General features: G+C 37.8%; 2 protein-coding genes across 3 annotated transcripts; one reads left to right on the forward strand and one right to left on the reverse strand.

Moving 5' to 3' along the window:
* Window positions 1-2917: 2917 nt before the first annotated feature.
* trim37 (tripartite motif containing 37) lies at window positions 2918-23944 on the reverse strand. Its single transcript, XM_044141560.1, has 23 exons — window positions 23686-23944; window positions 22338-22429; window positions 22104-22205; window positions 21541-21581; window positions 21167-21283; window positions 20363-20450; window positions 19958-20080; window positions 18723-18846; window positions 18007-18074; window positions 15008-15132; window positions 14864-14914; window positions 12548-12629; window positions 12351-12427; window positions 10082-10261; window positions 9587-9701; window positions 8714-8905; window positions 7710-7843; window positions 7183-7265; window positions 6634-6870; window positions 4816-5124; window positions 4018-4170; window positions 3132-3333; window positions 2918-3048 (listed from the first exon to the last, which is right to left on the reverse strand). Exons 2-23 carry the CDS (start codon window positions 22356-22358, stop codon window positions 2934-2936), a joined length of 2739 nt encoding a protein of 912 aa, XP_043997495.1. The 5' UTR covers window positions 22359-22429; window positions 23686-23944; the 3' UTR covers window positions 2918-2933.
* Window positions 23945-25030: 1086 nt separating this feature from the next.
* pou2f3 (POU class 2 homeobox 3) lies at window positions 25031-60654 on the forward strand. 2 transcript variants are annotated; one of them, XM_044141561.1, is made up of 13 exons: window positions 25031-25163; window positions 25332-25388; window positions 44477-44505; window positions 46697-46798; window positions 47685-47790; window positions 48098-48186; window positions 49119-49295; window positions 50996-51137; window positions 51429-51562; window positions 54593-54757; window positions 55188-55230; window positions 55374-55488; window positions 57950-60654. In XM_044141561.1, exons 2-13 carry the CDS (start codon window positions 25340-25342, stop codon window positions 57990-57992), a joined length of 1194 nt encoding a protein of 397 aa, XP_043997496.1. In that variant the 5' UTR covers window positions 25031-25163; window positions 25332-25339; the 3' UTR covers window positions 57993-60654. The 2 variants fall into 2 exon arrangements, with proteins under 2 accessions (XP_043997496.1, XP_043997497.1); XM_044141562.1 differs by lacking the exon at window positions 54593-54757.
* The last annotated feature ends 294 nt before the right edge of the window (window positions 60655-60948 follow it).

Here is a 60948-nt window from a genome sequence, read left to right on the forward strand (position 1 = left end):
GATATCATTGATTCCATTGCCCCAATTAAAATGAAGGTTGTGTCTGGTAAGAAGAAATCTCCATGGAGAAATGCACAAACAGTTATCTGCAAGACAACTCTGCCGTGAGCAGACAAAATGGCGTAAAACTCAACTTCACGTTCATTATGACATCTATAAAGAAACACTACATTACTATCATTTAACACTCAAACATGCAAGACAGGCTTTCTTTGCAGATGTCATAAACAAAAACATTAACAATGCTCGAGCTTTATTAGCAACAGTTGACAGACTCACAAATCCTCCTATCACGTTACCACCTGAATTTCAGTCTATTGCTGCCTGCAACCAGTTTTCCAGTTTCTTTTCAGAGAAAATTCAAAAAATCTGAGGATTAATCTGCACATCCACTATAAAGTCAGAACCAACACTGAACCCAAACAAAACAAATACAGAAAAAATGACCCAATTTCAACTACTTAATTATAAAACCCTAGAGGAAATTATAAGTCAACTCAGCTCCAGTTCCTGCTGTCTGGATGTTCTACCCTCACATTTCTTTAAGAAAGTTCTGTCTGTTGTTGCTACTGATCTGATCCAAATAGTAAAGTAAACTCAATCCCAGCTCATAAACCACTGATAAAAAAGAACAATCTAGACAAGTCACTACTGCAGAATTACAGGCCGATCTCCAACCTCCCATTCATCAGCAAAGTTATTGAAAAAGTTGTGTGTAAACAGTTAAATAGCTTCCTAACAATAACCAACCGCTTTGACTCCTTCCAATCTGGTTTCCGGTCTCACCACAGCACAGAAACTGCCCTCGTAAAAGTGTTCAATGACATCCATATAAATACGGACTGTGGGAGAACCACAGTGCTGGTTCTGTTGGACCCTCAGTAGCTTTGAATCGACTGGAGAGTTGGGTCGGACTCTCCGGTCCAGTGCTTAACTGGTTTGAATCGTACATAAAGAACAGGGATTTCTTTGTTTCAATTGGAAACTTCTCATCAAAGAGGTCAAAGGTCACATGTGGGGTACCCCAAGGTTCAATCCTAGGAACCCTCTTATTCAATATCTATATGCTTCCACTAGCTCAGGTTATAACAGGAAATAATATTAGCTACCATAACTATGCAGATGACACACAGCTCTACATTATGATGTCACCAGGGCACTCTGAACCCATCCAATCGCTGAACAGATGCTTAGAACAGAAAAATGTGTGGATGTGCCAAAACGTTCTCCAGCTGAACAGAAACAAAACTGAAGTAATTATTTTAAAGAGGACTCAGTGCACAGCTTCAGTTATTACAACTAAAAACCAGCGATCAGGCCAGAAACCTGGGAGTAGTGATGGACTCTGACCTGAACCTTCAGAGCCACGTAAAGACAGTCACAAAGACGGCCTTCTATCACCTGAAGAACATTTCCAGGATTAAAGGACTAATGTCTCAGCCAGATCTAGAGAAACTCATCCATGCGTTTATCTTCCAGTCGATTGATTATTGTAACAGCGTCTTCACAGGTCTGTCCAACAAATCAATCAAACAGCTGCAGCTGATCCAGAATGCTGCTGCTCGTGTTCTCACTAAAACCAGGAAGATAGAGCACATAACACCAGTTTTAAAGTCTCTCCACTGGCTCCCTGTAGCTCAAAGAATAGACTTTAAAATACTGTTGTTAGTTTATAAATCACTGAATGGTTTAGCACCACAATACATTAAAGATCTGCTGCTGTTGTATCAACCTTCCAGAACTCTCAGGTCTTCTGGTTCTGGTCTGCTCTGCATCCCCAGAACCAGAACCAAACGAGGAGAAGCGGCATTTAGCATCTATGCACCAAAAATCTGGAACAAACTTCCAGAAAACTGTAAAACAGCTGAAACACTGACTTCCTTTAAATCTCAACTAAAAACCCACCTGTTTAGAGTTGTATTCGAAACGTAATCAATTGCAAATTTATTGATGTTGTGTTTTTATTGTTGATTCTATGTTGGATTGTATTTTGTGTTTGATTTGATGTAAAGCACTTTGAAATGCCTTGCTGCTGAAATGTGCTATACAAATAAAGTTTGATTGATTGATTGATTGATAGTTGAAACCAACGCACCAGACTGAGAACTTCTGTCATCCAGTTTTTGGTAGAAAGAAAGAGATTAAAGACAAACCAATAAATCATGTAAATGGAGACAGTAGGAGCGTGTAGGACTCGCTCGATAATATTTTGGTAGACAATAAATTGTCTAGTTATTGCGATAAACAATATTTTTGAGACCATTTTAAAGTAACATAATGGAAATTGCATAATAATGCAAGTACAATGTCTCAAATATGAATACACTTTAATTTCTAATGAATATTTAACACGGGACAATTTGAATATCTAAAACAAACAAAAAACAACTGAAACGACAAACAAAAATAATTATGACCTCTCTTCAAAATATTGTCCTTCAAATAAGGGTCTAGTTGACACCACTGTGCCAGACTAAAAACTTTTGTCATCCAGCATTTGGTACAAAGTCAGAACAGAAAAAATGGACAATCATGCAAAGAGAAATGAAATGGAATGACAACAAGACGTCGACCAAAGAGCGAGTGAGCTGCTAGGAAACCAAAGAGTGAGATAGTCAATGCCACCAGTCCTGCTTTGCAGGCTGTCAGAGGTTGAGCGGCTAAAATCTTTCCTCTTCCTACGTCTTCCAGAGTGCTGTGCTGTTCTGGATCAGAGTTCAGTGAATATTCCATATATATTGAATATTCTATCAGACGATTTATTTATTCATACTATGTGTCTGATGTGTTATATATTGTTCTTGATTTATTGTCCCAGTGTGTCTCCTCAGCACACTGGGACAATAACAAAAGGCTTATTAAAGATTTTTGTTCATTTCACTCCCAACATTTCTAAATATATTAAACAAAACAGCTTAAAAGCGCAGTTAATGCTACATAGATCTACTGAACCCACCCTCATTTGACTGTGCTGGCACAGAAATTCCCTCCAGCAGGGACTGATGGGAGCTTCTCGAGCTTTCCAACTCACACTCCAACACAGTGGGCCTGCAGTAGGAGGAAATGAGAGAATTATTTGATGATTTAGAGAGGCGATGTTTACTGCAGCAGGAGGAGAGTGTGACGGGCACCCCAGAGTCCTGCCGCTGCAGGCCTTGCTGGCAGTTATGTAGCTCGGTCCTCCCAGGGAGAAGGTCTCGTCTCTTGGCCCTGACGTGGCGTACAGATGTTTCTCTGCTGAGCACTTTTGCTTGGTGCTGGTGGAGGCTTGATCTGACGAGGAGGAGCTCAGAGACACAAGGGGTCCACTGGTGGCTTCAGATTGGAGCTCTCCTGGAACAGATACAAAACATGATGAACAAATCAAAGGTTTGGCAACACAATACATCAATAAGCAATTAAAATTTAGCGGCAGTAAATTAAGCTAAACAAGTTCATCATTTAGAAAAAGAAAACATAAATAAAAATCCTATATTTCTGCTGGTCCTGTCTGTTGACAGGTCAGGTTTTTTTTGTATGCTGGATTGTTCCTGAGGTGGATTCCTCCTATGACCTTGATGGCGAGCCTTCCCATTGGATTTTATAGAAATCAATAAAATGCAATGTTGGTAAAAGAAAAAATATGTACATATAATGCTGTGCAGAAAGTAAGAATGTTAAGAGACGAGCGCTGCATTGTGCCAAAACAACCCAGTTTATAATAGATTATAATAGAATCAGCGACTATTTTCAGCCGTCCTCCAACAGCACAGAGAGCAGAGTGGATGGTTTTAGAGTTACACTGAACAAATACTTATAAGTCAAGTAGAATCAGGTTTTAAAAACAAGATGTTCTCCATAATGAACAATTTAAAGCTAAACAGCAGTTTATCTGACTTAAGAAATGTTTAAACTCTCACTGTACTGGCTGCTATTGTAAGACTGAAGTACAGTTGCAGCTTTTCTCTGCTACCCCTGATTCTAATTGTCCAATAAACTTTATTGTATTTGAAAAGAACTTGAAAAAGCTGGACTAACCCTCTCCAGCTCCTGTTCCATCTTTAGGATGCAGGCTGAGCTCTGCAGCGGACTCTGCTCCTCTGAGGTCGTCCTTCATGTCCTCGGAGCTCCTCCTTTTCACAAGCAGAGATCCTCCGCTGCTGTCCAGAACAGGAGACAGAGACTTCCTGGCTGTAGACAGAAAAACACACTGGAACAATCTAGGGATAATGTTACATTTTAATACAATCCAATGCCAGCTTTATCATGATTTATTATACAGACAGGTTTGATTTCATGATCCATTAATTAAGGCCAGAACACAGGAGTTTCTTCTCTTCTTTTGCTATAGTATTTCTATGGCTGAAACAGATTAATTGTGATTAGTAATTATTAACCGATTATTTAAATAATTGTCAACATTTGGTAATCAATTTACGCTGGATTGATCAGGCGTGATTAAGGCCGGCTCAACACGCCTTGAGTATACAGACTCAAAAAAAGGTTATTACCTCACAAAACTCTGCAAAAAATATACAGTATGCATTTAAGATGAAAAAAAAAACTTTGCCATTTGTGTTCTAGGCAGAACATATTTACAAAGTTTTAGCTTCACTTGGTTCAAGTACTGTACAAAAATCTATCAAGCACATTCTGCTGTCTAAATATTATCTGGTTAAATTAAAAAGTAATCAACAGATCTGCCCAACACCATATTGATGTTAAGTCCAGCACAAAGGCTTAAGTTTTCATATACTGATGTTAATGCTTTCCTACTTTAAAATATTTTAAACAAACAAAAGCACACGATTAGACTTTTTTTGACAGAGTCCTTACTGGGTCGGCAGGCCTTGGATCGGGTCGCAGCTGCTCGTCCCACCTGCTCCAGACCGTCGCCCTTGTGGCAAGCCGGCAGCTCTGGACTGGCAGAATGAGCTGAAGCCTCCTCCATGCCGAAGCCACCAGATGGGCCGGGTCTGGGCTCCCCAGACTCGCGCGTCTCCAGAACTTGACTCTTGACGTCAGCCATCTTGCTGCGGACCTCTGCCATCTGAGCCTTAAGCCGGATCAACACGCCTGAGTCCGGAGCTGATCGCCGCACCACCTGTGGCCGCCGCTCCCGCTCTTTTCTGGAGTGAGCATGGGCTGCAGAAAACCAGAACAAAAACAAAAAGGAATTCAATATATAGAATATTCCAGAATCACACGGCATTCTGGAAGATGTAGAGAGAGGAAAGGCTTTAGCTGCTCAACCTCTTGTGGTTGGTGACATCGACTAACTCACTCGCTCTTTGGTTACCTAGTAAAAACCTGCTGGATTACCAGCAGCTTCAACTTTCCCACAACTATGGCTACCTAACAACAACCTGTTGAGTAACTTGCACAGCAGCAGTTTAGGGTTTTGCTACCGTGCCTCATAATTGCTTAAAAATAGGTATATAGTTTGACATTATTTTAGATCATGAAAACTAAAAAAGAAAATCAATAAAGATATAAAACTCTTTTATTGAAATGAGGTTTTCAACCATATCATCCAGCCCTAGTTTTGGATGTAGTTTTGCTCAAAAGTTGTGAAAAATTTTGGTCTGTGGTCAAATTTTATCTCAGGGATTTATTTAGGATCATGAAAAGAAACAATATTGTATTTAGTACAAACACAATAAATGTATCTTTAAGACAGAAAAGACTGTAAAATATCTTTCTTCATTTAAAAGAAATAAGAAAATAAATATGATGAAGTGATATGGCATTGAATAAGCTGATGTTTGGTTGAGTAGTTTCTGTTTATTTTTTTTGTGTATTTGAAATATATCTGTGTTCTGAGCTGAATAGCTAATTTTCTTATGTGAATGGGGGCAGATATTAGAACAGATTAGCGATCAAACATTCTTTTTTGCATGTTTATGTCAATATGAATTTATTACTCTCTATTTCAGAAAATATATCTAAAAAAATCATTCTATGCTAGAAATGTAGCATTTATCTTTTTTTTTTTAAGTCTGGTTTCTTTAACAGTTAATATTCCTGCCTCCAGATAATTAGACTGATCAAAGAAGACTGATCCACGCTGTCTTTCTGTTTTCAGAGTACAGAAATCACGTCTGGCTTTTATTATGTGATGTCATAATGTAACAGATCAACAGCTTTCCCTGCAAGTCTTAAATCAATAATTCCTTTATACTGATTAAAAACTACAATTCCAAGGGCAGATTATTTCACTTATAATTTGCTATAGGAAGCAGAAGATTTTAATCAATATTAAGGAATTATCAACTTAAAACGAGCTTCTATATACTTTTCAAGATTTACTTGTAAGTTAGTTTTGCCTTATATTAAGGTTACTAAGATATTTCCATTAGACTAAAGTACTCGACAAGATTTTGTGTTTTCATGTAACAGGGCAACAAATGTTTTTTTTCTTTGTCAATTATATCTTATGATTTTTTAAATAAATCTGATCTTGAGTATAAAGATTTTTTTATCCAAAGAAAATCTTTTACGTAATTGTAAAAACATTAAAAGAAATAAAAATCTGCATAACTGTCAAATGTGACTAACAGTCAGGCTTTAATCTGAGCTACATAATCACATTTTATTTAACAGGAACTCTGAGTATCAATCTCTTTCACAACGATTTATGTTTCGTGCCCTGACCTTGGCTGTGGAGCAGAGATACCGGGGGCCGAGGCTGGAGGCCCCACAGAGATTCCACACTGCTGCGCTCCTTCAGGTCCAGCAGCTGGATCAGGATGACTGGATCGATTTCCAGAAGGCTGCTGCTGCCTGGCCCAACAGCACCCGCAACGGGAGGAGCAGAAGCTGCGCCCACGGCGCTACTACGACCTGCAGTCACGCCTCGATGCGATGAGAGCATGCTGGAGCTGAATCCACCTGCCAATGAGAAAGTATGATAGAGCCCCAGGTTCACATGGCTCTGATTTTTATGAAGAAACATGTGAGCTTCATGGTTTGCATTTAGTATTCACTAAGTATCAAAAATGTTCCCCGTGGTTTTACCAGGTATATTTCCACACTGTTAAGACTGGTTGGTTGGCTATACTGGTTGATTGGTTGGTAACACAGAATGGTTGGTTGGTTGGTTGGTTAGACTGGTACGTTTAGCTAAAAGGATGAGGGAAATGTATGGAGCTCCAAATATTTTAAAATGTCCAAAGTTGGAAGTAGCAGCTGTTTGGATCAAACCTGTGGCTCCGGCCAGGTCTTCAGAAAGCTCTCCTTCTTCTGCCTCCAGGCTTCCCATAAAGTCTACATCATTTTCCCCTGACCTGAGCAAAAAGAAAAGGAAATAAACTTTAGCTCAGTTTTTGGCCCTTAAAGGTGACCTATTATGATTCCTTGACCAGGTTGGGATATGCCTGTGGCCAACACAAAACATGTTCATCAAATTTATTGCACAAAATCATTCTTAATCAGTATGTAGTCTGGTCAGTTCTGCCTTTTTTTAGCTCCTTTCAAAATGACTATACAACTATACATCTTTGAAAAGTAGAAGAGGTGCCTCCTGCACAACCACCAAAAATGCAACAAGTGGTATCTGAATGGTAAGTCAACAGATGGGCCTGTCACAATGAGCCATAACTAATCGCAAAAAATATTTCAATGAGCTGAATAACTTCCATTTGCATGACTTGTTGTTTTCCCTTCTGTCCCAAAAGGTTCTTTCTGAATGTTTTAAAAAGGTGGCAGACTATGAGAGAGGTTCCACTCACATGGTCTCTTCGTCTATGTCGTTCTCCTCGGTGTTGCTGGTGGCTGTGGAGCTTCCTGAGGTGCTGCTGCCATCCAGCGGGTTCACCTCCTCCTCAGTGAGGCAATCAACCTCCAGGTCTCCGTCAGACAGTTCCTGAACAACAAGCAGGTCAAATCTACAGAACCTGCATTCCTGCTGACAGGCAGGTGAGAAGCAGACTTGTCTGTAAAGTAACAACAGCTTTTGATTTGGAAAGACCAAACTTTCCAAACTCAAATCTCTAAAAATCTGGAAGTTGTCCCATTGTTAATGTAGAAATACAAACCTAACTATGAATTTATAAAACATAATTCAACAGAAGCAAGGAAGGAAGAAAGGAATAAAAGAAGGAAAGAATGGAGAAAAGGGTGAAAGGGTAGAAGGAAAGGAAGAAGAAAGGAAGTAATGAAAGAAGCAAGGAGAAAAAAGACAGAAGATAAAGGGAAAATGGGGAAAAATGAAAGAACAAAGGAAGGGAGAAAAATAAGGGAAGAAAAGATGTGAGAAAGAATAAAGTGAAGGAAGAAAGCAAGGAAGGAATGAAGGGAGGCAGGCAGAAATAAGGGAAGGAAAGAAGGAAGAAGAGGGAAACAAGAAGGAAACCAGAAAGGAAGGCTTACTTTGTTAAGGGTTACTTAAAGTAAGGAACGCAAGAAACAAAGAAGCAAGGAAGGAAGGATGGAAAGGAAAATAAAGGAAAGAGGAAAGGAGGGCAAAGGACAAAAATTAGAAAACAAAATGTAAGAAGCATGGAAAAAAGGAAGAGAGAAAGGAAGAAAGATAAAGGGAAGAAAGGAAGAAAAGGAAAATGTGAATCAAGGAAGAGAGCGATTGGATGACAGTCAGCTGGGTTCAGGTCAGAAATGCTCTCTTATGCATTTATTTTTTTCTTCTCCTTCTTACATTTTTGAATGAAACATATGAACAAAAACACACTCTAGTATGAAAATTCAAATAATCTCTCAGCTACCACTTTGGTCTTACATTTGAGTCGTCATGCTGCGTTCTCTCCTCCTCTTCTCCTTTCTTTGAGTTGCTCAAAATGGTCTGGGCGTCGTCATCACTCTTCACTGAGCCAGGGTCTCTCTCAGACGCCGCAGTGCCTGCAGTCAGTCTCAGGTCGGGGGGTGAGGAACTGCGGGATGTCTGACGGCGAAACAACTCAATGGCCAGCCTCTGGCGTCACACATGAATTAAACAGGTTATAAAGGGTTTGGCAGGTATTACCAACTCAAATGTAAGACTTTAAGAGCATTGATCATAAGACCTGTATAATGACAGAAATGTAGAAAAAAACCAAAAACGCGTATTTTATGAAGCAATCTTTTCAAGAATGCATGTAGCATTGAGCAGAATGGCAACATTAGCTAGTCATTGGCTGAGCCGAACGTTGTTCAGTCAACTGACAGTAATACCAATGATAGATGCAAAAATACATCATGTTTCAAATTATTATGAAATTGATATTTCCTCAGATTTTCCTAAATGGTCAATGTAAATGATAGTAGAATTTTCAACTCATGAACTATTAGAGCATAAATCAAATTTTACTGAAAAAAGCTCCCCTTGAGGACAGGATTTCTTTTCATAAATAAAAAGCTCAAAATGCACTGTTCCGAATTATTATGCACAGCAGATTTTCAAAACATTTTACGTTTGCAGCAAACAGTCGTTCTTTGAACGTGCAGAAGTAAGTGGTCACATTTACTAAAATCAAAAGCTATTGCAATCAATTCATTCTTTCATTTCAAGCCCTCATTTTTAGATACAAAAATTTCAGACTTTTTCCTGATGCATGGACACCCTGTGGTCAGCTGTATGAGGCTAAGCAACCAAAACATTTAGTTACTGGCGTACCTCTTTGAGGTTGTTGATCTGTTGTATGTAGCCGCTCTGAGCCGACTCCAACTGGCTGATGTACCAGTACTGATCTCTGCACTTCTGGAAAAATGTAGGTGAGCGAACCTGGTAGCTGCACAACAAAAATAAGTAATTGTCTATATTTATAATATACTGATACTTATTTTTTTAAAAACCCACTAGTATTGTTTTTTTAGATCACATTATGAGAGTAGAAACTGAGGCAACAATACCTGTGTTGCACAAATTAGAATTACAAAAATAGGTTTGCTTAATGGAAACACATCAATTTCGAAATCAAAATTTTCAATTAAAAGCTTTTGATCTATAATGAGGCAGTTTTTTATCAAAATTTATGTTTTTTTCCAAAGACGCAGTGGAAAAACGTTTTGCATGAGACATGCCAGTTTGTGTACAGAAGCAATGCGCTTATCGAAAAAATTTGGTGCACATTTTTAATGGAAGCACAAGCATAGTCATGTTTTAACTCACCGAAGGACCAGTGTGTCGGTCTGCATGTTCAAGTAGCCCTCGCTGGCCAGCAGGTCCAATCTGAAGAAACGGTTGTAGCCCCAACATTCACCAATCTCGAAGTCTGAAGCAAACTCTCGGATGATGTTCTTGGTCGGGTCTCTGGACGCCTGGTGCACCATCTCAACACGGTACTCATATCTGAACAGATAAGGAACATTGTTCACTTCTTGGTAAATGTGTGTCGAGATCGAATAAGCTAACTTTGGGGTAAGCAAGACCTTGAAAGAGAAAATATTGAGTTTCCATCTACTGAATGTGATGTAGCCAATTGTTAACAGGCTTCCAACAACACCACAACTTGAAAGCTAAAGATTTTGTTGTGGCCTTGGAAGTCCCAGAACCAAGGCTGTTGTTGGTAATAGGTGGTTTGTTTCTTGAACACACTTCTGACTTGATTGTTTGAAAAAATATATGTAGACTATTCCTTGAAAAAATATGAACAAAACAATAATAAAAAATCTCTTACAACTTAGATGAAAACGAAAGTTGACTTAATCTGATGTTTCAAGTTAAACAAGTAGTCAAAAAAAATCACTTTACCAAAACCTCCTATCCTCACACTGAGCATAAGACATAGAAAAAAAGTCATCCACCATCCATCTGCCCTCATGTTCTTAATCTCTTAGACGGTCTAAAAGTTACCAAAGTTATCTAAACGATTCCAAATATAAAAATGAATTAAAGATTTTGGTTCTAAACTAACAGAAGTATCTTCTAACTGCCCAAAGAAAAACTAAATTGACAGAATTTATGATTTACAAAAATTTTACATAAATGGCCACAGCAGATTTCTTCGTTAAATATCTAATCTTCAAGCTGTTTTTTCAATGAAAAAGTATTTCGGAAATTAACTTAATGAAGGGACATTTTTGAAGTAGCCTGTGTAGCCTTGTAAGTTGAGGAGATTTCTACATAAGCAGAAATCAAATATTAAAAAAGAAAACATTTTCAAAGAATTTGACAAAGAATTCAATGTGACATTGCAAATTTACTTTCCCACCAGAAAAAAGGAAAATCAAAACACCAGTTCATGCACTATCGCAGCTAGGTCTCTAAAGTTTACCACGGCACAGATCATGCCATTCTTTATGATGACAAAAATCAGGGCTTCCTGAGCACCTCACCAGTCTAAGCAATGCTTGTTTTTGCTTTTATTATTATTTTTATTATTTATTTTCTGCGACAGACTGGCGACCTGTCCAGGGTGAACCCCGCCTCTCGCCCGGAACGCAGCTGGAGATAGACACCAGCAACCCTCCCGACCCCATTAGGGACGAAGGGTGTTCAGAAAATGGATGGATTATTATTTTTTTTTAATGATATAGTTTTTATCATTAGCCGACTGCAATTGTCTCTGGTGTTTCACTGGCAGAGCACAATCATTCCTGAAAGATGGGTTTATAGTTCATGCATTAGATACCGTAAAAGGCAGGGAGCGCACCAATCACACCGCTGGTGCCTCTGCGTATTGACCGCCTCGTGCACCATCACAGCTGGATCTGTAAAGTTTACAATGGCACGGATCACGTGCACCTACTTTCACTTAAACTGGACACAGGCGCAACACTGTATGGACATTTATATTAACCCCATCTGAGAACTCTACATAAAGGTGTGAGTCAAGTTAAAAAGTCACTGCATTTGCTCTGCTCGTGCAGCTCAATGTGAGCCACAAATATCATTGTGAGTTTACAGGTGCGTGTTAATCATGCAATGACAAAGGTATATCCAGGGATGAAAGTACTTTTAAATTCTTGCCGGTACTATGACAAAAATAGTCCGTGATTTATTGTGCTAACCAAAACAAATAAACCATTAATTTTTACTGTACTATAGGATACCTGTATGGATAACACAGAAAGTGGAAGTGCTTTATAGTGCGAGAAAAAAGGAAAAAAAAAAATATTTTTTTCATTTGTTGCTTTCAAGATTCTGTAATTGTGGGTTTAAGTATTGTCAGCAATGTCTTCCAGTAAAATAATTACACAGTAATATCTTTATATTTTCTGTCAATGTAACATTATTTAATACCAAAACATGTTGGGCCACTTGTGAACATACTCGGTGCCCCAACCCCAAAGCTGGCTGTCAAAATAGGAGGTAGAATATCAATGGATACCAGTCATACAAAATAAGTCATTTACATTTAAAATATTAAGGTACTGCTTAAAGTCTATAAAGTAAAAAAAAATAATTTATAAACAGATTCCTAGGAAATAATTCCTACTTTGAGGTTTCAGGAAGTCCAGCAGACAGCTCGAGGAACACAGACAGATAGTTTCCACGGACAACACCGTTACCATCCTGAGAATATCAAACAGCAGTTACCAGCTTTCAACAGAATCCTGGACATTTCTTTTCTAAATTACCCACCAAAAAAACATTGAAAAACAGCTTCAGCAAATAAAATAGCTTCAGACTTACTGGGTAAACTTTAAGCCTCCAGCAAAGGCCAGATATCTGCAGAGGAGGACTGTAAACTGGGTCAGCCCGCTGCCTCAGAGTGCTACAAACAGAACAAACCAATGTTTAAACCTAAAGCAAAATGAACAAAGTGTGACTTTTTACTTTTCTGATCTCCAGAGAACATTTAATAATTAGTGGGATGGAAGGAGCAGCTCTGGCTGTAGATAATGAAGACATTAATTATGGGTTAAAAAAGAAAATAAATAGTAAAACTCTATAAACCACACAGATTAATATGGAAGACACTAAAGCTCACACACATATTGATCAGCAATACTTCAAAAACACAAAATGTGCCTAGTTTCTAATGCAAATATCTTAGTCCACTTGAAATAATGCAAACCTAACTTACAAGTAATTTCTGCAAGAAATTTTCTTTTAAGACAGTAATTCCTTAATATTGATGGATAAACTGCTAACTCCACTGGCAAATTATTTCACTTAATACTTTTTCATCAATATTAAGAAGTTATTTACTTTAAAAAGCTCCTATATCTCACTGAAAAGTTACTTAAGGTAGTCTTGGAAAAAAAACAAAAGATATTTGCACTGGAAACTAGACCAAAAATACTTGGTACTATTTTGTGTTTTTGCAGTGAACCACCACATTGATTGTTTTATTGTATAATAAAATTAATTATTATATTTCAGAAGAACATTGACACTGAAATATTTTGATTTATTATTATTTAAATGGGGAAACTATTATATATCAACAAATAATTGTTTTGAACAAAATCATTGGTGTCACTATTCTTAGCACCTCCATGATAGAACAAGTACCTGAACAGGTTTTTGATATCCTCTTTATTTTATATTGATGAGTGTTGAGGATCCTTTAATTACTAAAAGACAGCTTCATATGCATATACCCAGGGTATACATATGATGTGACCTGGGGTCACGTTAACGGAATATTTTTTGAAAAATTTGATGCCGTTCCGTCATTTGATAGGTTGTAATTCACTCCCTTTACTGGTGCAACTGGTTGTGTTAATTCATCTGTAGTCTAAACAGAGGAGCTGCCAGTTTATTTTGAGGAAATACAGGTGAATAGAATAGAATAGAATAGAATAGAAGTACTTTATTCATCCCAGCAGGGAAATTACTTCGCAGTTGCAGCATAGAGACAAGACACAGTAACAACTAGTTTTAGATAAAATAAAATATAAAATGCTATAAATTGTAAAATTGTAAAGTGCTGTAAAATATAAAATGCAACTTAAGAGCAGTCCTTGCAGTGATTCAAAAATGCAGATATGTATATGTAAATATATGAACAGCAAGTGTGCCACAGTGCAGTTGTGCAAAATTGGGCTGATTAGTGCAGAAGTTAATTACACTGTTACATGTGCAGTGCGCTGCACAACTAATGCGGACGCGGCTCTGCCGCTGTTAAGAATTAAACTTAACTCACCCTGCAGTTTCAACAAATAGAACGAAAACCACACAAAAAAAATTCCTTTTAAAAGCACACACCCGGACCGCACACAGGGCAAAAAGCTGGCAGAGTTCAATTGATCGGTTTGGATCAGACAGATTCAACTGACTGATGAACCAGCCCAGATTTCTCTGCAGATGTGGACCAGGAGGAATTTGTGAGGCACTGTGCATTCAGACCCCAACGGGTGAAGAACTGGTAATTTAAGTGGAGAAGTTGAATTTAATTTATTAGAAGTTATTGGGGCCATAGTCGGTGGTTTGTGTCACTACAGAGAAAACGTTAGATGCATTTCTATGCTTTATGTGTGATGGGATCTGGATTCACATTTCAACTAGGTGAATATTAACTAAGCTGCATAAAAAAATGCAATTGAATAGCCTATGTTAATATCATTATAATTTGACGAGTAAAAATAGTACGGTCCATGACCAATTGTTTTTTAATGCTGTTAATTAAAATGACAGACAAAAAACTGTCTAGTTCAACCTCTGGATGTGACACTCTTCAAAACTGGAAAGACAATAAAATTTGTTGCTCAATTAGGGGACATTTGCATTACTCTTTACACTTGAATTATAACTGTGTGTAACTGTTCCATTGTCATATCTACATAGCACTGGTTCCGTAAGAGTTATTTATTTATTAGCTTGAATAATTTAGGCAGAGCTCATGCTTCACCCAAACTCTACGTAGCCAGTAAACTGTTGTCTGCACTGAAACAGTTTTTACAGAATTTTACATATTTCTATTAGAAACTAAAAGCTACAAAAAAAACAGATAAAATATTTCAGTAAGCACAATATTTAAGCATCTTTTTTGCAAATATTTACCTGAAGTTGATGAGAACAAAAGTGCTGGAATCATACGCAGGAACCAGCTCACTAAAAAATAAACGTTCAAGTGAGTACATTCAACAGTTGTTATAAGCCATGAAATTTACTTAAAGCGTTATATTTTGTTTCCACTATGGTTACCTAGTGAAGTCCGGTGGGACCGGCGTGGTGACGAACGACTGCATGGGTTTACGATGGACCTGCTGGAACATGAGCAGGATCTCTGGGCTCTTAGAGATCAGTTCACTCTTACTACACGAGTGTAGCTGCACAATACAAACACATGCAAACACAAAGGTCTTGCTGTGAAACCACTCAAATATAAAATATACTCAAAAATCTAAATAGTAGCAGCAGTTGTCATAGTTCTGTCAGGAATCTGTTTTATCTGATCAAGAGTTCATATTTATACAGTTCTAAATCTTGTTTGACCGTGTTAACATACTCCATAACCAGTGGTGGAGAAAGTATTCAAACAATGTACTTAAGTAAAAGTACAAGTAAACAGACAAAACATACTCTAGTAAAAGTACCACATTAACATTTTTACTTGAAAAAAAAATAAAAAGAAAAAGTACTTGCTAAATGTATGCTGCAATTTTTTTTTCCTCTCCCATGTCCTTTCAGTTTTGTCTCGTCTGGGTCTATATTTTTTGTCAGTGAGTATACATGTTCTTGTGCTCTTGTTAAAATCAATAAAGGTATGTTTTAAAAAAAAAAAAAAAAGCAATGCGACTTAGATGTAAGGTGTAACGCAAGCACTTTATAGAAACAAACTGTGCTTTGTTTCAGTACTTCGTAGGTAACAAAGTACTTGAACTTCGTTACATTCCAACACTGTCCATAACTATTTTTGGTTATTTCTTTCTCGAGCGTTTTTTTTTTATTGGGGCCTGCCCATAGCAATGCATAAGGAGAGCAGTGACTGACTTGCAAAGCAAGTCAGTCACTGCCTCCATGCATTGCATGGCAGGCACCTATTGTTCTACACCCAATAGAATGTTTCTTTATTCTTAACTTATTCATCCGCCTACCGGAATGCGGCTCGTACCGCTGCGAGCCCACCCACAAAAGTGGTATCAAAACGTGCGGCTCGATCCCGGGAGGTGTGCTATTATTTTTGGTGGGATTTGGAGTTACCATGGCGACGTAAAAAGCAAAAAACGACCCCAAAATCACTAACGAGCTCACCAGGTGCAAGTCTCGTCGTCAAGGGGACGAGGCAACCAGTAAATCCTGAAAATACCCTATTTTTGAGGATTTTCTGTGTCGTCATAACTTCATGTAGAAACGCCATTCAAACTTCATTTTGTAGATACGTCCGTGATCTCTTTTAAAGTGAAGACAGCACGTCAATATGTATTATGGTTTGTCCACAACTTCTTTCTAAGCGACCCAAAGTTTTTGATTTTTGGAAAAATCAGAGTGTGAAGGCCGCTCCGCTAGAGTGAGAGTCAGAGTGAAATTTTGACCCCAAATCATTTTTTAACTCGCCCTCACGCTCACAAATATTGCATGATTGGTATCAAACTTGGTCATGACATTGATACGTGTGCCTGCTCCGGTCAAATGTTTTAAAAAATTATCTAGCGCTTACAGTTTTCTCTCCAGGTGCTTCAGAGCAAAGTCATGCGCCAGGGTAGCAGACAGATCTCACTGATTCACTTCCATGTATTTCTGAAAAATTTCAGACTTTGGCACACACTTTTTTTATCTCATCGCTGTTAATACTGTGAGTGAGGTAGAGATATGAATCACAGGACTATGTGAGACGACAAATAGCCCTCTCATATGCTTCAAACGGTTTTCGAATATGTATTACGGTTCCCGAACAGGAAACAGTTGTTTGCAATGCTTTTTTTAGTCAAACTGGCTGGCTCAAACAGAGAATTGTCTCCCCCTGGATGTCTCACTCACAGCTGGAAGAGAGGATTATTTACCATGGCAACGGAACCCAGAGCAGGGAGAGCTGCTTAGGACTACAAATACGCATCACTGTAGTTCTAACTAGTAGTTCAGTTAAAACAGAGGAGGACTGAGCTGGCCTTTAGAACTACTTGCTGCTATGGGCTGTATATAACTCATTTAACCCTGTCACTGTTACACATGGGATGAGTCTAGCCCTTTGAAATGAAGCTTACTGAAAATTTCAAAATAAAAGGCCTTGAAAATTTTTACATCAGGTCATTGCTTTTTTGAGCGTTATATGACTGATTTAATCCAATGACTGTTACACATGGGATGACTTTGACCCTTTCAAATGAAGCTTAAAAATTTCAAAATAAAAGCCTTGGGAATTTTTACATCATGTAATTGCTCATTTTTGCTTGACGTGATTGGTTTATCCAAAGCACTCTTAGACACTGGATTAGTGTGGGCATTTAATATGAAGCTTACTGCAAATTTCAAAATAAAAGCCTCAATATGCCCTTAAGCATATCACGGCGGTGCAATGATATCATTCTGCATTATCTGTTTATCCGAGCTTAGGGAACTGCGTTGCACAGCAAGGCAGTTCATTAGCATTAGCCTTTTAGCTTAAATAAGCTATTTTCTATTTTTCAGACTTATTAGCCATGTTTAGTATACTTAATGGAGTAAGTAAATTACAGTAAACATTCTAATGATACCCCACATGCTACTGAAAGTATTCATGCTTACATTAGCATATTTGCTCATTTTAGCTAATACACTTGCTTTATCATACTGAATATTGCATGTCCAGCTTACTTAACATTCTTGTGATTCTCCACATGCTATTGATTACATTGCAGCTTTCTTTAGCATTGATGCTAGATTCTTAGCATCAGAATGCTGGATCCAATCCGACGGGCACACTTTGGCAGGCCCCAGTTAAATTTCTTCAGGAATTTTCTAGTTTATTATTATTATGCAAGATTTCTCAAAGTTGGCATTAGTAGGAATACAGAATTTTTTGAAAAGGGAATATATTCTTCTCAGGCAGCCAATAATGAAGACAATTATTTGAGCTTACACTTTTCAGGGCTAAACTAGGCTAAATAAACTAAAATAATCTTAAACCAGGGTGACTGTGACAAAACAATGTATTCACATGATATGACAAGAGTGGTTTCTGAATTGCTTTGGATACTAAAGCAATTGATCTGTGAACTACAGACCTGATGTTCAACCTCCTGCAGCAGAGATTCCAGCAGCTCCGTCTCCTGGGTCAAAGACGTCTTCTGGCCTGTTGGGGAGGACAAGGCATTTCTGTTAGCAGTTTGCTGAATGCAAGCCCTGATGGAGGACGGCTGATTTTGTGTGTGAGGGCTGCTGAGAGCAGGCATCCACTTGCTCCTGATAAATATTTCAGATGTGTATTAGTTGTATCTAACGGCCGTTCTGCTGTTTTCAGCACCGAACTGAAATTTTTTGTTGAAGAGAAAAAAAAAACACCTCAAGCCACATCTAAGTAAATGACAACAATAAGATCTTTTCAGATGGGAAAAACAAAACAAAAGGGCTTCAAGGTGACTGTTGTAAGAATCACTGGTTCAATCCTAGGATTTTACATGTTAGGACGTCGTATAGAAATGCAACAAATTTCCTCATATCAATATTTAGAAAAAGATCAGGCCAAAATAAAAAGAAGGAACAGGGTGTTTCCATTGAAACAGCCTTAATGCGATCTTCCACACACCATGTGAGAAAGATTATTCACAAGTCAGAGACCTTTAAGACACCGGACATTTTTTTCCCAAAAGTGATCATCTCAGGACTTTCAAAGTGTGCAAAACTCAGAGATAAACTCTTCAAGCCTCCATCAGCAAGTTTAACTGCGAAAGAGCATTTTTCCAATTTTCTGCTTCTTCCAGATCAGTTTTCAGTGTCCTACCCATGAGAGTGATGAGTTTGTTCTTCAGCTGGTTGTCCAGACGAGCGATCATCATTTCCACTGCATTCCGGATCTCCCTCACCCTCTCGTCCTTCGCTCCCCTCACAGCCTCCACGTTTCTCTCCTGAGCAAGAAAACCCATGAATCAGTGTGTGCCTCCTAGAGGACACTTGTGGTAAAACATGCTGAATAAAACTTAAAAACATTATGTGCTGCTGGGCTGTTAACGTAAATTAGTGGCAGACCAATAACCACAACTAACCCAACTGAGATTTCTGCTCCGTGTTACACTAAATAGCCACCAGCAGTGTGCCACTGATTGCTGACAGCCTACTGATACATAAATATGGGGGAACATATATATTCCCCTATATACATTCCCCCATAATTTCTCAACATCAATGGGTTATTAATTGTTGCTTATTTCATGTGCTTTCTGAAATGCTCTACTTGCACTCATTTAGTTCACAAATTAAACATGATATTTTGTTTTTAAAACCAGATTGGGCCAAAAACAAAATATTTTATGCTTGTTCTTGTGCACTGCTCCACTGTAGACGCATACTGTCTTATTGAACCAAGTTTGTTACCTTAAAGTCCTCTAACTAACATGAGTGGTTTATTTTTCTGTCCAATTTAATGGGGGTGTTCATTTGTATTTACGCAAGTGAAGCAAAACTTTGAATTTGTTTCTTTCTGCAGTTTTAGTGGTTCTACCAAGCTGGAATCCAAAATCTCTAGCAAACATTTTAGAATGACTTCTCTTTTACATTTGTGTTAAAAGAGAACCACTTTCTCTAAAACTTGAGACACTTTTTTAAGAGGAAAAAAACAGAACTGCGCTGTGACTTTAATTTAAATTGCACAAGTTTTTCAAGTCTGGAATTTTTTTTTTATTTTGTAAGAAACAATTTAACCATTTTTAAAAAATCTATTTAGATACGTTTACACAGAGTCTAAATGTGTCGGCATCATAATAAAAGCTGCAAGTCAAAATAACTGTTGTTACTGTTTTATCACAAAATACAGCACAGTTAAAATTTAAGATTTAATTAATGTAGAAACAAAGTGAGAAACTCAAGGCGAAAAAGAGAGCAAATATTTTTAGGATAATATATATATATATATATATATATATATATATATATATATATATATATATATATATATATATGGCTGGTCTGGGAAAACAAGGTAAACAGCTACCCCAAGATGAAGAAGTAAAGAGCCCTCACCACTTCCTGTACCAAACTAATGAGCTCCATGAGGCGACGGCGCAGTTTTCCCACTTCCTCCTTCACCTTGGTAACATGTTGTTCATAAATCTCTACCAAAGGCTTGAAGGTGTGGCCGCCGTGCTGCAGACAACAAAGCGATCTATCATTCAGCTGCTTCAACCTCTAGAAATATTTTCAGATTAATTCAAAATGTGACTGGAATAATTATCTGATTATTGTTATAGTTTCTGCTTGGTATTTATTTCCATTTGTTGACATTGTTTTTTAGATAAAATTGATTTTATAGTGAAAGTTGACTGAGTAATGAAGCAGTATCTGTGCATGTGAATCTTCTGATATATTTATAACTTTGGATCCAGTATGTGACATAAAAAATATAGAAACAAAAGCTCTAAACATCACCATTCCTCCCCAGAGGGCACACTGGTGGCAGATGCATTTCTTACAGGTCCAGCAGAAAACACTCAACTTCTCATGGTGGTTTTCACATCTGCTCAGTGAAAAGAGAAACAATTGTTTTGATTTTGATATTTGTGTTCTGTTTTCAAAAAATTGATAGGGATTACCAACTGTTCTCTAATATATTCAAATTGTTATAGGTGACGTATTATGCTTCTTTGAAGAGGTTAGGCTATATAAAACATGCTTATTACTTTGTTGCACAAAATCATTCTCAAATAACGAGACTTTCGTCTGGTCGGTTCTGCATATTTCAAGCTCCTCTCAGAATGAGCTACTTAAGGACTTTTTAAAATCTAAAAAAGCTGCTGCTGGCCACGCCCCCGCCACAACTCATTTTCAAATTCTACAACTTTAATCTCTGAAAAGTAAAACCTTCGGCACAACCAACATGAGTACAGAAGGTGGTTTCTGGATGGTAAGTCAACAACAAAACACTTCTCTTTTCCAGCAGTCTTAGAGTCCATGCAGCAGTAAAATCATTATAGTTGAATGTGACTTAACAATTGGGAGGTTTTTGAAATGACTCATTTTCATGACACCAAAAATCTTTAACTTATTGTTAAAGATAAGTAGAAAAAAAACATCTGGGTGTTTTTTGGGCTGCTTCTAGAAACCTCAAAAGGAAGTACAAAAACATCCAAAAAGTTAATTTTTCATAATATGTCCACTTTAAAAACTGTCAAATTATAAAAATTGTTAAATTATAAAACAAGAAAAAGTGAACAGGTTTTAGGAGATGCTCACTTGTCTTTGTCGTTGTCCTCGTGTTTGGTGAGGCTGCAGAGCTGCAGGGTGTCTAGCTGCTGAGTGACTTCCTCGGCCCAGCGACAGTTCACTAGTTCCCTCAGCTGCAGTGGAGCTCTGTTTGAACAACAAGCAGGTAAAATTATAACTGATTCACAACTGACACATCTGACAAAATATAACATTGACCTTGTGTAAATTATGCAGGTTGCTGCCTTCAAAGCTTTAAACACAAGGTAAGATTTTTGTAAAACTTGAAATTTCTTTTAATAAAAATACTAAGGCAGCATCTTAAGCTGGAAATCCAGTACTTTGTTCAGACAAATACAGCTGAAAGTAAAGATCTGTGGATAAGAAGATGTAAAGGTTCTCACCGACAATGTGGACATTGGGCTCTCTGCTCAGTCAGCCATCGCTGTCAAATAAGAGATTCCAGCTCAAATACAACCAACATAAGGATACAACACAGGATTTACAGGAACATATGAAAGTTAGCCTAAGATCCCTACAAACATAAAAACAATCTGACAAAATGTGATTAAACAAAATTGCTGTTCTGGAACATTTAATACATTGGAACCTGCAAGAACTGGATGGATGGTTGGGTGAATGGATGGGTGGATAGCTTTATGGATAGATGGAATGTTGGATGGATAGATAATTAATATAACATCAAAGGGAAAAAGGATAAAAATTCAAATGTCTTTCAACACTTTATTTTTTATACCTATATTTATTCTTCTTATAAAAATCTAGTTTTGCACAGACTTCTCTAGACTGTGGAGGAAACTTATAAGTTATTTTATAGGTTACATCCACTCTAACCTCATCCATGTTCTTCTGTGGTCTATAATAAAGATTGTTCTTCAAAGCAAAGATTAAAGAACTGTGCTTTGCAGAGAAAAGAGGCCAGTTCTGGTTTGTTGATCACACCCACCCGAATGCAGCTGAAGCAGCAGAGTTTGGAGCAGTGGGGGCAGAGGCGTGCATCCCTCAGTTTCTCCATGCAGATGAAGCAGCGAAACACCTCAGCAATGCTCTGCAAAAGACAAGAGGGCAGTTCAACCCAAACTCCCCACATGGCTGAACAAACATCACTGAGACATGAGCCAAACTTCCTGCCCATGTTGTATGGGTCAAATAAGTACCACTGTAGTCCGTGTGTACTCACCTCAACACTTTGTTCATCCATTTCAGCCAGTTTGAAGTTGTCAGGTTCAGTAACTTAAAAAAGTTGTTTGGAATAAAGTAAACATGCAGCACCTGCAAATAAGATAATATTGGATTTTTATGAATGATTACAGCAACCAAGATCAACATGATTTTTCTTTTCAAGAAGAATTTGAAACAGGTGAAGAACTGAGATTAGATGAGTTCTAGTTGGAACATATTTACAGAAAAATTGATTTTTTTTTTTTTATCTTAAATGCAAATTGTAAATATTTTAGCACTCATTTGGCTTACTTACTGCTCTGACTGTGTTGTTCTTCCAGGAAATGGCCTTTTATGAGTCTGTATACCCCAGTTAATGATTAATTGATTACTAAATTAGTTGACAATTATTTCAATAATCGATTAATCACACTTAATTGTTTCAGCCCTTAAACTTCTCAAATGAGCCACACACTTCTATCAATCAACACATCTTCTAAACCCTCTGAGTGGTTTTTAGTGTCACCTGACAGCTTGTCAATCTAATACAGAAACACAGGAAAAACACATTCACACCTAAAGGCAATTTTTTTTAGAGTAATTAACCTAACAGTTATGCTTTTGGACTATAGGAAGAAACTGGAGTACCTGGAGGCAACCATGTTGGAGAAAATGTTGACTCCATGCATAAAGATCCCAGGACAACAGGGCTAGTAGTCGTGCTGATGTATTTCATGTATACTCTGAACTCAACTTTAACAACATTTCCAACATAAATCTGTTTGACCCTGAAGAGTCAACTGATGGTGGATCAGTGACAAATGTGACCCAGCTGATGGCCTCAAGCTCTTCATGTGCAAAACAAAATCCCTTACAACACTTAAGAAAAGTAAAACAATTCAAACTACTTCAAATAGTAACACTGTTGAAGAACTAAGTACATCAATTGCTGTTTTCCCATGACTTAGGAAAGAAAGTAGCATTCAAGACTCCGAGGTTTTTTCAGCCATTATTATTATTACTATTAATAATTATTGTTATCTTCCTTATTAAAATTATCATCATAATTTTAAAATACGGCGCAGATGACAACATATTAAGTCTACAAAGTACAGTTTTACTTTGGCACAAGCAGTTGTTTTAAACGGATAGCTGGATGTTATACATGAATGGGCCCAGTCTCAAAAGATATTAACATGTCAAAAGAAAAAAAACATAGAGCTGTCGTTGATCTGAACTGCTCATATTACTAAACATAAACCCGATAACTGAACCCAGACTGACTGAAAAACAGGACAGCTTTTTTTCTCCTCCCCAGAGAGCAGTGAAGCCATGATGTAGCAGCCTTTAGCGGGAGGATGTCTCACCTCTTCGGAGGCTCCTCCTCGGCTCCGTCCGCTTCACCTGATCAACAAACCGTCACAAATGGCTGCATCATATTACAACATCGCCATCAGTTTGCAAAGAACACGTTCAACAAAACAATTTACGTTAAAACAAAAAACAAAAAAATAGCTCGGTTAGGTTTGTAAGAACATCACAATAGAGTGTTTTCCTGAAAAGGCCACATTCTGGGCCAAACAGAAGATGTAGCTGTTTGCACTGTCCCCTAGCGATCAGCTTCTTCTGTAGATTTTCACCATAGTATCACACCTCTGCGTTCCATTACCGCCCTCTGTTGTTACAGTGGGTCATTACAGCCTTTGTCGATCAGGCCTAAAGCGCTTACAATCATCAAGAAAGAATGTGTTCCTATGACTCATTTGTCAGATTATAGGTACCTTTTGAAAATAAGAACATCCATAACAGAATAAAATATAAATACATTCTTTATTGTCTCTTAGTGGAGGAATTCAGGTGTACCAGCAGGCCAAATGGAAATATAGATTCACGCAAAGGTAAAAAGACAAAACAAAAAGAGACTCTGCAGTGAGCACAAATTTACAACATAAGAAACAAGAAATACTACACATCCACTACAAATATCATTCTAATGTAAAAAGAAATTTGCAAAGGATTAAGGTAATTTTGAATAATATTTATATTATATCCCGGAACATTTATAACTTTCCATTAAACTCTTTTTACAGATTAGAAAGTTAAAAAAAGTCACAGAATTGTGAATTTTTTTAACTTTCTAATCTGTAAATAAAACATTGCATTCTGTTGCCATTTTTACATTCCTTTTTCTCCCCTCCAGGGGATTTTTTGTGGGCTCTACTGTCCCTTATATAAAAGTAGACTGACAGGAAAGGGGGAAAGACATGCGGCAAATATCACCGGGTCCAGGAATCAAACCCGCGACGGCCGTGTCAAGGACTCAAGGCCTCCAAATGTGGGTCGCGCTATGCCCTACGCCACCACAGCACGCCCATTTTTACATTTTCAACGTCTGAAGTGTCCAACCTTTTTATTTGGAAAAAGGGCTGCATGGAAATCAGCACTGACAAATTTATAGGGATGAGCTGCTCCACGCCATCGCTGACCTATCTCAGTTGGCAGGAATAATACAAACATCACCTTGTTATCCAAAGCACCCTGAGGATGACTCCACTCAGCCCTTTTTTTGTATGGATGCATACACATGTGCGCTGTATATTCGCAGTAACCCTATTGTTGTTTTATGCAAACGGTCTGAAGCAGGATAGGACACAGAGAGACACATGCAAATCAGCTTATCAGGCGGCGCAGGCTGCACAGCAGAGATGAACGCTTCTCCACTTAGGAAAATGCTGATGAGCAGCTGTAGATTTCCAAAACTCTTTATCCCAACACTCTTGTCCTCTTGAATAAACCGAGAAAGACAGAAAGACGTGAGAGCAGCTCTAAAACTTTCCACCCTAAGGTAAGTTGCTCTCCTTTTATGAATGTTACAAGTGGGGTTTGTGCAGCGGTTTGGAGCGGAGGGCGCATTAGAATAAGCTCAAGATCATTTTCCTGGGTGGCCTGAGTGCTTCATTGTCCTGGTAAAGTTACAATCCTGTAGGAAAATCAGCTATATTTATCATTACAGATATTAAGATGAGCTCAGACTCAGTGGAGCAGTCGGAGGCTCCTCCTGACCAGAAAGGTAAGAAAATTTCACCCTGAACAGAGTTGAATCTAAATAACAACACACAGATGTGAGTCAGGAAAGCTGCTATGTTTGATTTGAAACTGTTGGACTTTCTCCACAAATCACTGTTTACAAAATATTAGGAGTGGATTAAATTTCCTGAACTGTAGGGTCATGTTGTTGTTTTGAGGCATCAAGAAATTTTTTTCATAGATGATCTGTGAGTACATGCCTTTTTCTTTCTTATCTTTTGCTCTTGTAGGGTCTCCTTTGGTGAAATATTTGCACATTTGTTACTGTATTTAACATGCAAAACCTAGGTTTGTCATAAAAAGCAGAAACCTTTAGGTGTTTTGTGTGCAGTCACATTGGCGGTTGGCTTCTGTTCGAATATGTGCCTCAAGCTATTTTTCTCAGAGACACAGAAAGCCCTGAGGCTGAGGATGCCAGCTAGCCCACCACAGAGAAAAATCAGGAACAAGCAGTAGAAAAATGTGGAACTTTTATTCAAAACAATGGCTGCATGAGAGAAGTGAATGCCTTTGCTTCATGGAAGTGATAAATGACTCGGTTCTTTGTCTGTTTAGACCTTTTAAAAATCTCCAGCGGCGTGTCATCCAAGCAAAAAAAAAACTTTGGAGATAATCCAAAACAAACAAAACCACATAGAGAGTAACTACAGATGGAGGGGCTTTCATTATAGTTTGGGTGAGGGTTCACTAAACAGAAAAAGAAACGTTTATCTCAGGTGACTCTCCACCAGCACCTGCTCCCTCTGTGGAAACCTGCCTCCTAGAAGTTTGTTTGCACACTGTGCTAATGAAGGGATCTCAAGTGATCATGTGCAAGTAGTTCTTTCCTGGCAAAATGTGTGTAAACCTATATGTAGAGTGCTGTGACATGTTTCAGATCTTCAAACTACTTCAACCTCAGATAAAAAAGAGGATAAAAACAGTGTTTTCAGTTGGAGGCTTCTTCAAAAAAGCTGTAATACAGACCACTACAGGAGGATTTTGAAGAAGTTTGATTTGACATGAATTACAGCAACATTTGTTTTCTCTTTGGGATCAATAAAGTGTTTTTGAATTTGAAAGATAACCTAAGTAAATACAAACGGTAATTACCTCTTATAATTTTTGCACTCGTCTTGCAGAATTGCTGCAACTCAGCTGCAATGAAGGGCTTGAGAGCACGAATTAATTTTTTTCATGGTCATATAGTAATATCTGTCAAAGTCAAGCCTGATCTTTAACTAGGCTACTCCAAAATCAGCATATTTGTAGTCATTCAGGTGTGGACTTGTTGGTTTGCTTTGGCCTCCTTCCTAACACAAGTGTCATGAATTGTGTTTGTTGGTGGTGAGGATGCCGAAGTGAGAAAATTATGATTTTAATGATGAAGTGTACAGAAGTCCAGGCAGCACAGGTGAGCAATGACGCAAGGGACTCAGACACTGGCAGCAATTGTAAAACCGCACAACACAGGAACGAGGCAGACACAGGGACCAGGACAATAGACAAGAATCTGGCAGGGAACAAGAGACACAGGTGGATTTACCGTAAATACACAGAGGATAATCGGGGAAAACGAGGGACAGCTGGAAACAATCAGGGGGTAGACCAGACAACACAGAGACTCAATTAACTGAAAAAAAACACACAAAATCCAAATCCTCACAAGTTTAAGGTCACAAACTAGCTATGTTTCCTTTTTTTAAAAAGGCGTCCTTATGTGGCCTTAACCCCTTTGCCACCACAGCACACCTGTGTTTCCATTGACCACAAAATTACACAAATTGAAATAACAGTCAATTTGATGGAAACATGATCATTTTGAAAAGACACGTTCTTTGATAAATAGTTTTTTCTCTAAAATGAGGTGGTTTTTCAGCAGTATCAAAATTTCAGTATTTTGCTAAACTGCAACAGAGAAACGTTTTTCACATCACGGCAGTTTGTAAACCGCAGTAAAGTGCAGCTGACTCCACGAGAGCTCTCACAACATTCCAAAGTTCATAAAAAGTTGCACATTATTCAAATATGTTGAATCCAAGTTTAAAGTGAAAGTTGTGTTTGTGAAATGCAAAAAAGTTAGATCTGCAAGACAACTTTGCTGTAGAACCAAATGTAAATGCTGTAAAACTTAACTTCACCTTTATTATGAAATCTACAAAAGAAAGACTGTGTAGCAATCACTAAACATTAAAACATGTTTATAATTTTTGTGGAAATCATAAACAAAAACATTAACAATGCTCAAACTTTATTTGCAACAGCTGACAGGCTTACAAACGCTCCTGTAACTGTAAGAGCTCATCTGAACTGTAATCTAACGGGGCCTACAATGAATTTGCCAACATTTTTGCCAAGAAATTGCAAAAAGTTAGAGGATTAATCTAAACACCCACTCTAAGTCCAGTACCATTGCTGTACCCAAACAACAAATGCAAACACATGACCCAATTTCAACTACTTAATTATAAAACCCTAGAGGAAATTATAAGTCAACTCAGCTCCAGTTCCTGCTGTCTGGATGTCCTACCCTCACATTTCTTTAAGAAAGTTCTGTCTGTTGTTGCTACTGATCTGATCCAAATAGTAACTCATCGCTCTCATCAGGCGTTTTCCCCCAGGCTTTGAAAACAGCAGTAATCAAACCACTGATAAAAAAGAACAATCTAGACAAATCACTACTGAAGAATTACAGACCGACCTCTGACCTCTGACCTCCCATTCATCAGTAAAGTTATTGAAAAAGCTGTTTACACAGTTAAATAGCTTCCTAATGATAACCAACTGGTTTGACACCTTTCAGTCTGGTTTCCCTGCTCAGCACAGTACTGAGACCGCTTTTGTCAGTGTTCAGTGACATCCATATAAACACAGATTGTAGAACCACCACAGTGCTGGATCTGTTGGGCCCCAACAAAACCATGACATATTACTGAAAAGAGAAGAGTTTTGGGTTGGGCTGTCCAATCAAGTACTCAACTAGTTCAAATCTTACATAAAGAACAGGATTTCTTTGTTTCAATAGGTAACTTCTCATGGAAGCAGACATAAGTTACATGTCCCAGTCCTAGGTCCCCTTTTATTCAATATCTATATGTTCCCACTAGCTCAGATAATAACAGGGGAATAAGACTAGCTACTGCGACAAACTGGCGACCTGTCCAGGGTGACCCCACCTCTCGCCTGGAATGTTAGCTGCAGATAGGCACCAGCACCCTTCCCGACCCCATTAGGGAGAAGGGTGAACAGAAAATGGATGGATGGATGGATGGATGGATGGATGGATGGATGGATGGATGGATGGATGGATGGAGGGATGGATGGACTAGCTACCTTAACTGCGTGGATGAAACACAGCTCTACATTACAATGTCACCAGGTGACCTTTGACCCCATCCAAGCACTAAACAGATGCTTAGAACATAAATGTGTGGATGTGCCAAAACTTTCTCCAGCTGAACAAAAACATAACTTAAGTTATTATTTTTGGACCTAAAAGAATTATTACATTTGGAAACTAGCGACCAAGGCCAAAACTTTGGTTACAATGATGGACTCTGAACCATCAGTCACACATAAAGACAGTTACAAAGCTGACCTGAAGAATATTTCCAGAATTAGAGGTCTAATGTCTCAGTAAGTTTTAGAGAAATTCATCCATGCATTTATCTTTAGTTGCATTGATTACTCCAACAGTGTCTTCACAGGTCTGCCTAAAAAAATCAGACAGCTGCAGCTGATCCAGAACACTGCTGCTCGCGTTCTCACTAAAACCAGGAAGATAGAGTACCAGCCCAGTTCTAAAGTCCCTACACTGGCTCCCTATGGCTCAGAAAATAATCTTAAAGATACTGTTGTTAAGTTACATATCACTAAACAGCTTAGCACCTCTCAGGTATTGTAGTTCTGCAAAAGCTCTGCATCTTTTGTATTTTTTTCTGTGTTTTTATGACATTACTGAAATGTTCTATACAAATACACTTGATTGATTGATCCATAGCTCTCCTGTCAAATCACAGATGCTTCCAAGTATAAGGAGCTTGTCACTCCAACGGCTGAACAAGATGCTGACGTCTCCTCTGAGGCTGAATTATGAATATATCTCATGTAACTATTTACATCCATTGCTGCCCTGTTTTTTAACTTATCACATGAACAAGCTTATTTAATTGTGATTTTTCTTATGAAAACACTGCAATTGTGAAATTGTGTTTTTAGCAAAATATAGACAAAAATTTGAATGCACTTGTATTGGAAACACGGTTTCTGTTGGCTGATGATGACCACTATGACCATGGCTGAAATATGAATATATGACCTGCTATGATTTTTAATTACTTGTGCCCTGAATAAATTTATTCACGTGTGACTTAAAAATATAGTAATGAGGAGATTTTAGTATTTTAAAGACCAAAGTGAAAATTATTCATTTATATAAGTTAATTACAAAATAACACAATCGGAGAAAAGACAAATTTTAATATAAGACTTTTGATGTGAGCCTGTCCGGTGAATTTTTGGATTGAAACAAGGGGGTTCTTCATTCAGCGAATTTCTACAGAGTATACAGAAATTTTACTCAAGTAGGAGTAGTAAAAATACGCCTGAAAGTATTTTTTCCCTCAAAAAGTAAATTTAAGTGAGTACATACAAACAGTTACTACCCAACTCTGGATTCACTCCAGCCCTGTTTATTCTGCTTTAGTTGAATTTCTGTCTGTCTCCCTAGAAAGTCTGGTTAATTTGGAAGGAGTGAATGCGCAATCACACTCTGATTTGGACCAAAAAAGCAGACTCTCGTCTTCCAAAAACCATGGTCTTGGTTGAAGTGAATTCTGGTGCGGTTCAAATGCATATGTGAATGCCAAACAGAGCAGAGGTTTTCGTATTGATCCTTCAGTGGTTCTTGATGCAGCACTACCACAGGCGAGGGGCTTAACGGGTTTTTCAAAGGGTTTGAATCATTTGACACAGTGCAGTGTGAAAGTGAACCACACCAGCTGAAAATGTTACAAATGTTGCAATTTTTGTCTCCAATCAAACCAAGTCTTCCAGACTATCAGGTGTGAAAACACCCTAATAATGTGGTTTTCCAAGTTTTTCACTTGGAGCTACATCATTTAAAACCAGTTTTCCTGAAATTTCCTCAGGTGATCTTTGTTTGATATAAAAAATTTGTTTGATAATTTTAAATACAAATGGTGATAACAAAGCCAAAACAGTGAAAATCTTAATATTTGCTATATTTTTTTTCATTGTAATTGAGCTCAAGCAGGATGTACACTTTTTCCTAAAATTCTCATTTATTTTTCCCTGACAAGTTTGATCTTGCTCTGAGAATGACATGCCTGCTGGAGCTTAAACTGGTAACCAGTCCATCAAAAAGCCGTTTGACTGAGGATCCCTCAGGCCAAGCTTGAAGCACCAGTAAAGTGAGTGTGTTGCTGAAATGTGGGTGGAAGTAAAGAAAAAAAAACCTGGAGAAAACCCACATGGCATGAAAACAGCAGACAAGAAAGAAAGAGGAAAAAAAAGAAAAAGGTGTCCTGTCACGCAAAGCAACAATGTGTGTCATTCATACTCTGAAACTAGGCAGCAGTGGCTCGCATCCAGAACCACAAGCGAGGCTGGTTTATTCAAATAAAATGACCTGCTCGAGTCTAGACAATTATTCTGGAGAATTTTAACGGCACGTTTTCCCTGAAATACAAGAATGGATTGAACCACAGCTGTGCAGTTGTGCTTTGGCGTCACATTCAGAGGAAAAATTCAGAGCTCTTGGCAATAAATCGGCTGTTAAAACTTAATCACTTCCACATTAATGCACATTATTTTATGAATATTTCATGTTGCAGAGTCATTGTTTCCATTTCGCTCAGAAATATTAAGACACTGTTGTCCCATTAGTCCAGATAAAGCCTGGTGTTGAGAATTATGCTTACTTGGCCAACCGGATCAATCTGAACAATTTTCCAACCACATTTTAATATTTGTAGGCTAGGGCTGAAACAACTAATCAGATTAACTGTGATTAATAAATTATAAACTAATTTAGTAATGGATTAATCATTGACTGGAGTACACAGACTCTAAAAGAGGTAATCTGCTCAAAGAACAACATAGTCAGAGCAGAGCAATAACTAAGACAAAATTGTACAAGGATTAAATAGATTTTGCACTTTAGATTAAAAAAAACCTTTTGTCTGTAAAGGTACGCTATCAGAAACTCCACAAGAGGCCTTTTAGCATCACCTGGTCAAAATTTTGTAATAATAACAAAAAGATCCAAACTAGTACCTTTTGCTGTCCTGTTTTTTGGATTTCAGTTTATCCTAAACACACTCAAAGCCTCAAACACACTCTAAGTTCAGTGCCGTGTTTGTCTGACGTCATGACACAAGTTTCACCATGGATAGATCTTACATGGGCTGTGGTGGTGGACGGGTTAAGCACAGCTCACACAGGAGACCAAAGTCCATGAGGTATCTGTCGCAGATTTGATTCCAGCCTGATGACCTTTCACATGTCTTCCCCCTCTAAATTATTCAGTTAAACCAACTTAATAAATTAAGTTCGATAAACTACTTTCTTTTTTTCATTGTACAGGATCTCACCAGAACTAAAATAGCATGTTAAAGTTAAACTAAAATAACATTTACAATACTGTAATTTAAATTCTAGCTGTATTTTAAGTACAATGCAGTGATAATGTAATTTTGGATATTTTAGCTTTTTAGTTTGGAAAAACTTAAAAGTTTGAGTTGGCTTTTTGTAGAATTTAGTCAAAGAGATTTTAATTATTTATTAGACAAAAATAAATGATTTGAGGAAGAGTGACTTAAACTTGCTGTGTTAAAAACACTTAATGAATTAAATTGTAAAAACTTAGTATGTTCATCCAAATCAAATCATTAAGTTGATTCTACTCAATTTACTAAGTTTGGTGAACATAATAAATTGAGTTGGTCAGAGGTAGGATTCGAAACTAGCATTGAACTCAATTGTTTCAAGGAAAGTCAAAATAAAAAGTTCCTCTAAGTTAATTAGACTTTTTCTTTTTCCCTTCCAGGTAGTCTTTTTATGGGTCTAGTGTCCCTTTATACACAGGAAAGGGAGGAAGACATAAAGCAAATGTCGCCGGGTCCGGGAGTCGAACCCGCGCCGGCTGCGTCGAGGACTCAAGGCCTCCAAATATGGGTCGCCCTATCCCTTATGCCACCACAGCACGCCCCATGTTTATGAAATTTAACCAGGTTGAGATAACATGATTCATTATAGTCAGACTGATCTTGTGCTGAAGAAAACGAGTGAGATCACGGGATATCACACGAGATCATAGAAAATCACGAGATATCACAGAGACCACACGAGACAATCGTTTTTCGTCTCAACTTGAATACGTTATTCAACGTGATTCAATTTAGTCAGATTGATTTCCCTCTGAAGAGGATCTAGTTTAAAAAAAATTTCTTTGAATTAACGTAATTAAATTATGGAAAGGATTTCCACACGATTAAATAGCTTTCTTTCAGCATGAAGCATGTTTGTTGAGCCAACTTAATTTTCATGAGTTGAATCAACGTAATAAGTAGTGTGAAGGTATCACTGTAACATAAGTTGGTTTCTCCAGCGTGCTGTGGTGGCGCAGGGCTTTAGCACACTGCACGTTTGGAGGCCTTAGTCCTCGACGTGGACGTTGCTGGTTCAACACCTGGTGACCTTTGCCACATGTCCTCACCCTCTTTCCTGTCTGCCAACTGTTGAGCCAAATCTTAATAGAATAACCACAATAACATAAGTTGAGCCAACACAATTGCTTTACATTGGAATAAGCTTAATGAATTAAGTTGACCTAACACATTTGCTTTAAATAGGAGTAACAGAATTACATGGTGCTGAAATAAAGCAATCAGGTGGAAAACCTTTCCATGATTTTTTTTATGTTCATCAAAAGAGTTATATTTTTCAGTGTTCAGGCGAACCATTAAAAACGGGTTAAAAAAGGAACAGATAGTGTCACATTTTCTTCTTTCACACATTACTTGTATAAATTATTGCCCAAAACGTCTTGACTTTCTGTAGATTTTGCGTCAAAAATATTTTCTATATTCTTCTGAATATAGTCTTGAACATTTGTTTCATTTTTCTATAGACATTGGTCACTTTTCTACTCATTAGCTTGTTTTTTACCTCTGAATTTTGGATTACTCAGACACAATGAACCAGTGATATTTCATGCTTAACAGTCAAAGTGTCAAAAAATTTATTTGAAATTTACACCTTAGGACTTTTATTAACAAATGTGTAGAAATATAGATTGTTCTGATTTCTTTTTTTGAATCTATGAAATAGTCTACAACATAGCCACATTAAAATTTTTTTTTTTTTACTGTAGACAATTTGTAAACTTTTGTAATCGATTTGTAAAAAATCCTTGAATCCTTGTAGTTAACTGATTTTTACTGATAGTAATGAAGAAAACTCATGGGTGCTGTGGTTATGCGTCCTTGATGCAGCGGTCACAGGTTCAAGTCCTGACCTGATGACTTTTGCAGCATGTCTTCCTCTCTAACATTTTAACACATACCCCAGATATATCCATCCATCCATCCATCCATCCATCCATCCATCCATCTTCTTCCGCTTATCCGGGGTCGGGTCGTGGGGGTAGCAGCTTCAGAAGGGAGGCCCAGACTTCCCTCTCCCCAGCCACTTCCACCAGCTCCTCCGGAGGAATCCCAAGGCGTTCCCAGGCCAGCCGAGAGACATAGTCCCTCCAGCGTGTCCTGGGTCTTCCCCGGGGTCTCCTCCCGGTGGGACGTGCCCGGAACACCTCACCAGGGAGCAGGGGGCATCCTGACCAGATGCCCGAGCCACCTCAACTGGCTCCTCTTGACGTGAAGGAGCAGCAGCTCTACTCTGAGTCCCTCCCGGATGACTGAGCTTCTCACCCTATCTCTAAGGGAGAGCCCAGACACCCTACGGAGAAAACATATTTCGGCCGCTTGTATCTGCAATCTCATTCTTTCGGTCATGACCCAAAGCTCATGACCATAGATGAGGGTGGGAACGTAGATTGACCGGTAAATCGAGAGCTTCGCTTTTTGGCTCAGCTCTCTCTTCACCACGACGGACCGGTACAACGCCCGCTTGACGGCAGACGCTGTGCCAATCTGCCTGTTGATCTCCCGCTCCCTTCTTCCCTCATTCGTGAACAAGATCTTGAGATAGTTGAATTCCTCCACTTGTGGCAGGACACCCCCCCTGACCCGGAGAAGACACTCTACCCTTTTCCGGCTCAAGACCATGGCCTCTGATTTGGAGGCACTGATCCTCATCCCAGCCGCTTCACACTCGGCTGTGAACCGCTCCAGTGAGAGCTGCAGATCACGATCTGATGAAGCCAATAGGACCACATCATCCGCAAAAAGCAGAGATGCAATCCTAAGGCCACCAAAACGGATCCCCTCAACACCCTGGCTGCGCCTAGAAATTCTGTCCATAAAAGTAATGAACAGAATCTGTGACAAAGGGCAGCTCTGGCGGAGTCCAACTCTCACCGGAAACGAGTCCGACTTACTGCTGGCAATGCGGACCAGACTCTGACACCAGTCGTACAGGGACCTGACAGCCCGTATCAAAGAGCCCGGTACCCCCATACTCCTGGAGAACCCCCCACAGGGCTCCCCGAGGGACACGGTCGAACGCCTTCTCCAAGTCCACAAAACACATGTAGACTGGTTGGGTGAACTCCCATGCACCCTCCAGGACCCTGCTGAGGGTGCATGGGAACACTGGTCGTGGTCCAGTGTTCCACGACCAGGACGAAAACCACACTGCTCTTCCTGAATCTGTGGTTCAACAATACGACGGACCCTCCTCTCCAGAACCCCCAAATAGACCTTGCCAGGGAGGCTTAAGAGTAGTTGGAGCACACCCTTCGGTCCCCCTTTTTGAACAGGGGGACCACCACCCCAGTCTGCCAATCCAGGGGAACTGCTCCCGATGTCCATGCGATATTGCAGAGTCGCGTTAGCCAACACAATCCTACAACATCCAGAGCCTTGAGGAACTCCGGGCAGATCTCATCCATCCCCAGGGCCCTGCCACCAAGGAGCTTTGAGCCCTTCAGCGACCTTGACCCCAGAAATTGGAGAGCCCAACCCAGAGTCCCCAGGCTCAGCTTCCACAATAGAAGGCATGTCAGTGGGATTGAAGAGGTCTTCGAAGTATTCTGCCCACCTGCCCACAACATCCCAAGTTGAGGTCAGCAGCACACCATCCCCACTATAAACAGTGTTTGTGCTGTACTGCTTCCCCCTCCTGAGACGCCGGATGGTGGACCAGAATCGCCTCGAAGCCGTATGGAAGTTTTTATCCATGGCCTCTCCAAACTCCTCCCACGCCCGAGTTTTTGCCTCAGCAACCACCCGAGCCGCATGCCACTTCACCCGCTGGTACCCATCAGCTGCTTCCGGAGTCCCACAGGCCAAAAAGGCCTGATAGGACTCCTTCTTCAGCCTGATGGCATCCCTCACCGAAGGTGTCCACCAATGGGTTCGAGGGTTGCCGCCACGACAGGCACCGACAACCTTGCGGCCACAGCTCCGTTAGGCCGCCTCGACAATGGAGGCACGGAACACGGTCCACTCAGACTCCATGTCCCCCCACTTCCCCCGGGACGTGTTCGAAGTTCTGCCGGAGGTGGGAGTTAAAGCTCCGTCTCACAGGGGATTCCGCCAGACGTTCCCAGCAGACCCTCACAACACGTTTGGGCCTGCCAGGTCTGACCGGCATCCTCCCCCACCAGCGAGCCAACTCACCACCAGGTAGTGGTCAGTGGACAGCACCGCTCCTCTCTTCACCTGAGTGTCCAAGACATACAGCCGCAGGTCCGATGAAATGATGACAAAGTCGATCATCGAACTGCAGCCTAGGGTGTCCTGGTGCCAGGTGCACATATGGACACCCTCATGTTTGAACATGGTGTTCATTATGGACAATCTGTGACGAGCACAGAAGTCCAACAACAGAACACCACTTGAGTTCAGATTGGGGGGGCCTTTCCTCCTAACCACGCCCCTCCAGGCCTCACTGTCATTGCCCACGTGAGCGTTGAAGTCCCCCAGCAGAACAAGGGAGTCCCCAGGTGGAGCACTCTCCAGTACCCCCTCTAGCGACTCCAAAAAGGGTGGGTAACCTGAGCTGTCATTCTGCCCGTGAGCACAAACGACAGTCAGGACCTGTCCCCCCACCCGTGGCTCCTCTCACAGGTGGTGGGCCCATGGGATGGGGGACCCATGTCTCCTCTTTGGGCTGAGCCCGGCTGCGCTCCATGGATTAAAGCCCGGTCACCAGGCTCTCGCCATCTTGCCCCACCTCCAGGCCTGGCTTCAGAGTGGGGCCCCGGTGACCCGTGTCCGGGTGAGGGAACATGCAGTCCAAAGTTTGCATTCATCATAAGGGTCTTCGGGCTGCACTTTGTCTGGTCCCTCACCTAGGACCTGTCTGCCTTGGGTGACCCTACCAGGGGCATGAAGCCCCAAACAGCAGAGCTCCTAGGATTATTGGGGCACTCAAACCCCTCCACTACGATAAGGTGGCAGCCCAAGGAGAGGTACCACAGATATATAAATTTAATATTCATTTATTGAGATCATCAATGCTGCTAATTCAGCATAGAATTCATTCATACAATCTTGGACTGGCCCTGCTGAATACAAAGGGGCAAAAGTGGGAGTTCATTCACGTGGTTTTAGAAGCTCTTCCTTTTCATGTCTATTGAGTTTTTAATAGGTGCCATAGAGACATTTTTTTATTTTTGGCTGAGCATTATGGGACAAGTTTTACTGATAAATGCCCAAACAGCAACTCTGAAATTATTTGGTATGACGCAGTTTGAGTCATTTTGTTGCCACAAAAAATAGAATAAAATAAGATTTAAAAAAGCACAACAAAACAGCGTGTCGTATGACAGGGAGGTGAGTACGAAAGCTGCTCCACGGGCTGACCAGTCCACTAACTCTCCATCTAACCGGTGAACTTTATCAGCACAGACAGAGTCGGCATGTTGCAATGTAAATGCACACAATGCACATAATGCTTCAGAGTGATTCCTCAAAGGATTCAAGTACCTTGATTATTAAAATTTCTCAAGAAAAATGATCTGCCTTGGAGCTTTGTAAAATTATGTTTTGTTATTTAGTGCACCGTGTTCCGGCTGGGTGATTATTTGTAGAGGTGGGTAATACTGGGAATTTTGGTATTGATCCAAAACTAAGTAAATGCAGGGCCAGAATCGCTGATATTGATACAATACCAATACCAATAGTTTTGCAGATTTAAGCTTAATAGATCCAAAGGATTCAAAAGGATCCAAAAGACCTAGGATAGAATTTCGCCAAACACTGTATGTGACAACAAAATACTTTATTATAATCACCATGTTTGTTTAGAAACAATTGAACACAAAACAGTGTTGCTGTAGTTTCATTTTCCGCAATAAAATACAGCCAAATGACGCTTCTCTTCCTCTCAGACATTTGGATACTCTGATGGATGTCTCTCTTCGTAGTGTGATGTGTCGACTCAAGCAGTGCGCTGAGTGGGCAGGCCAGGCTTGAGCCTCCTGCATGGCTGTTTAACTGGCGCCGCTGAGCCATTTGACAGTGCAACAACAAAAGACGAGAGAGTGAGCTTCTCTGTGCCATGTGACACATCGCAGGGGTACTCTTACAGACAGAGTAGACTTTGATGGACCCATGTGTGCATTAGTCAGTGAGTGCGGGGGAGCTTAATTATTGATCTTTTTACATATGTATAAAGATTATTGATCTTTTTACATATTAATACCAGTGGTATTAATATGTTAGTATAAGTGTTAGCAGCATAACGTTCAATTTTCAAGTTTGGTATGGGAGGATTTTATTGATTGATGATGATGTCCGGGGGATGGACCAATAAGCATCCTTAAAAAGTTGAGGATGGCAGTCTTTCTCCTGTTTCCTACTGGCTAGTTCAGAGCGAATGGCGGGGAAGAGCACAGCTGGTATATTTATACAAGTGAGCGGATAGATTGAACACTGTGGCCTGCTGTGCTATATTTGATGTTTTATTTTTACGGACGAACCGGAAAATAAATGTACCAAGAAATGGGTGGCGAAGCACAATGTGGCGGTACATAGCTGGTAGATGTGTTTCAGATTGTAATGAACGAAGATGTCAAATCCCATTGCTAACATGGACACAAAAGCTATAAATACAGGGCAAGGTGACAGTTCAACTATTAAATTGACTGAAGATGAAAACATAAACTTAAAGCTGGAATATAGACATTTTTCATAGGTGTATTTGTGAGCCTGCTTCTTTATTATTAAATTGAGTTACATCTTACATTTTAATTTTTGAACTCTTCAGTTATTACTTCTTACATTCACTTACTATTTTATCTTTCTTCACAATAAGTCAATTCATGCTTTTGATTCTGGCTTATTGTTTTTCTACACTGAAAAAAATACCTCTTTGGATGAACATAAAAAAATTATGGAAATGTTTTCCACCTGATTACTTTGCTTTATTTCAGCACCATGTAATTCTGTTACTCCTATTTAAAGCAAATGTGTTAGGTCAACTTAATTCATTAAGGTTATTCCAATGTAAAGCAATTGTGTTGGCTCAACATAATTTATTTTGGTTATTCTATTAAATGTTTGCTTAACTTAATTTATTATGGTTATTCCAATTTAAAGCAAATGTCAATTTAATTTATAGTTGGACCCAATGTAATTTAAAAGAGCCAGCCCAACTAATTTGCAATGCTTTGGACCAAATAATTTACTTGACTAAGATTAATGGCAATTTAGTTGAAACCAACGTCAATTTAATTTATTAAGGTTGATTCAACTCATTTACTATAGTTGGACCCAATGTAATTTAAAAGAGCCAGCCCAACTAATTTGCAAGGCTTTGGACCAAATAATTTACTTGACTAAGATTAATGGCAATTTAGTTGAAACCAACTTTTTTTTTTTCTCCAAAGAGTTTTTGCTGCGCTAGTGGCTCGCAGACAGTAGGAGAACATGTGGCAAAGGTCGCCAGGACTGGGAGTCAAACCAGCAACGTCCACTACTAAGGCCTCCAAATGTGCAGTGTGCTAAACCCCTGCGCCACCACAGCAGAAACCAACTTATGTTACAGTGATACCTTCACACTACTTATTACGTTGATCCAACTCATGAAAATTGAGTTAGCACAACAAACATGCTTCATGCTGAAAGAAAGCTATTTAATCGTGTGAAAATCCTTTCCAGGATTTAATTACGTTAATTCAAAGACATTTTGTAAAGTTACATCACATTAACTGTTTTAAGACAGGACTGGGTGAAAGGGTAGAAAGAACACTCAACAGTTAGAAAAGGTACCACAGAGCTGTATTTTCAAAACCCAGCCACCTTACTGTATTTTCATGCTGTAGTTTTTACAGCCATTTGTTTCAGTGCAGTTCTTAAATACCAATTGTTCCCTGCAGAGAAAAACAAATATCTATAGTTTAATGTGTAAAACTGCTTGGTGATCTTCCATAATCTCTCGTGATCCCCTGATCTCACTAGATCCTCTTCAGAGGGAAATGAATCTGACTAAATTGAATCATGTTGTCTCAACTTGAATACGTTATTCAAGTTGAGACAAAAAATGATTGCCTCGCGTGATCTCTGTGATATTATATAATATTGCTTGATCTCACGTGATTTCACTCGTCGTCTTCAGCACAAGATCAAGTCTGACTATAATGAATCATGTTATCTCAACATGATTAAATGTCATAAACATTAAGTTGTTGAATTTCTTGTTATCCAACATAATTTTATCACGTTTTCGTTACAAACTTAAAATTATTTAGTTAAAAGTACATGATTTTCTTTTGTTAATGTGATAACCCCCTAAGTTCATTTTTTTCAGTGAACCAACAGATTTTTTCTGAAAAAACCAAATATTTATTTAATTTTCTTAGTGACTTTTTGTGTCTATGCACTGATGTGTAACTATCATGAGCCACACGGTGCGTTTATGTGCGTGTGCGCGCGTGTGTGCATGTATGCGTGTGCAGAACCAGGCTTCCTGTACTCTGATCTGATTTGCATTTTCTGGTCATTTCCATACTGGAACCTTGGCTGTGAAACTGGCTGTGCTGCAGGGGTAAAGAAGGGCTGGTTCAGGGTGGTAGGGGGGTTATACGTAGATTTGCATTTTGTGTTAAACCTGCCCTCTCCCTCTTTCGTTTGCTCTCTCTCTGACTCTCACACACAGCCCAATAGGCCCAATTTGACATTCAAATGATGCAAGCTTATCCAGCGAACCTTTGTACCACCATACTCTGTCATCTGCCTCTTCACATATGTAGTTGGAAATCTTCATAAAAGTGCTTTTTTATTTATTAACAAAAGTATTTGTTTTGCTTGAACTTTTCCACATTTTCATGTGTTTTACTGGATTTTTATGTGTATAAAAGCTAACAAAACTAGTGCAAATTGAAAGGAAATCTAGACATATTTTCAGAAATAAAAATATTAAGAGTATGGCAAGCATTTGTTTCAAGGTCCCTTGAGTCAACATGTCTTTTCACTACAGTTACAACTGCAAGTTTCTGAGGTTTGTCTCAACAACTCAAGCTCAGTTAGATTCTATGGAGAACATCTGCGATGATCAGTTTTTATGTCTTGCCACAGATTTTTTTTTTACTTTATTTTTATTTATTTTTTTAATAACAACATACAAACATGAATACAAACTTCCGACTCATATTGACATTTACCAGTTACATTAAACGTGGCATCGGAAGGTGAGATAATAAGTATTCTTAACAGGTGTGGGAATGAATACAAAACATCTAAACAAAAACAACACAAAAACCGTAAATAAAAATAATACAAGCTTACAGTTAGATCCTCTTAGAGATAAAGTGGTCCACATAGTCTTGGGTGCCACGGCATGTTAGTTTGGTCCAGCAGGAGGGTGACCAATTACATCATTGGATTAGTAGCGCTGTAATAAACTTCCATCTCGTATTAATAGTAGCTTCTTGGAGCCTTAAGGAATATGTGATTTTTTCCATCAAATAAATGTCCCAAACTTTCTGAATCCATATGTTGTATGTTGGAGGTGATGCTTTCAGCCATCTGATAGTTATACACTTCAATGCTGCAGTCAGCAAAATCCTTAGGAGATATCTATCAGCCATTCTGTCTATTCCATCGGGTATTACTCCTAGAATTGCCACCAAGGGGGTTTTTGGAACATTTTTCCTGAAAATGATCTTGAGGGCATCGAAGATATCCTTCCAAAATTCACTTAATTTAGGGCAACACCACAGAATATGAGTATGGTTGGCGTTCCATGTCCCGCAGTTTCTCCAGCATAGATTGGGTTGTGTGGGGTACATTTTACTGCTTATCGCTGGTGTTCTGAAAAACCGGATTATTATTTTCCACTTGAATTCTCTCCATGTAAGTTTGTTGTCAAATGTGCTTCTGTACAGATTTCGTCCCAAGCGTCCCCAGTTATTGAGGCCTGTAATTCAGTCTCCCATTTATGTTTTCTGTTTGTAGAGTCGTGTATAGTCATGGAGAGAAACTTGCCACAGATTTTCAATTAGATTAAGGCCTGGACTTTGACTAAGCCATTCTAAATCATTAAAATATTTTGATCTAAATCAGCGCTGCCCTATGGAAGCCCATTTCCGCCAAGAAAAAAAAACAAAAAGACCAACAGGAAGTCATAATTTCGACTTTCAAAGTCATAATTATGAGACTCAAAGTCATAATTTCGACTTTAAAAGTCGTAATTTCGACTTTTAAAGTCATAATTTCGAGATTCAAAGTCATAATTTCGACTTTTAAAGTCATAATTATGAGATTCAAAGTCATAATTTCGACTTTCAAAGTCATAATTTCGACTTTAAAAGTCGAAATTTTGACTTTGAATCTCATAATTTCGACTTTAAAAGTCGAAATTTTGACTTTGAATCTCATAATTATGACTTTGAAAGTCGAAATTATGACTTCCTGTTGGTCTTTTTTTTTTTTTTTCATGGCGGAAATGGGCTTCCATACTGCCCAAATGTTTTGCCCTGGGGGAAAAAACTGGCAAATTTACACCACAATGTGGACTACTAAAAATGCAAAACATAATTTATCTTTTATTTTAGCATCTGCTGAACAATAATAATTTTTTTTTAATGAAATCTGTATATTTGTCATGTTCTGTGGGTTTTGGTGGTGAGGTAGACACGGTGAACCCAGGTTGTGATGAATAATAGCAGTTTTAATGGTGAACAACAAATAGCACAGAGAAGTCCAGGCAGCACAGCGCTACGCTGGTAGCACTGGTAGAAAACAATATAACGTAAGACAGCTAGGCAGTATAAGGACCTGATAACACAGCTAGGAATAAATAGACAAGGGGTAATCAGGAAACACAAGACACAGCTGGGAGCAATCAAGGGCAGACAAGACAGCACAGGAACTAAACTGACACAGAAAAACCAAATCCTCACTGTTTGCTTTACATAGACTACTACCATTAACCAATATGCTACATGTTTTTGTTATATTTATTAACGTTTAGTAACACATCACATTCTGTGTTATAGTTTACAAAACAAGATTACTTTTTTTGTTCTAATTACAGTAAAATAATTAACTTTGAGGCTTGAAATAATGAATTTTTGCATAAGTTTGATGGGGAGTCTCAGAAAACTACTAAAATTACACAATTGATTCACATGTTAAATGTTCTTATTGGGCTTAAGGATTTCTCCATTGACTATACATACAAGCCTTGCAAAAGAATTCATATTTGAAAATATTTGACATTTTTTCCTATTTATTTAAGTATGCATCTGCAAACTTAAATAAATTTTGATTGGATTTATCCGTAACATTTTCTTGTATTCTTCCTCTTTTAAACCTGGTGCCCTTAGTGCACACAAAACCTTTCAAAGGTAAGCTAAGTAGTTGGTAGAGTTAATATAATGCAATAATATAAAAAGTACTGAATTCTGTGAAAGCCTCGGGAGTTTGAGAACATTATCGAACAAACATCTTGATGTAAAAGCATACCCGTCAGGGAGGAAGTTATAAAACCATTTTTACAAGCTTTGAACATCTCACAGATCTCTGGTCAATCCATCATGTGAAAATAAAAAGAATATAAGACGACTGGTTGGTTTAGATCAGGAGTGTCCAAACTGTGGCCTGCGGCCATTTGTTTCAGAATTTCAATACCTCAAATTCATTTAACATCTTCCCTCCTTTTACACTGCATTAATCCAATTAAATCTAAAAATTGTTGGTAGAATAAATAGAGATATGACTTTCTTTCTTTTCCTATTTAGCATTAAAACTAATAAATTCCACCATTTTTGTTCTATAAATGCAATAACTTTGATACATATAGAAATAAAGTTTAGGAACATATGTTTAGTGAATACAAGGGGATTATTTTACTTTTTCCACATATCTCCTTTTTTATGTATCATAGTGCTGAGAACACAAAATCTGAATCAGACATAATTGTAATTAGCAGGTCAAACTGTATGCTTCAAAACAAGCTTAAATCCTGTTGTTTTACTCCATATGACTTCCTTTTAAGTAATGTGTTGTATTCTAATATTGTAATGTTTGAATCTGTATTTTGTAATCCTTGTTTGTAGCTGTTTTATATGAATTGTTAAAATATAAAACAGATATCACTTTGAGATATCTGTAAATGCAAAATGTTAAACAAATAAAATGTGTAAATAATATAAGACCATAAGAAAACAAGGAATCTATATCAGCTACAAAAATACTGCATCTCTAATTAGCATAATGCCCAATAACTGGAACTGCATGTTTTAAACTTAGAGTGTCAAAATAAAACCAAAATCAAAGAGGGTAGATTTCAGAAATACTTTGTTTAAATGTGATTTATGTGTATCTAATCCATCACATCCCATTTAACAATCGTTGTTGTGTTGATGTGCTTTTAATTTTGCTTTACGGAAGACAACATTTTAAAATTTGTGTTTTGTTCTTTTCCTCTTTCCATGTCCAGAGCGAAACGGAGTAGACTTTAATCGACAGGTGAGTATGACATCACTTCCAGAGTTTGAATTCTCCTGAATTAGGACCGTGTAAATGACATCTGTTTTCCAGAAGATGAGTCAGGATGATCTTTTATTAAAGATGCCATCCCTTCCTGTTTGCTCGCATGCAATCTAATGTTTGTTTCCTGCACTGTGGGTGAAATGAACTGTATGCAAACCCATCTGCAAGTCTGTCATACAGTCACTGCACTTTTAGCTTTTAGTCAGAAAAAGTTTATTTGACTCCAGAAAGAGCATTTAGCCAAAGAGACACAATTTGATTTACTTTGCTTTAAGATCATCAGATAGACTTTAATATAAACCAAAAATAACATAAATTGGGCTGCACAGTGGTGCAGTTGGTAGAGCTGTTGCCTTGCAGCAAGAAGGTCCTGGGTTCAATTCCCGGCCCGGGGTCTTTCTGCATGGAGTTTGCATGTTCTCCCTGTTCATGGTGGGTTCTCTCCGGGTTCTCCGGCTTCCTCCCACAGTCCAAAAACATGACTGTCAGTTTTTGGACTAGGGACTAGGGCAACACAAATGTATATGTTTCAAATAACAATATCCTCTCCAGTGCATGGGAGTCAGCCCACATTGCATATTACAAGAAATTCATTTCAGTTTAACTTTGACGTATTTTATTATTTGCAAAAGAAAACTGTAAAATATATTGAACAACAAAACCAAAAACCATATTAGATTTTCCGCAGTCGCATTCTATTGTCATCATATTTATGAGGAGAGGATCATCAATGAGTGATGGACATTTTAATGCGGCCTGCTGCAAGGGACAAACAGAACAACACAATTCTTAGTAATAAAATAAAGTAAGAAATACTTCAGCTCACCAAGCTAACAACATTTAGCAACATGAGTCAACATAAAGCTAATTGGCAGCCTTTGCACTTTCAGAGACTATACAGTACTATGATTTATGATGCACAAAATATCAAAAGTTCAAACAAGCATAACCAGATGTCACTGTTTTTGCATGCCCCAATAACTTCCTGTTCACAGACTACGGGAAAAATATTTATACAACTGCATATCAAAGTACAAAAAATTTATTAACGGATATCAATGCAACTATTTTCACTTTTTTTGTAAAGATCTTCAGGACTATTTCTCATATATAAATAAATATTGCATCCTCCTTCCTCTGGCCAGCAGTTCCACCCAAAGATCTTTGTTTTAAGTTACAAAAAGCTGAACCAACACATTGTTATTGTTACTGAGGACAAAGAGGCTGTGTTCAGACCAAGCTGAACCAGGATCTATGTGAAGTTCCTAGTGATTGTTTGAACCTTGTAAAAATTCATCTGAAAGCATAGTTAAAAGCTAGAAAAAATATAAAAACTGGACATAACAGTAGTTTATTACAATTTGTAATGTGAACGGTGGCGGAATGAAATATCTCAACTGATGGCTGTATATTATGTATAACATAGTGAACCACGTGTTTTTAGTTTGCAGGGTTGGTTCAATGTTATCACAGCATGTGGTTTGAACAAGTGTTCAGTATAAACCTCTATGGGATATAGTCATATGTATTTCTATTAATAAAGACAGATTTTTGCCCTTTTGTACATCTAGATAGAAAAATATTTGGTTTGATTAATTTGTTTGGACCAAAATGTATGTTAAAAAGTTAAATTCAGTTTCTTTAGTTCCTTAAAATTTACCCCTTTTTTTTTTTTGTAGAAACGTAGTTTAAAAGTGACAAGACAATAAATGACAAAACTAACAAAAAATGCAGCATGAAAATTCTTTTTCAAAAGAACAGCTTGAAAAATGTTTTTGTTTTCAAATGTTCCAGTTATTATTCATCAATCCGAGATGTTTTCCATGCCCAAGTTGAACTTTTTTTGTGTTGTTTTTCATTAGGTGCTTATGCTTTGAGGAAGTGTCACAGTTCTCTGGAGATAGTAAATTAGAAATGGGGGGAAGGGATATTTGCATACCGGTTTGCCCAAAGGGAAGGGTGAGCATCTATCATGCTTTGTAATTTGTTGAGCGAACAAACTGGTAAGGAAGCCTGTGAGGGGATTTTAGTCTACCTCTATAAGTAGTGAACATTCATTTATCAACAGGAGTTTTCCTCCAGTCTGCTCTGAAAAGTCTAATAAATAATTTTATTAGACTTAATGTCCAAAGAAGTTCATTGTTTGGAATTTGTTTTACGCTTTTAGATTAAAACAGAGGACCTCAACGACTCCCCTCATTCAGCGACCTCAGTGACAACATGCCACCTAACACAGAGCTCTCCAGTGCATGGGAGTCAGTTGACTGGGGTAAGAAAGAGTCCATTAAATAATGCACTTGAATTTGTTAATATCCTGGAAAAGTCTAAAACCTATTTTGTTAGCACTGCAGCAAATAGGACGCTTTGAACCATGTAAGTATATTAAAGTAACATATCCAGGTTATATGGAAAAGGATTAGGGCAACTGAAGCAAAAAGAATTCTAACTTTCATTTCTTCAGAATTCTGATTTCTTTAATTTCAGAATTTTTTTGCCTATTTTCCTCAGAATTTTGACTTTAAACTGAGAAATCTGACCTATTTTTAGAATGCCGTTTTTATTTTCTTTCTCAAAATTTGGATTTTGTAAGAATCCTGATTTGAATCTTCTGATAAAAAAGTCAGAATTCTATTTCTTTGTCATTGGTTCTGATCCTCTTCTTTAAGGTTGTCATAACAAACAGCCCATTTTATTATGCTTTTCTCTGAATCATGACATATTTTTACTAACTGGACATAATGAGCAAGACTTGAAAGATGACACTGGAGAAATGAACTCAAGAAAAATGAAAGCAGTAAGTTCTGGGGAGGTTTCTTCAGGGCTCTGTTTAATCTGATCTTCTTTTGCAATCAGAAATGTTGCAAAAGAAGACAAGATTAAACTGTAGATAGAGAGCAGTTTAAAGCGGCTTCATTTATTCACCCAGAGAATAAATACGGCTGTATCGAATAAGAAAAATATTGGTCCAAGAGTCCAAGCTTTAAGCTTGGACTTGGGCTTTGGGGGCTGAGTTTGTGGCCCCGAGCTCAGAGGCTCACCCTCCACCCGGGGAGGGTGAGAAGGGAATTTCATATATATATATATATATATATATATATATATATATATATATATATATATATATATATGTACTGTTCTGTTTGTTGTAATTTCAGGAGCTCACCTCCCTCCATCCAATGCAGCAGCTTGTTCTGATGCCACCCTCTCACTTGTCAACTCCATCCCCCTTCCTTCTCTCGCAGAGTCCCTCCAGCCATCAAGGTGGAGTCTCATTTAGTTTTCTCTGTTTCCAGATGTTAACTAAGGCCTGTGGGGAGTAAAAACGGAAAAATTACAACATTTGCTACGATATAGTAACAGTTTTGAGAAACAACTTATTATGGGGGACATACAATGTTACAATCAATATTCACCAATCCATTAGTTTTGTATTGTGCAGTTAATCTGAACAAAAGAGGTAAATGACCACAAAAATAAATGTAAATTTGCACAGAAATATATTGTTCAGCACTGTTTTATGTCTATCTAAAGCAACTATTGATTAGCATCTTGCTGTTGTGCTTTGCAGCCCTCCTGCAGCCAAACTTGCTGTCCCTTCCTGGACAGAGTCCACCGGGTCTTCTTCAGCATCAGTCTGGGTTAGCTCTGACTCCCCAGGTGAGACATGTAATTGTTTACTACTGGCTAGTTCTCTATCTTAGTGCAGGTAAATACAAAAGTAGAAATTGAATGTTGTTTTCTTTTTATTTGCTTTCTTTAAAGGGGACCTGTAATGCAAAATTCACAGTTTGCATGTTTTTGTACTTCGATTGGGATTTCTAATGCTTCTAAAAACAGTCCAACTGCTTAAAAAAAGTCAACCAGCCATTTCTTGGAGATAAGTTAATGTTTTTTAATGTCTGAAAAATTAGCCATTTCAAAAACCTTATGAACGAAACCTCACAAATGAGCAGGAACTGACGCTCATGTAGCAACTCCAGTGAACTCTGTCCATTACTTAATAAGCCCTGGGGAGCTCCAGCATATTTGGTCAGGCTGCTGGAAAAAAACAAATGCTTTGTTGTTGACTTACCATCCAAAAATCACTTGCTGTATTCTTGTTTCTTTTGCAAAAGGCTCTATTTCTGCTTTTCAAAGATGTATAATTGTATAACTACGCATCTCTTTGCAGCCATTTTGACGTGAGAGAGTAAACATTGAGTAGGGGGTGTGGCCAGCAGAAGCTTATTTGGACTTAAAGTGACAAGAGACTGTAAAGCAGCTAATTCTGAAGGATGTTCAAAATAGAAAGAACTAACCAGACTAAAATCTCATTTTCCAAGAATGAATTTGTGCAAAAAAAAAAAAAAGAAAAAAGAATGTGTTTTGGTCACCAAGATTATTCACTTAAATCCTTCAGTGGTTAGATGGTGCCACCTTTTAAAGCAACTAATTCAAATCTCTCAAATAACAGTGTAGTAGTGCACACCTGAGTAAAGTGAAAGTTGTCAATGGATTAGTTGGTTCATGTTGTTGCTGCTTATTGTTGAACTAACTTTGTCACACCTTCCTAAAGCTGAAGATTAGTCTCTGATGGGTTTCCAATCCAGGCTATGAGTCGTTCCGGTTTGGCTGGGCCGTCCCTCGAGAACCACATGGACATGTCACACCTGCAGATGCCCAAACACTTGTCTGTGACACCACAGGAGGAACCCAATGATTTGGAGGAGCTGGAGCAGTTTGCCAAAGCATTCAAACAAAGACGCATCAAACTGGGCTTCACTCAGGTATTTAAGAGGAAAGTTACAATTTGAAGACATTAAGAAGGTTCCCAACTACTGAAAACAATATAGGGTTGTACAGTGGCCCAGTTTGGATGGTATCCTTACTGCATGGTTTTTCTCTCTGTGCTCCAGCTTCTTTCAATCACAAAAGGTTTCAAATTTGGTTAACTGGTCACTCTGCATTACTTTTATTCATGAATATCTTAATTGTTCCTTCTTCATTTTTGTTTCTGTGTTCTGTGATGGGCTGGTGACTGGCCCAAATGTTTTGACTCTATATCTACACTGCAAAAACAGAAAATCTTGCCAAATATTTTTGGTGTAGTTTCCTTGTAAGATTGGAAAAATGTCTTGTTCCACTGGCACATTATTTCACTTATAACTACTTTTTCTAAATCAATATTAAGAAGCTGACTTAAAACAACTCAATTCTTACAGAAAATTTAATTGTAAGTTAGTTTTGTCTTATTTGTAAATGTAGAGTGTATCAACCTGTGCTGCTGTGTTTCAAAACATTATGTACAGAATGTGTGTGCCATTTAACGGACTCTGTAAACAAGGTCATTCACACTTTGACCTATCCTGTTTGAAGCTCAGTGAGTCGTCTAGTTTGGACCACTAGTTTGCTGCCTGTCTAGCCTTAATTTACATGGCAGTGGATGATTATTTTATTTTTATTGTTTTTGTTGTTGTTCTGTTTGTTTTTGTTTTTTATGGACCATGTTTGTTTCTGAATAAATAGGATTGATTGATTGATTGATTGATTATTTCAAGTATACTAAATGTCCTTTTCCACTGGCATGTCGCGTCCTTCTGGTTAAAGTGTGGTTTGGTTTCACTCCAGGTGAGCAAGCTTTTCCATTTTACACTCTGTTCATATCCCACCCTCACTATTGTGGGCAGGATGTGAGCATGTAGCAGCTGTGTTCTACTTTTCACTGATGTTTGCAAAGACACTCAGCAATGGAGAACCTTGAGGTGCTGATGGACTAAAATAAAGCCAGATATTTCAATTTGTCTTATAGAAATCCAATGGATAAATAATGATAAAGGCTCAGATCAGCTGATTATTTCACTATATCTATAACAACATTCTGGCATTTCATTTTATAGAATGTGGACCCTTTTGGATTTAGGTAATACAGTCAAAAGATGTAAACCAGTAGCCACACATAAACTTATTATTATTATTGTTATTATTGTTTAACCCAAATGTTAAATCAAATTAATTTCTCAAGTTAATATTATATAGTTTATGTGTTCCTGCCGCTGCTCCTGATTAAACTCATAATTAAACTCTGTACTCTGCTCCCTGATAGCAGACAACATGTCTGCGGTCCACAGCTAAACTTTAAATACTAAACGCTAAATGTTGTTTGCAGTTTTCAGTGAAGTAACTCACGAGCCAATCAATGAATGTGGTCAGCTATAAATAAAATTGTTTCTGCGCCGTACCCTGCTCAGTCCGTTCTGCTAGTACTACTCCTGAAGTAGGTACAAGAGTCTGAGAGCAGCCTGGCTGAACAGTGCCGGACCGAGATTTTACTGGTGAGGGGCGGTCTAGTGGAAAAGCGCCTTATCATATTTACACTAGAAACTAGACCAAAAATACTTGGTAAGATTTTGTGTTTTTTGCAGTGTACATAGAGATTTAATTCCTGTAATTCCTTTATTTATTTTGCTGTGTCTTTGTCTTGTCACAGGGAGATGTGGGTCTGGCGATGGGAAAACTCTACGGTAATGATTTCAGCCAGACAACAATATCACGATTCGAAGCGCTCAACCTCAGCTTCAAGAATATGTGCAAGCTCAAACCACTGCTGGAGAAGTGGCTCAGTGATGCAGGTATACTGAAATACTTGAAAGTATGAGACTATATGGTAAGAGAGCTGTATTAAATACATTTTCTTAAAAAAAATCCTGAAATGCAAATATTTGTCAATAAAATGTATTAGTTATGTGAAAAAAGTGTTTTTAAGAAGCACTGCAATATGACAAAACACCAAAGAAACTCAAGAAACTATACAACAAAAACAGTAGCAGAATTCTACAACCAAAAATACTATTGAACATGTTCTGTGGGTTCTTTCACTTTCATTTTTAGGTAAGAGCAATTTTTGTTTCTTTTTATTTTAGAGAATTCACCCTCTGACTCAATGAGCACTTCAGCCTCTCTGCCGCCTCTGATGGAAGGTTACGGACGCAAGAGAAAAAAGAGGACAAGCATAGAAACAAACATCAAGTTGACACTGGAGAAACGTTTTCTTGACGTAAGATAAGCAAAAATGAACTTTCAGTTCTGTTTCTTATGCCCAATTGTTGGAGTTCATTCATCTTTGTCTCTGTGCACCACCCAAGTCCGCTAACCAGTTTCAGGACCTGACCAGAACCCCTAAGTGTAAATTACACTGAGAAATAATGAGATTTGGTTATATATAAAAGCAGGCTTTAATGACGAAAAATGATGATATTTATAGTTTTGAGTTGTACTTTAACGGTTTTTCCCTTTACTGTGTAGCATAGCACGAAATGCTGTGCTCCACATGTCCCAAAAATTTATATATATATATATATATATATATATATATATATATATATATATATATATATATATATTAAAAATAAGAAAATCTGGTTCAGAAATCTTTTAAAGTCTGATCCTTTTTTATTCTAAATACGTAATAAAACTTTGACAAAAGAAAAAATTTTAATTGAAGTAAGGTTCTGTGAAAACATCCATGGGCAGTTAATATGTGCGCACAACATCTACATGTCCAAGATTGATTGAGTTAACGGAATTATTCTACTGCGGCAGCGCGGCTATGGATGACAAGTTAAAGAAGAGTCTTTCTGCCCTCCAGCGTTTTCCGCATGCACAAAATTTCCTTATGTAAACAAAAACATGCAGGGGGTCTATATTTGTAAATCTGATTAGGATTAAGTCAGTGCCTCACCAGCTATGAACCTCAGCACATGTCACTGGTGCTACCATACCTGTCACTGTCATGACTTGATGTATAGGTATTATTTATACATTCTAACTCTTAAGAATGCTCAAAAGCTTATCTTTAAACAACATAACAAACTTGAACAGTTTAGTAGTCTGTTTATTATGGTATATTATTACTATATTGCTTTAATAGTAAAAGACACGATAAATACTGCACTGATGACAGGAAATATAATTTCCCTCAGTTCTGGAGTGCAGTGGTAACATTAATTTTTATTTTTATATGGTATTAGCAATAGAATTAGAATGCATAAAGCATACATTATAAACAATGCGTTATGATGACTATATTGCATAAACATCTCCATCAATTATAGGAGGAATAAAAAAAATAAGGAGACCTGAAAACCAACATGATCAGCTATAATAAAAAGCATTTACAATGTACACAAAACTTAACTGAGCAAAAGTTAATAGCAATTTTGGAAGTAATAATAAAACTTTGTGGTCTTCTTAGTAGTGGGCTGCACAGTGGCGCAGTTGGTAGAGCTGTTGCCTTGCAGCAAGAAGGTCCCGGGTTCGATTCCCGGCCCGGGGCCTTTCTGCATGGAGTTTGCATGTTCTCCCTGTGCATGGTGGGTTCTCTCCGGGTTCTCCGGCTTCTTCCCACAGTCCAAAAACATGACTGTCAGGTTAATTGGTTTCTCTAAATTCTCTCTAGGTGTGAGTGTGTGTGTGAATGGTTGTTTGTCTTGTATGTCTTTGTGTTGCCCTGCGACAGACTGGCGACCTGTCCAGGGTGTACCCCGCCTCTCGCCCGGAACGTAGCTGGAGATAGGAACCAGCAACCCTCCCGACCCCATTAGGGAAGAAGGGTGTAAGAAAATGGATGGATGGATGGATGGATGGTCTTCTTAGTGATATATTTGTTAATTGTGTTACAAGATGTAATTAAGGAGCAGATTTAGCACAGAAAGCTACAGAGTTTAAGAACGATGAGCTGAGGTGAAATAATTGAGAGAAGTAGAAATACATACTGAGAGTGGAACTCCTTAAAGGTGAAGATATCACAAATTTCAAAAGAAAACAAAAGCGGGAGACCGCAGATAATATAGGAAATAGCTCATTTTTGAGGTTCAATTGTTCCAGTTTCAGTTATGGTATTGGTCTGTCACGTAGTCTTTATTTTGTTGTTAACAACAAAAAACCTCTAATGAATGCCTGTTAATTGCTAACATGTAAACGAATGACTGTTCCGATTTGCGGAGGAAGTCAAAACTTACAATTCATGCAAAGCCTCATGGGAGCTAGGAATAAGGTGGATAATCAACAGATGTTTAGCATGTTAGCTTGCTAGAACAAAGTGTAGTGTTAATGTGCTGATGTTAGCATTTAGCTTACCTTTGAGCTTTAAACTCTTCTAACTCTAAGTACTTAAGTTGTGAATTTTGTCCTGCTGGCATATTAGCATGTCTAAATAATTGGCATACTAATATTTAGCCATAATATGGCTAAACATGTTTGCTAAAAGCAAAAGCATAAATAGGCAATGCTTTTGGGCACACGATCTGCTTAACCCTTTTGTGATAGATAAAACTTCATTTTATTTAATAGGTATTTAAATTTTAACAGTATAATCGATTATGTTTCAATTAGCAACAATTAGCGTGTTAGCAAAATAGAACATGTCATTGCCTGCTTCAGTCATGCTAATGCTAATAATTATAATTTTTATATTGGCACCTAGCTTACCTTTGTGGCCTAAACTGCATTTTGTCATATCAATTGTGCCTTGTGCTCACTGTTAACACTCAAATTATGCAGAATTTAGGCATAGTTGAAAGACAAGCATCTTTCAACTAGGCTATGCCCAAACATTTCTTTGTTTGTTCTTAGTACAAGATTCTGTGAAGTTAAGTAGATTTCAGACACTTTCATTACATAAAATGAATTATGTGCTTTATTTCATAACAATTCTAACTACCTCAAATTCATTATGTTTAAAGTAGCAATGTATGCTAGCAGTCCACATTCCAATGTGTTAGCATGCTAATATTAGGATTTAGTTTACCTCTAAGCCTCAAACTGTTTTCCTGTCAGAGAAGTGGTCAACAAAAGAGTACTGACATATTTAGGAAATGACTCTTAGATATGGCTGTGTTTACTAAATGTTGCTGATTACTACAAATTTATTATACACAAAAACAGACAAATATAATCTAGATTTTTTTATTTCATCCCCCAATCTTGAAAAGTGATTACCAAATGGTTCTGAAATGTCACTGAAAGTACAGTTGTCCTGATTAGATAATTTTCTAAAGTCAGACAGTCATTTTTTTTTGGTTTTCAGAATCCAAAGCCTAACTCAGAGGAGATAACTCTAATTTCTGAGCAACTTTCCATGGAGAAGGAGGTGGTTCGAGTTTGGTTCTGTAATCGTCGTCAAAAGGAGAAAAGGATCTACTGTCCTGTAGCTACTTTACCAGTCAAATCACACAGCTACAACTCCAGAATGGTTGGTTGTACAATTTGATATTAAACTCCACTGGGTTTATACCCACTAATAATTATTTTTATCTAATTCTAAATAATAATAGTGCAAATACTATTCGAGATTGTCCATTTTGTTACTTCTTTTAGTTCTTTATTTATTTTCATCCTGTAGTAATTTAAACATAACTTTTTTTGTACAAGTTGATTAAAGTACATGTTTTTACCTCAATAACAACCTTATATACTAATAGTCTTGTATTGATTTTAAAAAATATGTTATTTAAAACTATGCAATGATTTAACTTCCACATTTTTCATTCTTATATGTCCGACTCCTCAAATCACGACAAATATAGCAAATAAGATTTGGCATTTCAAGTTACGTACTTTTATATTTGCATATTTTTATTCCTCCTCATACAATACCAAAACCTATTTCAAAACTGTTTTAGGCCTCAACTTCAAGGTCGTACAGCCCTTTGGCTTCAGGTGGAGGTAAGCACTTTTTAATTATGTAGCAGATGCCTTTTACTGAAAGTCTAGGTAATTTCTGTCAAAATTCAAAGATTGAAACGTTATCAAACTGCTCTAAGCAAAAATTGTATGATTTTGACTATGTTTGGACTTTTGCCTTTCAGTTTCTTCAAATTCATCCCCAAACAGCACAAGTCGGGAACCGTCCCCCAACAGTCTATCTGCAGCTTCAGTTGCTTTGACCTCTCAGGTCAACCCAGCTTCCTACAGTGCACCAAGGTAAAATTAATACCACTAAAGATTTCTCGTTTTTACTTTGTGAATCCTTAAGCTTTTCTCCTGGTTTCTGTAGATTTAACCAACTCAAACTTAAGACTTTTAAAGACCTAAATCTACACAGAAATGTATGAATTTTGTCCAGTCAACTGGCAAAAAATTGGCAGTAACTCATAGCATTCGTGGCTGAATAATGGTCGCTCGCAGTAAGTCTTCAGAACTATTTTGTGTTGAACACACCATAAGAGCTATAAAGAAAAATAAAACAGAATCATCAAACCACTGTTTGCTCTTAAATAATACACAAAAGGTTCACTTTAGAGTGATTTTAGGTCATGTTGAACAAATTCAAACATCTAAGTAAATACCAGATTCTTGATTCTCTTACTACAATTTAACATGAATAGGATGACAACCAGCTGTTGACATGGCAACCGTAGGTTCCATGCCAATAAATCAATATTTAACCTTTAACTTGACTTTCATTAGTTCTGAACACATCCATAAACACACTAAATGCAATTAACTTACATACATTGTGTCCGTCACCCAGGAGTTTAAAATGACTCTAAAACCAGCAGATTTAATGTTTGGCATTTCCTTCTTTCACTGTTTGTCCTTGTTTTCTAAGGAGTTGAATTTACTTCCCCTAAAGGTAAAACTATCAGGTTAAAAGCTGAAACGTCTAAATAAAATGCACCTTAATTCAAATTTCAAAGCATGAATCAACCATTTAAATTCATTGGCCCATATTATTAGTCCTTTGCATCCATGGTAGATGCAAAAAAGCTAGCTAAGTAGCTACCAACGGAAGTAGCAGCTAGTTCGAGTCACAGAATGCAATGAAGATGTTTGAGTGCAACTCAAAGTTCTGCGAGCGAAAACAAACAGAACATACAGCATTAAACAGTCCTGCCAAGACAAGATTTAGGACCATGTATTTGAGGTCAACTTGCTTTTTAAAAATTAATTTGAGACATTTTAAAGCCTTCATTTTTGTTACTTTTTAAGATCTTTAAGGATGCACTGGCACCTGTTTCCTGCTGCAAAACATTCAATTTGCTTTTAGGAGTTAGACCAATTGTTCCTAAAATCCGGGACTGGACTTCATTGTGAGTTCTTGATCCTCTTTAGAAAATAAACAAAATATCAAAAATGTTCATTTTAAAGCACATTTCTCCTAGAAATGTTTGAAGAAATAATAATAAAAACATAGCATTGATAAAAACATATTGGGTGTTGACGATGTTTGTGTTATTTTAGTCATGCTGTTTACTGACTCAATTGTTAATATCTGTTAACTGGTCAGATGTCTCTTCCAAAATGGAAAACCCTGGTTTAGACAAAATTAAAAGTTTAATTATGAATTGACTGTGTTGTCTGTGATGAAGCATTAGGGATATACTAAGAAATGAAGTCATCTTATGAGAATAAATTTGTATGAGATTAAAGTCATAATATTACAAGAATAAAATTGAAATAATACGAGAATAAAGTTGTAGTATTAAGAGAATAAAATCATAATACTACTTTGTAAAAATTATGACTTATTTCAAGAATAAAGTTGTAATACTGTAGCTTTATTCTCATACGAGTTTATTCTTGGAATAGTATTGTCATGTTGGTATCAGATTGATTGCCCCACATGCAGAACTACCACTGGAGAAAACAGAAATCAGAGGAAAGGATGTTTATTTAAACCAGGTTGAAATGGGGTAAATGGAGGTCCGAGGAACGGGCTTGCGGAGAGGGGTTAACTGTAGGTTCGGGCTACGGTGTTTGAGTGAATCCTTGTTAGTTTCCAAGGTTCCAGGTAAAGAAGGCTGCGGTGGAGGGCAGACTGGTAAGTTCTGATGTGGAGAGGAACAGGGGAGATAGTTCTCTGTCAACTGATGGGTCCAGGGAAAACTTGTGATCAGTCGGAGGAGGTGGTGGTGGAACTCGGGCATCCAGTGGGTAATTATCCACGGCGTCCCGAGGGGAAATTGCCCAGAAAGTTGGAGCGAAATCCTCAGTGGAAGAATCCACGGCGTCACAGGGGGCAGCTGAAGACAAATGCAGCCAAAGGAAACAATAAACGGAACTTCTAAGAAAAAAAACCTCAGAGAACAGGCTCAGTGGGGGAGGGGGGGGGGATCAGAGTACCGAAACAGGCTAACACATAACACACCAGCGAAGAAGTGCTGGCAGTCTGTTCCTTTTCAACTCCAAGAATGATGAGGCGATAGAACTCAGGTATGCAGAACCGAACCGTTTGCACGCCCCACCAGAAATAGCAACCTCAGGCGCCCTCTGGTGGATAAAAAAGATGCAGCAGCAGACAAACGCAAAACAGAACCCGTCCCCAACAGTGAGACTTTATTCTTGCAATTTAACTTTTTTATTTTCTTAATGTAGCCCTATCATACTTGTCCATTTTATCCAAGGATATATTTTTTTGATTAATGATGCTTTATTGTTTCAGTTCTTGGTATCGCACTTGGAATCCTGCTGGTTATCATCACTGAGAACCACAAGCTGTACATATGAAGATTTTGAAGATTGCCGAAGAAGAATGAATATTGATTAACACTCTCCCTGCTTTCAGCAGGGTTACAACTCAATGCTATATCAACAAAACAGATACATAACACAAACCAGGACTATAAAGGCTTGGACTTTAATACACACATTTCCTGCCAGTTCATCACTCATGGAAGATCCAAGAAGGCAGGAGCTGTTCGATTAGTGCTTACAGGACTTCTTATTTGACTGAAAAATGAAGGATCAAGAGAAATAATCATCAGAAGTGACAGCAGGAAGTCTCATGTTTGACTAATCCAGCTAAAAACCCAAATAATTTATTAAAAAATTTACAAAATTTACAAAAAAAATCAAAACTGCTTCCTAAGTCATCTTTGACAAACTGGTAACATGCTGTTAACAGTGGTTAGGTGTGTTCTTATTTAGTTTAAATGTTGCTTATATAGCCCCAATTTACAAAAAATATTTAAAAGTTAGTCACATATTACACATTAAATACAGTACAAATGGAAGGACAAGGAATAAGAATACAAAGATAAAGTATTCTTATCACTTTAGGAAAATATTCTTTGGAATATAAAAATGAAATTAACACTAGATTACCTAATGATATAACCAATGCTGCTTAAGTAATTTTTCTAATTTTAACTGTAAAATTGGACAAAGTATCACTTTTTTCCAAACAAGTCTAGTCTAGAAATATTTAGATAAAAAAACAATCCAAATGTGGTTTGAAATGGATGGTTTTCTAGCACAGACCAGTCTTTTAGGCATTGTCTGTAAATTTGTAACATTTCTCCAAGTTGTTGTTATTACAGTAGTTTAATGTTAGCCTGCACTGTTCAGTCCAAAATCAAAGTTTTACCTGTTTGGCCCAAATTGTTAACTCAGAAAAGGGAAATTGAATTAGGGCTGCAACTAACAAATATTTTAAAAACTGATTAATCTAGCAATAATTCTGGTAATTAATTGGTTAAAAATGTTTCACATTCTGCAGATTTTGTATTTATACAAAACCAGAAATACATTTAGAGATTCAAAATAAATAATTAAATTCCTTTTTTTAAACACTAAAAAGAGAATAAACAATTTCTTATCTAAAATGTAATAACTATTAATTTAGTGAAAGCTTGATTATTTGATGCAAAGGATGCATCTAAAAAATACTTCTAACATCAACATGTTAAAAAGCTCAGCCCTTTCTGCTTGTCACAGCATCAAGTATGGGGTGAACTGTTGAAGCTAAAACTATCCCACATGCATAGAACATATTTATGAAGGATTTTTAAAAAAAAATCTTAAATGCAAAATCTGTATATTTTTGTTCAGTTTGTAAGCAAATTGCCTTTTTGCATCCATATGCTCAAGTAAGCAATCAATTACTAAATTAATTAATTTCAATAAGTGATTCATCTTAATTAATTGTTTCAGCCTTGGTTAAAGAATTTTAAACAACATAAAATCCACACAGCTAAAGCTTACAGAGAACTGGAAACTGCTGGAACCCCAGTGCAACTAGTTTAACATCCTCACAGACAGAGAGAAAGAAGAAAACCTGCTTCAAATGACACTTCAGATTTGAACATGGAGAAGCCAAATGCCCTCTGAAGATTCTGATAGTCAAACCTAAAAACACAGTATTAACTGTGTTTTAAGGTTTGTGAACATTGTGGTGTCAGAATCATGTTGTTTGACTGCAATTCGTGAAAGGTTTTGAAAGTGCTGTAGTGTTTCACTGAAGTGAAAAGTGAAGTGAAAACGATGGAATGATTAAAATGAAACTTATGTATGAGACTATGTATATCGTGATTTTGACAAAGAAGTCCTTCTAAACCAAAGATTAAAAATCAAAGCTGTAACATTAATGGCTATGACGAGAGTATGAATTTAAAAGGAACACTTTAATTAGCAGATAACAGCAACTAGACCTGAAATAAGGGGTGAAATTATGGCTTTACAAGCAATCTGTTTTCCAGAAATAAGCTAACTAAAGCTTCCTTCCATAGTTTTAGAAAACTGTTTTTTAGTGTAAAAATGATTAAAAGTAATTCTGAAATCCTCCAGTTTAACTCTTCCATAACCCGCAGAGCCCCCTTTCAGAGAATGTTATTGAATGTTCACAGCCTAGATCCCATGCAGGCAAAATGAAAGCATGCAAAGCTCCTATTATTATTTTTTCAAACGGGTATGTTCTATATTAGTTAGTATTGGTTTATGGAAAACAATAGATCAGCTTGAATTAGTTAAAAGCATTTGTAGAAACAGCCGTTTCTTTATTTTTAAAGGATCTTTTGGTTTGTAAGAAAAAAAATCTCGATCTTTAAGCTGCAGTTTAGACCTCATGAAAAAGTGCTGCCCTCTGCTGGACGTAAATTAAGCTTCTTGCTACTTTATTTTCCACTTTATATCCACTTTTCCCCATGAATCAATTTCTATTTGAAGGTCTGACCATTTCTTTTATTGTGTTTGATTTTGGTTTGTAATTTCTTTTTTCATTGTTAATTTGATGTTTTATTTAATTGTATGGAAATGATGCTGTGGCATGGAAAAAAACACGTCACAGCATTTGATAAAGTCAAGTCAGTTATGATCTGTATTGTTACAGTAGGTTCTTTCTGACATGTTATGAATAAAATTGTGTTTTCACTAAAATGCAACTGAACTTGCAATCAGTAAAGGAAATTTTCTGTCTGATCTCCAGTCACCAGGGAAAGAATTTCCATGACTAGCAGGAACCGACAAAGAAAGAGTTTTGTCAGTTCCTTAGAGTGTAGAAACAGTGGTTTTAATACTTTGCCAAGGTATGGGGGAATTGTTCTGTCATAACCCAAGAGCACACATTTTCAGTCTGAAAACAGAATTTTATGTCTTTTGTTCTCAAAACTTTTAATACTTAATCCATCCATCCATCCATCCATTTTCTGTTCACCCTTGTCTCTA

This window comes from Gambusia affinis, linkage group LG15 (genome assembly GCF_019740435.1).
Source record: "Gambusia affinis linkage group LG15, SWU_Gaff_1.0, whole genome shotgun sequence".
NCBI lineage: Eukaryota > Metazoa > Chordata > Actinopteri > Cyprinodontiformes > Poeciliidae > Gambusia > Gambusia affinis.

Bases quoted from the DNA above. Each gene is read 5' to 3' on its own strand.
- pou2f3 (XM_044141561.1), top strand. From the start codon at position 25,340: ATGAGCTCAGACTCAGTGGAGCAGTCGGAGGCTCCTCCTGACCAGAAA. The intron at 49,296-50,995 runs GTATTTAAGAGG...GTCTTGTCACAG, and splicing joins TCAAACTGGGCTTCACTCAG to GGAGATGTGGGTCTGGCGAT. The intron at 54,758-55,187 runs GTTGGTTGTACA...AAACTGTTTTAG, and splicing joins ACAGCTACAACTCCAGAATG to GCCTCAACTTCAAGGTCGTA.
- trim37 (XM_044141560.1), bottom strand. From the start codon at position 22,358: ATGGATGAACAAAGTGTTGAG. The intron at 18,075-18,722 runs GTAGGACACTGA...CCTCCCCAACAG, and splicing joins CAAACTCATCACTCTCATGG to GCCAGAAGACGTCTTTGACC. The intron at 4,171-4,815 runs GTAAGGACTCTG...TTCTGTCTACAG, and splicing joins ATCCAAGGCCTGCCGACCCA to CCAGGAAGTCTCTGTCTCCT.